This window comes from Hylobates moloch, unplaced genomic scaffold (assembly GCF_009828535.3).
Source record: "Hylobates moloch isolate HMO894 unplaced genomic scaffold, HMol_V3 SCAFFOLD_9, whole genome shotgun sequence".
In the NCBI taxonomy this organism is placed as follows: domain Eukaryota; kingdom Metazoa; phylum Chordata; class Mammalia; order Primates; family Hylobatidae; genus Hylobates; species Hylobates moloch.
This window is the reverse complement of record NW_026652284.1, coordinates 107,765,544-107,837,632: the sequence shown is the minus strand read 5'-3', so window position 1 is coordinate 107,837,632 and position 72,089 is coordinate 107,765,544. Positions and strand designations below refer to the sequence as shown.

The 72,089-nt window shown below is 40.8% G+C and overlaps 1 long non-coding RNA gene across 1 annotated transcript; it reads left to right on the top strand.

The window, feature by feature from the left end:
• The first annotated feature begins 23,778 nt into the window (after positions 1-23,778).
• Positions 23,779-67,930, top strand: LOC116812713 (uncharacterized). The gene is made up of 5 exons (XR_004370761.1): positions 23,779-24,279; positions 24,852-25,195; positions 26,117-26,219; positions 26,758-26,843; positions 67,562-67,930. It is a non-coding gene; the product is annotated as an uncharacterized LOC116812713 (long non-coding RNA).
• The last annotated feature ends 4,159 nt before the right edge of the window (positions 67,931-72,089 follow it).

Genomic DNA, 72,089 nt, shown 5'->3' with positions numbered 1-72,089 from the left:
TTTGCTTGCATTTGTTCATTTCATTGAGGGTCATGAATCTTTCCTCACCTGCGTGTTGTGGAGATAGCAGGTGACTGTGTTTGTAAAGCAGCTTCTAGCATGGGACTGTCATCTTCCATTGCCCTCTGCTATTGTGATATCCTGCACATCTTTCTCAGGAGGTGAGAATAGGAGATGATTTTGCTCCCCTGGATACATTTGGCAATGTCTGGGGACACAGTTAATTGTCACCACTATGGGGGTGCTAATGGTATCTAGTGTGCAGAATCCAGAGATCTTGCTAAACATCCTACAATGAACATATCAGTGCCCACTTCCCAACCCAAAAATAATTATCTGACTCCAAACGTCAATATTGCTGAAGATGAGAAACTCTGCTCTAAGTAGACCTATGTGAGATTTTGAAAATTCACTACCCCAGAGGTATTTATTTGCTAGTCATGAAATGTAAAATGTTTCTGAAATTGAGGGTATTTCAGGTGGCCCTGGACTCTCTGGTGTTTCACAGGCCACCCACCTCCTTGGTCATGATAGGTATTGATGGTATCTGCTGGACCCAGAAGGCATTCGAATTTGTTATTTGTTACCCCTAGTGGACTTTCACTTCCCCTAACAGACAGTAATTTACTCAAGGCAGGAACTTTTTCTTTCCAGATTAAAGTGTGTGTAATTGAATGGATAATGACCCCTTGAGAGGCAATTTCCCACCTATGTATGCCAAGATCTATGCTCAGGGTCTACTTCTTTCTCAGTGTTCTTTACTGAACTCGTCCTCCTCTGATGTCCTTTGAATTTAATGTCTGAGCAGCTCAACTGTGATCAATTATGTGCAGGAAACCGCAGAGTTACATATGCCTTATTTACGAACGTCTGCATAGAGGGATGGTGTCAAGCTCTGTTGAGGATCCTAGAGAGGGAAGCGGAGTTTTTAAGGTATCTGGGACCTTCTTTTTGCATCATAAGCCTTCACCGATCCCCTAAGGGCCCATGATGGTCTTCCCATTGTGTTCCTAGTTTTTCACCAACTGCCTGATGCTTGATGGGCCTGTGGGAAGATAACTAGAGGGACAAAAAGTTCCCTGGGTTACCTCTTTTTCTTTATGACAGAGGGAAACATCTTTTTGTATTTTCTCAACAGAAAGCATGTGGGCTTACTACTTAATATAGCCCAAATATGGAAAAATGGAAGAATTCCTGGGTCCAGGGGTAGGGGTGTGTAGGAGGAACATACAAGGTCTTCTTGATGGCTGGTCAGGGAAAAAGGTGGAACAAGTACTGGACGTTGCCTGAAATCAGAAGCTAGTGAAGGGGCGGGCGGGTTAATTAGAGGTGGGGGATTGGGAAGTTGCAGGGGAGAGCGCAGGAATGGAAAAGAGAATTGTCTTTTTAGAATCTGATTCTTGTCTGTAGTTTTTGTGTCCTCACCAATGCTTTTGGGTATGTTGTAAGGGGTGCAATAAAAAAGTTGCAGGCTGTCACTTTTTCTGTGATGCCTATCCAAATCTCCTATACTTGAAGAAATCGTATCCCATTCTGTGACTACATTGTCCTCTGTTCGTACCTGCAGGGTGACCCTCATCACTTATTTTTTTTTTTTATTGTCTCTGCTGGTTTCCCTCTTTGCACCCACATCCTCAAGGCAGGCTCCAGGTTGTATGTGATTTGTGCCTTGAGCATCTCCTGGGTTGGCTTGTGAGTGGATGTGAGTAGACAGCTGCTCATCCCTATCGCGGGTGGCCAGATCTGCATCCTCAGCTTCCTGCTCTTGACTCTTCCCTCCAATAGCTCCAACAATAGACAAATCCTATTAATTCTACTTCTGCATTGCTCTGCTAATTTATCAGCTCATCTCTACTTGCACTGCCTCTCCCCTGGCCCAGCCTCATTACGAGTCAGCTGCGGGGGAATCAATCTCCTTACAGGGTCTCCCTGCTTTTGGACTTGCTCCCTGCTGGGCCCCCTCCTGCCTATTTCCAGCGGCAGAGCTAAGAGCTTTTTTATTACACAATGCTGTCAACATGGGGAGAATATCCTCATGGTGATGCATGTGTCAGATACAGTTCAAAGTGCCCAACATACATTCACTCATTGAATAGGCATCACAATTCTAGGTACAGCTGTTTTTATTTCTCTTACATCTTCTATTTTAGAAGAGAAGCAGAGAATTTAAGAGACTTGTCTAGAATCGTGGAGTAAATGGTGAAACTAGGATTCGGAATCACTTCTTGAAGGTTTTCTTTATCCTTGATGACTTAGGGTAGACAGGTCAAGGAGGCACTGCACTTAGTAATGTACTGAAGAACAGCATTTCTGTGATTTTGGGTTCCATTTAAGCTTGAATTTGTTTTATTCATTCATTCAAGAATGCATTAAAAACATATGAATTGATATTGCCAACGTCCTAGGTAATGGGGATACAGCTTTATATTGTCAAGATCCTTAGTCTCTTATGGGCTTTGCTTTCTTATAGAGGGAAACAGACTCTAAAGAACGATGTACTTCAAAGTTAGGAATAAATATCTTAAGAAATATTTTTTAAAATTAAAATTTAAATTTATATTTTGGGTTTGGGTGTATATGTGCAAGTTTGTTATACTGGTATATTGTGTGATGCTGAGGTTTTGGGTATGATTGACCCTGTCACCCAGTTACTAAGCATAGTAACCAGTAGATAGTTTTTCAGCCCTTTCCCCCTCCGTTCTTCCTTCTTAGGAATAAATCTTAAACAGAGAATTGAACTAGATGGACCCTGGAGACTCTATTTGTGGCCAAGAGCTGAAAGCTTATCAAGAACAAACTAAAAGAAGATTGTAAATGAGAATGGGGAGCCTTTTTAAAAAAGAATTATTATACTTTAAGTTCTGGGATACATGTGCAGAGTGTGTAGGTTTGCTACATAGGTATATGTGTGACATGGTGGTTTGCTGCACCCATCAACTCGTCATCTACATTAGGTATTTCTCCTAATGCTATTCCTTCCCTAACCCCCCACCCCCCAACAGGCCCTGGTGTGTGATGTTCCCCTCCCTGTGTCCGTGTGTTCTCATTGCTCAGCTCCCACTTATGAGTAAGAACATGTGGTGTTTGATTTTCTGTTCCTGCGTTAGTTTGCTGAGAATGATGGTTTCCAGCTTCATCCATGTCCCTGCAAAGGACATGAACTCATCCTTTTTTATGGCTGCATAGTATTCCATGATGTATATGTGTCACATTTTCTTTATCCAGTCCATCATGGATGGGCACTTGGGCTGGTTCCAAGTCTTTGTTATAGTGAACAGTGCTGCAAGTTTCATACGTGTGCAAGTGTCTTTACAGTAGAATGATTTATAATCGTTTGGGTATATACCCAGTAATGGGATTGCTGGGTCAAATGGTATTTCTGGTTCTAGATCCTTGAGGAGTTGCCACACTGTCTTCCACAATGGTTGAACTAATTTACACTCAGGTGGGGAGGCTTTTTGGTGGACAGAGTTGTCAGTGCAAGGGTCCCAAGGTAGGAACAAGCTAGGTAGGTTTGCAAACAGCATGGCTGGAACATAGAAGAGGAGACAAGTAGCTCAAGGGGGTGTCAGGAAGGAAGCTCAAGTCCAACAGCCCTTTGCACGCCAATGTGGAGAGTTCTAAGTTATTTTAAGCAGAGGAGTGATGTGATGGTCTCAATTCTGTTTCTGTAAGCTCACTCTGGCTACCAGTGGAGAATGGAAGAGAGGGCCAAGGGTAGAAGCCAGCAGTGCAGGAGAGAGGTGAGGGAGACTAGGCCTTTGAACAGGAGTAGTGAGAATAGAGATAGAGAGAGGCAGAACTGTATTTTAAAGCCTTGCTGAAAAGAAGTATTGTGCTTAGAAGACTGTAGTTGTACATTAGGGCAAGGAGACAGAAAGTAAGCATCCAGAGAAATGATGCTCCTCGTTCTGTACATTGTTACTCTTGCTGGGCTCACTGAGCTCAAAGAATGGCTGTTTTCTGTTGCAAAGGTTTAGACTATAAAGTACTGGCACTAACTCATGTTAATAGACAACCAGAGACAGAGCCATAAACCAGAGCAGGCCACGTGGAGCAGGAGGGTCCAGATCTTCACTTCAAAATGAGCATCCCCTGATGGACTGATGGGGGCCTGCAACCTTCCATCACTCAGTAAAATCTCTGCAAGCCATACGAAATGCCTGGCCTGAGCATATCTGTATTCTCCACTCATCCACACTTGGCCCCATCTCTTTATCTTCTTTGGTCCCATAGGAAATGTGTTGGAGATTTCAGAAACATGCTTATTTATAAGTTGCAACAAATTTAGAAGGCTGGCTATGGAGACACAGACAAAGTGGCCGCACAAGGAGCTTCTAGGTCTGTTCATCCCTTTAGATTCCAGCTTCACTTGATGAATAACCATGGCTGTGGGTTTCTGCTGCTGTGCACCTGCAAGTCTTGTCTGTCTTGCGATATTCCTGACAATGCCATTTCTCCCAGCCTGTGTTTCTTGAATAATCTGCACTAAAGAAGCATATGGGACTTTGAGCATGTCTGCTGTGCAGCTGTAGGGTTGGGGAAGGCAAGTTCAAGTGTATAATATGGCTTTGGAATATGACTCAGGGCTAAACGTCTGCTCTAATGGTGTGCAGTGGGGTAGCTCACGGCCAAGATCCCCACACCCAAGCTGCTCAGACTCAGTGACCTCCTTATGTTAGGACTTGGGTTTTTAAGCTGGACTCTGTGAGTAATTTTATTTTTCATTTTTTCCTGATTATCCATTAACAATTGATCATTGTGGAAAATTTAAAGAATTCAGAAAAAACTGAATGGGGCAGAAAAATGATTTCCTCATTACTCTATTATCCAGAGGCAAACCACTCTGTGTTTTGTATATTTCCTTCTGGGCTTAAATTCTTTTTCTTCCCTATGCATTTCTTGCTTTTTTATGGAGCTGGGTTTATACCATATGTGCAAATTTGTATCCTACATTTTCCCACCTACCTTTTTCTCAAAATTCCTTTTGCATTGTATTAAACATTCTTGGTGATTCATTTCTTTATTCTCCAAATGTATACAAACAGTAATAACTACTTGGCATTACAGATACAGTGGTGACCAATCCAAACACCGTCCTTATTCTAAGGGAGTTTTCAGTCTGGCAACAATATGAAAATTCATTTTTATTTATTCTTTCTTTCTTGTTTTTATTTTCAATAAGTCTTTCTTTTATCAGCCATCAGAATGCCACTAAGGATGTATAAATGTGCATTGTAGGAATGTGCCTCAGTGGGTTTATGTAAACTTTTATCTTGGTGTCTTAAAGTTAAGCAGAAACCACTATGCCCTTTTTACAGATGAAGAAATGGCCACAGAAAAGGAATCAGTTTTCATGGTGAAGTATGAGTCGAAATCTTCTCATTTTGAGTCAAACTGTCATTCTTTCTTCAAATAATATTACTTGAGCAACAATCGTGTACAAAATGTTCTGCTAGAGTATATGGACCTAGCCATCAGAATTGCAAAGAACTTGGGCAACTCGTTCTTGCCAAGTGTTGGCTCATAACAATTTAAGCCTTAAGGAGCTTCCAATTTCAAAAACTTCCCCACCTGCAACATCAAAACGTTGGGGAGGAGCTCCTCAAGCTTCCTTTAATCTGGAATATCTCTGATTCATACATTCTCCAATTTTCTTCTTACCCCAACCCAGAGTATTGGCTAAGAGCCTGGACTTTGAATTTAGGCCACTTGGATTCAAACCCAGGCACCACTATTTAACTAGCCATGGGGATTTGGGCCATATCACTTTATCTCCGAGCCTGTGTCCTCACCTCTAAAATGGAGATGATAATAATACCTGTCTCCTAGGTTTGTTGTGAAAATTAGAAGCAATAAGACTTGTAAAGTGCTTAGCACACTCTCTAGCGCATGATAAGCATGCACAAACATGTAAACTCACAAGGGTGTCTGCATTATTCCACCACTGGAGAGTTTAAGAGTCTCCACTTATTGGTTGATGCCACTGAGACTTTACATACTCAAAAGAAGCTGATCCTTCTTCTTTTTAACTTTAAAAAGAAGTATGTATTCTTACTTTAATATATGAGGGAAGTGGAATACAGAGAGATGGCCTAACTGTCTCTGATAGAAACCAGACCTGTTTTAGGCATTATACCGTTTTTGAGGGGTGGAGCAGATTGAGAGTATAAACGTTTGTTTTTTCTTCCCTAATGCATGCATGTCTGGGTAATGTGGAGAACAGAAAGATCCTATGGTTTACCAGATGTTCCCACCAGAAATCCTTGGCTCCAGTGGGCTGAGGAACCAGTGCTGGAAAGGTTGCTGCAGACCAATGCCATCCCAACAAAGCCAGGTTTCAGTGACAGCAATGGACTGGTGATGTCTTGCATTGGATGGTCTGATCCTATGGTCACCCAGAGACTTCTGCAATCCACTTAGGGATATATTTTAGAAGAGTAGCTCAAGGATGTGTCAGCAAGTTAATAGCTGCTGTGATTGTGTGCTTTTACAATTATGAGGGCCATCAGGTACCATTATGGGGGAGAAAGTAAGGGTAAAATTGGCCCCTTTTCCCCATGACCAAAATTACCATCAGGAAAGAGCAGCCTGAGGGCAGTGCTATCAAGAGGGGAGAGCCCCAAGTTGTATGACTGGTGATGATGGCAGGTTGGTGATGCTTCTTACCACATTGCTATCCTAAGCAGCAAGTGGTCCCGCCTCAGATTTGCCTCTACCATCCCTGCCAGGAAACCAGATGGCGGGAAGAGCCCATGAATCACCTCCCTGGGATGAGCAGAACAGTACTTGTGTATTCTTGCCTTTGTGGTTGCTTACTCTTTCGCAGTTCCAATAAACAGGCCAGTGTCAATGGCCTGCTGGAGAATGCACTTGATTCCTCTGTGTACAGTATCAGAATATGATTTTTAGTTTTAATTGTAAGAAACACGAATAGTCCTATATTCACTCTTTTCCTCATTCCCACAGCTGTGACTGGACTTTTGGCCTCTGATGATCAACATACATCCCACCTCCACCCCACTGATGCTTTTTAACTTTAAGAAGCTCTTCATTACCACCGGAGTTTTCAGGGGGTAGAGTGGGTCCCTAGAAACTGATCGAGGGCCAATCTGCAGTGAGTTACCCAAGAGTTTAGACTTTCCCTTCGTTTAGGTCTGTTGAGTTTAATCAATATTTATTGTCTGAGCACATCCTTTGTGAACATCCCTCTGCTACAGTCAGGAAATTAGAGATGAAACACTCATGGTCTGTGCCTTAGAGGAGCTCTCCATTGAGCAGTGGAGACGGGAGAAAATGGAGAAGGAGAATGTGCTCTGCTGGACCCAGAGGAGAGACTTGGGGAGCCCTCAGCAGAGGCCCTTAACTCCTTTTTAGAAATAGAGAAAACTTCCTGGAAAAGGAGACGTTTTCATCTAATCATTCATCATGTCACATATTCATTCAATAAACATTTATTGAGCCCTTGCTATATGCCAAGCTCAGCACTACGTTCAAGGGACTCAGGAGCCAATGAGTCAGACGGTGTCCTGCCTTCTTGGAGCTTCTATATAATCTTGAGGAAATTCAGAAGGAATTCCAAGGACAAAATAAGTGATGGGATGGAGAAGAGGGAATGACATTTAGATAGAGCAACAAGGACAAAATAATAAAATGCTCTGCTTCACATGTGCAGGGAACTAGAGTGACTTTCAGTTAATACTTATGGATTGAAATACCAGTAGTCTCTGACTATAGAAAGTAGGCAAAGGCAGAACCTTCAAACCCTCTAGATGAGGTTAGAGAATTTACTGTTTTACCACAGATATCCCTGTGTTAAAATCTAGCACTTCATTAGTAGGTGGTCAATGAATTCTAGCACTCAGCACCTAGTAGATGGTCAATAAATTTTTGTTGAAACATTAAGTAAATTAATGTTGGGCCAAACTGAACCCTGGTCTTTGGATACGTGATACTTGTTTCAATTCCCATAGAGAGAAAAGGAAAAAAAATATTTAATCATTAATGAATTTCAGAGATGAACACTGAATTAGAGCTGATCTTAGCCATGGCTGACACCCTCTATTTACATCTTAAGTGCTAAATGCCAGCATAGATTTGCAAATTCTGTGTTGATTTTCATGGCTGATGCAATCGAATGGGGCCGTGAGTAATTTTCAGTTCAGCTGTCCAGCATTTATTTAGTGGTTTAAGAAGAATTTATTGACCACACACTAGGTGCTAAGTACTGTTCTGAGATTTCCCCTAGTCCAGACTATTCAGAAAATGGGGAAAAACCCTGTGCATTGATATCATTCATTCATTTATTTAGCCAATATTTTCAGATCCCAGCTGTGACAGATGCTGTAGTAGATGCTGGGATATGGAGATTAATAAGGTGAGGTCCTGACCCTTGAGGTGCCATCTCTTTGGGAAGCTTCTCTGGACCTCTTATTCTTCCCAACAGAGAAAACCCCAACATCTCTGTGCTTCATGTCTGTAATGAATCTCTCTTGTTCTGTGTCCATCCCTGAACTCTGGGCTGCTCCAGTGCAGATACTCCATGTTGTTCAACTTTGATTCTTCTGTGGTTTGGTAAAGACTCTGCAACAGGAAACTGAATTCAACTGAGAACTCACAACCTGCTGGGGAAACAGACATGGGATGCAACAATGCATCAGCATCTTTCAGAGTCTGTGGACAGGGCATTGTGGGGTTAAGAGCTTGAATAACTGGGATTACTTGGGCAATGAGTGTTGCAAAAACATCACAGAAGAGACAGCATTTGAGCTGGGCCTCAGAGATGATAAGGATTTTGCTAGGAAGAAAAGAATCCTGTGAAATGGAAGGAAGTTTTTGAAGGAGCACTGGTGTACTTATTGTACTCCTGCAGGGTTCACTCCGTCTGTTATCCTATAGGTCTAGGGTATGTGCTCACACTCCAGGATTGTGCTGGAAGTGGCTGACCTGATGTTGAGATTGTTTCTTACTCTTCATTATTTCTGACTGCCCATTTTACAGGTGGGAACCCTGGTTCCCAGAGTGGGAAATACATAGTTGAAGCAGAGGTGGCTGCAAATTCTTGATTTCTATGCTCCTGCCTTTAAACCTAGCTGCTTCTTATTCCCTGTGTTCTCTTGCCAGTTGTAGTCTTGGAGTTTCCTGCAGGCTTGGAGAGGATTTCCTTTTGGATGGTGTTCAGATGGAGCAGACATGTTACTTCCTTATCTGCTGCTGTTGTTGAAGAGTGGCCAGCTGCATCTTTGGGTTTCCAAGATACAGCTGAACAGCCAGAGAAGACCTACTCTCCTCTAATAATAAAGATTGTTCTCTTTTTCAGATTTATCTTAATATGGGACAATCCTAGACTGAGTGAGACCACAGCTTTAGTATATGGTCAAAGAGACTGGGAATGAGGAGGTTAAGGATGGCTGTAACTGAAGGAATTGTGTCCTCTAGCCAGTTGTTTATTAGGGTCATGGTTGTCCTCTTCCCAAAGCCATACCTTATATCCCATACACAGCCACACACACACAAAAATACTGCATCAGGATTTGGTCCAGGGTTGATCTTGGAAAGTGAATTAATATGCAAATAAAAATGCAAATTGAATTAGGTAAACAGATATGAAAATGAGACAGTAAGAAATAATTTAGCCTCCTTTCCCTTTATTGTATCACACACACTACACACTAGTATGAGCAAAGTTCTTGGAGTCTTATTAAACTCCAAACAAGAATCTTATTTTCAAATCATTTTTATATAGTCACTGCCCAGTCTTCCCCGCTAGGGGCAGGGCAGTGAGGGAAAGCCCTCACTCACTGAGCACTTACTATTTGCCAGGCCTTGTGGTAGGCAACTTGACAATTGTTATCCAGTTCAACACTCACCACAGCACTGTAAGGAGTGTGCTATTGATATCTGTTTTACAGATGAGGAAACAAAAGCTCAGAGAAGTTAATGGCCATGCCCAAGCTCACTCAGTCTTGAAAGGGCAGAGCTGGAATTTGTATGTGACTTGATTTAAGGCTAAATTGATACAAAAAAAAAATCCATTTCTCTTTCTAGTTTTAATTCTGCTTTCACGACGTGAGGATTCGTCTTCTCTCCCTCACTCAAAACTCTTAAGTCTACTGTTGATAGCTTTAGTGGCTTTAACTATTATTGTTCACATCCAGTGGGGAAGATAAATTTGCCCATGGAAGATGACGAGAACTTGTGTTTCGCCGAAGTTCTCACAAATGTCTCACTGACACTGGTTGGTTCATGTGCTCATTGGCTAAAGCTCATGTTTGAGAATGAGGATGGGGACAAGATGACGTTCACACTTGGAAATCAGGATCTCATCAAGAGAAATAGAAGAATTCCTACTGTGCAGGCAACCACAGATGTGTGCAATACGGTGTCCAGAAGATACTAGTTGTGAAAGTAAATTTTGGGAAATAAACCAAAAAAATTAGAGGCTAACAGAGCCATTAAGCTTGTACAGTGACACCATATAAATCCTCAATAACATAATTAACCTGATGTAAATAGATTAAGCCCCACTTTGCTAAGATATTGGGTTTCTTAGGTTACCAAATGTTTTCTAAACACTTTGAGTCTCACGGTATTACTTTGATGTAGGTTTTATTATTTTCATTTCATATGATAAGGAAAAAAAACACTTCAAGATGTAAAGTCAAGAAACAGTGTGGTAGGAACTTGAATTGAGGACTTTATATGCGTTTTTTTAGTGGTCTTTTCACTATCACGCTCCCAGTGTGAATACTAGAACCATTTTCCAATCAATGCAGAACCATTACAACTGGCAGGTAGATTAAAAAATAAGCTGGTGTGAAGCAGTTTACACCGTCCACCCACAATTCCTGAGAACGTCAGGGCATTCGGGGAGTCAGCGTTACGTGACACAGTTCTGGATTCAGAATGCCCTGGGTCCTGGCTCCAACACACATTGGCTGTGTGACTTGGGCAAGTTATTGGATCACTCAGAACTGAGTTTCCTCACCTCATAAAGTGGAAATAGCCCTACCTCATCTATATTTCAAAATGAATAAGTAGACCATTGTAAATAAAGAGCTCAGAACAGTGCCTGGCATATTGTAGACATTCAGAGAAATACAGACATTTGGGATGGATGACTGTCTCAGTTTGCTTGGGACTGAGGAAGTTCCTGGCATGAGGAACTTTCCGTGTTCAAAAAGGGAAGGCCTCAGATAAATTAGAGCTAGTGTTCACTTTGGGTGACATCAATAATTGTAATTCTGAGAATGAGATGGCTCCGAAAAAGGAATACTCTTATGCTTTGGTTGAATTATTTAGTTTAAACTAAGATATGATAAGTCCAAACACACTAAGATTTCCCATCTAAATGTTAGCTGCTGTACTACTGGGCAGAATGGCTGTCCTCACAATTGAGTGTGACACATTAGATAAACATAGCCCTGCTGGAGGAGAGTCAATAACTGGAAGGTCATGTGCAGAGGTGAAGGGGCTCTGAACTGGGAGCTGGGACTCTAGATGGTCACCAGGCTGCTGCTCTGGGTAAGTCCTGCACCTCTGTTTCCATTTTGGGAAAAGGGGCAGCCTAGATAACAAAAAACAACATGCACTCCTCTAGTTATTTACAGTTCACAGGTGCCTTTTCTTGCCACTATCTCATGTGACCCTCACTACAATGCAGTGAAGATGATGTCACCCTCAGTATTTGCTGCCCCCAATTTACAGAAGTGGAAAATGAGGCTCAAATGAGACAGAGCATCTTTCTCAAGGCCTCACAGCCAGGAGGTGCCCCCAACAGAACTCAAGCCTAATTCTAGAGCACTTCTCTTTTTCATGTCACCTCTCTGCCTAGCTGAACACAGAGGTCCCTTCCTCTTTCATGATCTCATGACACCGAAACTCAAAATTGTGTTCTTTTAGTCTAAGGGGTAAAAGTCAAAGCCTTGAGCTAAAGTTCCTTTGGCTAAACATCTTTTTGGAGCATTATTCGTCATCTCTCTGACCTTTGCAGGCACAGGAGAAAATGGGCAAGGGTTTCTTTCTCCATTAGAAGAAAAGAACTTCTATGACCTCTGTGGAATAAGAAAACATGATGGTTTCATGGGCAGTGATTGCTCTGAGCAGAAGTTAGCAGAATAGAAACAGATCATCTAAGTGCAGCCCATGACTTGGGAAAATTTTTAATTTAGCAGAAACCTAATTACTCATTTATATGTGGTACACTTTCTCTCTTTTCTCCAGAACATGTGTGCGTGCACACACACATAAAGCTAATTATGATCCAAAGATTCCTCTGGAAAGGGTAGTTAATTGGTTCTAAGAATACCTCCATCAACAAAAACAGTGACACACTTGTCCCGGGTTCTGAGGAATCAGCAGGAAGCCTTGCCTATGAATTCTCAGTTGCAAAGTAAACCTTTATTTCAGTACAACATGTTTTATGGTGCCATAAAAGAGGAGGAAAGTCAATAGTTCTATCTAATACCAACGGAACCAAGAAAATACTTTACTGATTCTCTACTGTTTAAAGGGCAAAAGAATATGAATAGTTACCCTTAACAAAGTATTTGAAAATCTTAGAGATTTGACTTCAGCTTTTGCTCAAGCAATTGAGGCTGCCATATTGAGGTAGATAATGCATGATTACTTCCCCCATGAATGGATAAAACCTAGGAACCAAGACAAAATTTCTTTGCTAGAGAATTTGGAGGTGGCTTGAATCTCTAATTGTATTCAACTATCAAACTATTGAGACTCATTAATTGAACAAATATTTGTTTGTGCAGGGCTGTATTCTGGGGCCTAATGGTTTGGTCTGCAAAGGGAAAGGACACCAGGGTTAGAGAGGAATTTCCGTTAATGAGACTCCAAGCTCGACCCGTGAGAATTGCCTGGCTACATCTTTAATACATACATTTCTTACTCTTGCCACTATCATAGCCCCAACTCAAGATCATTGCTTCCTGAGGCAGCTTCCTGTCTTCAGATCTGCCTTTCATTCTCCCTAAGCATTCAGAGAGACTGTTCCAAAATGAGCATATAGTCTTGACCCTCCTTCTGGCTTGAATCCTTTCCTGATTCCTTATTGTCCTTAGAATAATACACAAGCTTCTCTGCAGCCTGAGCAACATGGTCCCCTGCTTACCCTCCCTGCCTGATATCTTCCCTCCCACCCTCACCTCCCTCTGCACTTGATCTCCTTCTTGATCTCCCTTTCGTTTTGGAAACATATTCTCCCCTCTCTTGCTTCCAGGTCTTTGCATGTGCTTCTTCTAAGGAAATGTTCCACTGTTGCCAGTGCAGGTTATGCATGTATGAACTTGAAGTGGCCAAACAGAAAGATTTGGTGATTGCAACCATGAACTTGTGATGAGGAACAGGGCAAGTGACACTCTTTGCTTGTCAAATGACTTTAAGCCAATCTTCTCCCCCTTCTTCTTCTATGGTATTTATTGGTTCATATAACTATGGAGGCAGCTAAAGTCGTGCACAGAATAGCTCAAGACCTTCACTAGAGGGACTGTATCATTTTTGGCTTTTGAAGGTGAAAGGAAAATCCATTAATGATCCTCTCAGGACAATAGGTGTAAACTGAGATAATCCAAGGCTGCTCCCACAGGGTGGCAACAATCTCCCCCAGCCACTCGTTGATTACTGTGGCTGGAGTGAGAGGTGCTCTGATTGGCCAGGCCTGAGCCCCATGTCCACCCCTGGAATCACCCCACCTGAATGCCAAAAACTGTGAGTTGGGGCGGGGTGGTTCCTCAAACTGGAAATTAGGTGCTTGTGTCCCATTTGAAGGAAGGGTTGCTGGGTGGTCAACACAATAAAAGTGTACATCCCTTTAGTAGCTGTAGTTTTGGATTGGCAGTGAGGAACAGAAACGGCATAATAACTTTACAGAAGAAAGAGTACATTTTGATGACTTCTGTAAGATGGGAGATTATTTTGTTCCAGATTAAGTGCTTTACGGTTACATCAAAAAGCCAGCAACTGTTAACTATAAAGCAAACCCGATGGGGGGTATATGAGAACTCTGTACTGTTGTTGAGATTTTTCTGCAAATATGAAGCTGTTTTAAAATAAGAAAAGTTTACTTACAAAAAGACTAGCTACCAATGTAACACATATCTTATTATAGACAATAAATACTTTCAATTCAAAGTCGTATCACACAGCTTTCAGGTAAACAAAATAAAATTCTATATTTTTCAGGGGAGAGAGAGAAAGAGAGTGACTGCATCTTTGATGGTGACAATAAGCATATAGCAAACATTTTTGCAGAGGGTAGTGGAAATGGAAAGAACTTTAAAAATTCAATTCAGTTTACCTTGGTTTAAGAAATGCTCTCTTCTTTTTCTGAATGTCTGTGTTTGTCGGAAAAGGAAAAGTAGGGACCCAGGAATTATTCTGTATTTTGGTTTTATTTGTACATACATTTGTTTGTCTCAGCTGTACTGTATCTTGTAGTTATACCACTTAATTATTATACAAACTGATGAAATATGAGTGCAAAAGGAGAGTCGATGAAGTATAAGATAAATGCTCCACACAGGCTTGATAAAGACAACTTACTAACAAAATTAATGTTGAATTAGGTGTGAGGAAGACGACTGTAAAAGTTCGAGGAAAACGTCATAGGAATCTACTGGGGTCTTAGTCAGATTTCGTCCCAAGTGTTTTAAGTTATCATTCTCCTCCAGTGAAAAACCAGGAGTTATGGCTTACACAAGAAACATGATTTGAACATCAATGACCAAACTCATCATCAAAGAGAAGGTCTGAGCCTTAAAATAAAAGATTTGTGATGACATAAACATTTACATATTTTTCAACTGGATAGATGTTAACCCATTTCGACAAATTTTTCAATTAAACAACCAACTTTGAATCCATTCATATTGAATAGAAGGGCTTTATTCTATTGATGAATTGTAATAAATAAGAAAAATCTAGTTGTTGACTTTTTTCTAGCTTGCAAAAGCTGTTCTACATGTGATGCGTTTTTCCTGAACACCATTAACCTAAGAACCAGAGTTATTTCTGATAGTACAAAGCAGAGCTTTGGGGAGATGCACAGTTTTGGTTTGGAGGCAATAAATTTCCACAGTTGTTTATCCTTCCTCTAGCCTTATTACTGGAGAGTGCGTTATTCTTGCCAAATGAGTCAATTGAAATGAGAAAAATAAATTATTTGAGCTCATTTATATGTCATAGAGGTACGTAACTTCACAAAAATCCCACAGCGTTTATATTTTTAGAAACTTCCTGCCATAGATTTGGTTCTAGATTTGAGCCTTTGTGTCCAAAATTTGTGGATTATTTACACTGCAGATCACTCATTATGGATTCCTCTTAGGCCATTCCCTTGCCCTTATGACTAATAATTGTGCTGACTCTCTTACCACCTCTTTCTTACTATCAATGAGAGGTCCTTAGATAATGGATAATTCTTTGAAGATAGGCCTGAATTTGCTACTGTTTAAATAGCAGCCCCATAATAACATTGTTTCCTGTGTGTATAGTACTTGTTTGGTTTACAAGTGTTTTTACATGCATTTTCTCATTTGAGCAACATAATAAACCTCTTTACATCCTTGTTATAATTGAGAAATCTGAAATTCAAATACTGCAAGTAATTCATTTGATATTCCTTAATTAGTAATTGGTAGACCTGGTATTCAGATTAGGAACTTCTGAATTCAAAGCCAAAGCTCTTTTCTGAAACACCAACACAAACATAAAGTAGATCAGGTTTATTTGTTCCTTTTGGTTTACTCATGTCACAAAAATCTTTTGTTACCTTCTGTGAATGCATTTAACAAAGAGTTTATAGAGCATTAATTATACGCTAGACAATTGGTTAAAATAGATGTACATTGTTATAAAGCAGAAGCCTTATTCTGGGGATGTTTGGGGACGGAGATTGGACCACAAACAACACCCACACGCTGAAGTTCATACTTGAAATTCCCTATGCTTGGTTTTCACATGCATCGCATGTAGCATGCAAAACTCAGGGAAACACAAATATTCATTTTAGCACACTGCCATTGGTTAACTGCACAGTTATCAGTAAGCAATATGATGGTGTGAATATGTGCTCTTAATAATTGCCACCATTTCCCATGGAGTGAGCATGTGTTTATTTACTACACTATTACTGAGAAGAAAAGTGTGTGACTTTCTGGTAACTATGTAATTAACTTGTACCTCACAATGTTATTGTAGCTTAAACTGCATCTGCTGACTTCTAAAGAGCTGCTAGGAACAATGCAGACCATGCTTTGTGGTTCTGTCCAAGAGAATGCGTATGTGTTGAGCATATTTGTAGTTGATTATTTTTGAGCCAACTCTTGGTGTCAATTTCAATTTATTGTGGGCTTGTGCCAGAGAATACGTGCTTCAGCAGAAAATATCCCTACTTATTTCTTGCACTTTTTTCTACTGACTATATTACTCTCCTCATTCAAATATCTGCTAGATTTGTTCAACAAAGCAACCCCAATGCCTGTCCTTTATATACTTCATAAACTGTGAAGTTTATGATGTAGTTTTATGAATGCGCAGCATAGCCATACTGAAATGGATCTCTTTGCAGGTCTCATTTTTAAGAGCTTTACTTGTCTGAGTGACTGAATACTTTTTGTTAATCTAATTTATATGTTTAATGTAATCTCGCTATCATATAGAACACTGTGAAATAGAAGAGAATTGCTTTATCCCTCTCTCTGCTTCACTAACTCAGTGCATATTAACATCTGGCATATTTTCTTTCAGTCTTTTTTCTTGCATATCTGTGATTTGAAAAATACATGCATAGTAGTAACCACAGTTTGCAGATTTTTTTTTTTTTTTTTTTTAACTGTGTCTCTGTCACCCAGGCTAGAGTGCAGTGGCATTATCTTGGCTCACTGCAAACTCCACCTCCCAAGTTCAAGCAATTCTCATCTCTCAGCCTCCTGAGTAGCTGGGATTACAGACATGCACCACCATGCCCAGCTAATTATTTGTATTTTTAGTAGAGATGTGGTTTTGCATGTAGTATGCAGAACATTTTATATCATGTTTCTTCCCTTAATATTATGACTTTATTTTTCTGTGCTCCAACATAGTCTTATAAACATCTTTTGAAATGAAATGGATGGATATTTTTTCCCATTCTTTTGGATAAGTAAAGCTAAAACCTTTGGATATTATGTATAATATAAGCACGAGAAGACATTGAAAGGTGGAGAAAAGAAGGCAACTTGTTGGAAGCCTCAGGACTCAAGAGTATGACATGGCAGTGGGATTCCTGCATTTTCTTTTGGTCTCATCTATCCCAGGACTGGTCTCTCGAGGAACTGGCAACATGGAAGTGTCAATGAATGCAAATGAAAAGAGTCCCAAGACAAGATTGCTCACTCCAGCCAGACGACCAGGAAAGGGCAGCCTAGAAAAAAAAAAAAAAAAAAAAAAACTTTTAGACATCAACTACCAAACAGTAGTTCTACAGTTTTACTATTGTAAAAACAGTAGCCCATTCCACCTTATCAGCCAGGGCTGTGCAGGAAGCTTTGACTTTCACCCTCACCAAGATGTAAGAAGGTGCCCAACCCCCTTGACTGGGTGGCATCAGAAAAGGTAAAGTAGGAACTTGAGAATTTCATCCTCGATGGTCAGCAGGGAGTCCATCTCCCCCACACCCCTCACCTCCCTACCACCATCCACCCCATTACCAGCCAGAGTGGTACTAGCAGAGGCCTGGCAGGGGCCTGAATTCCCACTCCCACCCAGCTGTCATGAGGAATCCTCCCCCTTTCTGAGTCTCAGCAGAGACTGAGTGGAGTATCTGGACATCCACCTTCACCTTATAGTGTCAATGTAGTGTCACTCTTTCCCCTCTGGCTTGATATCAGAGGAAGCCCTCTAAAACAGAGAATTTAAAGAAAATCTAGAGTTTCATAATCCAAATGTCCAGGATTCCATTAAAAAAACACTTATTATACAAGAAACCAGGAAATTTTGAAAAAGAAAATATAATCAAAGAACACCAATACCTTGATGACAGAGATTGTAGAATTGTCTGGCAACGATTTTAAAGCAGCCATTACAAAAATGCTTCAGTGAGAAATTATGAACATGTTTGGAAAAAAAGAGAAAAAAGTAGAAAGTATTGGCAAAGAAGATATAAAGAAGAACTCAGTAAAAATTTTAGAGCTGAAAAATACAATAAACTGAAATAAACAACTCATTAGATGGTCTCAATAACAAAATGGAAGGACACGGTAAAAAATATCAGCGAAGCAAAAGATAAAATAATGGACAGTTTTTGAATCTGAATAACAGAAAAAAATACAGAAGAGAATTGAACAGAGCCTCAGAGACCTTTAGGACTAATACAAAAGACTGAATATTAATATTGTTGAGGTCCCAGAAGAAGAGAAAGAAGTCATATCTGAAATGTCTTTAAATAAATGATTGCTGCATTTCTTAAATTTGACAACACACATAAACCTACAGATTCAAGATACTGTAAACCTCAAACATGATAAACCCGAGAAATCTCAAATACGATAAGCCCAAAGAAATCCAAAGTACAATAGTACAAGATATAACAGCCAAGACACACCATAGCAAAACATTTAAAAACTAAAGACAAAAATTCTAGAAATCAGTGAATTAGAAACAACATTTTATTTATAGAGAAAAAACTGTACAAATGACAACACACTTCTCATCAGAAACCATGGTGGCCAAAAGAAAATGGCATATTTTTTAAGTGCTGAAAGACAAGAACTACGTCTTTCCAAAATTAGTCTATATCCAGAGAAAATATCCTTCTAGGATGAAGGTGTAATAAAGATATTCTCTGATGAAGTAAAACTAAGAGAATATGTTGCTAGCAAGGGAGGTTCTCAGAAAGAATTCCTCTAAAGAGAAAGTAAATGACAAAAGAAGAAGTCTTGGGTCATCAGGAAGGAAGGAAGAACAATAGAAAGAGTAAAAATACCAGCAAATACTGTAGACTTTCTTCTCTTGAGATTTCTAGATCATATTTGATGATTGAAGAAAAAAATATAACACTGTCTAATGGGGTTAAAAAAGTATATCAAAGCAGGAAATGTCTAAAACGATTACATTATTGTTGGAAGAAAGCAAAAGGAAATAAGCATGGTGGTGTGTAACTGTAAAGGAGTAGCATAATAATCTTTGTGGGAGGTAATACTTCTGTATCTTGCAGAAGCACTTACAGAAATCTACACAAGTGATAAAATGACATAGAAGTACACATGCACACACGTGCAAACTTGTGCATGCACCTGCCTGTCCCCCTCGCCACACACTGTACCTCTGTCAATTCCTGATTTTGATATTGTATGATAGTTATATAAGGTGGAACCATAGAAGGAACCTTGGTGAAAGGTATACAAGACCTCTCAGTACTATCTTTCAAATCTATAATTTAGATAATTAATAATTATGCACTGACAATCAATAATTATATCAAAATAAAATGAATCGTTAATGGATAAACAAATTTTGTTGCATTCATACGGTAGACTATTACCCAATAACAACATGGATAAATCTCATATGCATCATGTTAAGTGAAAAAAAGCATACACAAAAGTTTGTGTACTGTATGATTTCATTTATATAATGACCTAGAAAATGCAAAACCATAGGGAAATAACTATACTAGCAGATTCCCTGGGGCAGGAAGTGAGTATTGACTATTTGAAGGAAATTTTGAGATGATGCAAGTTTTATATATCTTTTCTTAAATTAAAAAATAATTTAGAGATAAAGCTCATGATGTTGTCCAGGCTGAAGTGCAGTGGCTATTCACAGGCATGATTACAGTGCACTGCAGTCTGGAACTCCCGGGCTCACGTGCTCCTCCTACCTCACTCTTCCCAGTAGCTGGGAGTCCAGGCAAGTGTTACATATCTTGTTGACAATGGTTACATGACCATATACATTTTTAAAAATTGACATTTTTAGAATATATGAAACTCTATGTAAATTATATCTCTACACACCACGTTTAATAAAAACGAAAAGAAAGCATCATGAAATCCTAAACTATACCCACAATAATTAGACATGTAGTTTTTTATTTTTTTACCATAAAACATTATGTGGTCATAAACACCTATGAGCAAAATAACATTGTTTCCCCAGGATCTTTGTATTACTTCTGTAGACTGCACTCCCAGAAGTTGTATTACAGAGGTGGATGGAGAAGAGTAAAGGAATAAATTTTAGGCACATTTTAACAGGAATATTTGCATATGCAAGTATGCAAAATTACTTTCCAGAAGTATTTATATTTTTAGCCAGTTTATAATGCCACTGAAGTTTTGAAAGTACTTCTTTCCCCCACACCCTTGTGGGCAATAGAATTTTGATTGCTACTGTCAGTTGGTTCCACTTGGCTCAGATAACTCTTCCTGATAATTGAATGGTTTGCCTTTATTTGAGACCTTGTAATTATGGTATATAGGATTAGCAGAGCAGAACTGAACCCACACTATTTACAGTTTACTAAACATCCCCTTGAACATTCACACACACGTATGACAAACTACAAACACTCTTCATTGATAACTATAGTGTCATTCTGGTAATTATCATTAATTTTATTTACCAGAATATTGGTGATGTCTGCAGACAGGAGAATTAGTGAGGTATCTTATTTCAGTTCTGGGGTGAGTCCCCTTCTTTTAATCTTTATTCTTTGTCCTCTGCCTGTCTGTTATTTTCACATTGTCTCCTTGTCCCATTCAATTGTGTCTATCATTCCATTTTACATTTAAATGATCTCTTGATTTTGCTTTGGGTTAATTCTCACTCTGTCATAAATGTGACTTGATCTGTCACAAACTGCCCAAAATACACATTTTAGGATCTTGCGTCTTCATCTACTATTTTTCTATATTTGCAATGATGCCTTTTTCTATTTTCTGTTATTGGATACCTGTGACACTTTACTCCAAGGAGATGTAGCTTTCTCTAATATTTTTATTGCAAAATGTGCCTACTGTAGTAGATGCATTTTGAGGTGCTTTGTCTTTGGTCTGCAATGATGGGCTGTGTTTTATAGTTGCTCCTGGCTTTACTCAAATATTAATAATTCTGGGGTAAGCATCTCCCTAAAAGAATTTTCCCCTACTCAGGAGAATCCTTCTGCTTCCTTTTTGCTTCCTCCCTTGCCCTAATACATGAACATGTTTTCACTTGCTTTACCTCATTTAACTTTCAGATTACTCTCAGAAGGAGATTCAAATACTTCCATTTTGCATGTGAGACCGCCAGATGGGAAAGGGTCCACAGAGAAACTCCAACCAGTCTGCATACTGGGAGGAGTGCACACTGGGGTGGAGCCACAGAAGTTCTCACCATTTGCAGTGGGGAAGAGCCTGGCCCTTCCTATTCCTGGGTGGTAGCTGGGATTCAATTGTGAGGCAGGAAGCACATACTAGGAAGACTCTGGCTCTGCTGAGTCCCTGTTCTGCCCCCATTTTTCCTTTTGCTCAATAAATCCCATTATTCTCACCCTTCAAATTGTCTGTGAGCCTAATCTTTCATGGCCTTGTGACAGGGAGCTTGTCTTTAGCTGAACTAAGGAAGAGTCCCACACCACACACACACAATATGATGACAAAGCCCTCCCCACCAGCACTACTACTACTGCCAAGAGCTGTCCTCTAAACAGTGTGACCCAGCTTTGTGGAGAGTTGGCCAGGTTGGCGTCACCTGAGCTCAGGGACAATCTCCTCTGCTCTGGTCTTGCCTCATTCCCATGCTGGATTTGAGCCCAGGTCTCTTGAGTTTCCTTCTTTCTTTCTTTCCTTCCTTCCTTCCTTCCTTCCTTCCTTCCTTCCTTCGTTCCTTCCTTCCTTCCTCTAATGTCTATTGAGCACATATTAAATGCCAGCTTCCTTCTAGGATGTGGAGTTTTTCAACGAAAAAAAAAAGTGGATTCCTGCTTTTGTGATATTTGTATTCTAGTGAGTGGACACAGACAGACTACAAAGCATAAAAGTTATAAAGTGGTGAGGGGTGGTTGCTATAGACAAAAAAGTATAAGGGAGTGTAGGGGCTATCAGCAGTTCTGGGGGATGATGGGATTGCAATTTTAAATGCAGAGGTTAAGATAGACCTCATTGAAAAGGTGACATTAGAGCAAAGGCTTGATGTCTATGTGAAGAGCATTCTGGACACATGGAGCAGCTGGTGCAACGGACTGAAGGTGGAGCATGGGTTGATTGTGGCTTAGCGATGAGGGGCAGCGCAGGCAGAGGTGCAAAGAGGCATCGGGGGGCCTTGTCATGAGAGGCTCTGCAGGTCATGGGTGGACTTAGATCTGGTGCTGTCCCTCTATGTTGTGGTCAGCAAGATGATTTCACCAGCAGCTTATTCAATATGCTTTCTAAGAAAATCATCATTTAACCAGTAAGTGTGGATTCTTCTGGCCAAATCCTAGTGTGCAAATATGCTGGAAACATTCAATCTCGTTTCCAGCAAGGCTTGGGATAATTTAGAAACTGTTCAATCAACTCAGTAAATATGAATTAAACATTTACAGTTGTATTAAATATTCGAAAGATACGAACCAAAACAGTCTATCAAGTAATTGTACATATTTGTGCATTTACAAAATGCATATTCATGAGAGCTATGTAAATATATATTTAGTCATTTCCTCTTTCATGTGAAGTGCTATGGCTGAACTACAGATGGTAACTTTCTTGCATCTGATTATGAAAATGGCACAGTAAAGCATTCTGACATTGTCCTTAGAAAAAGATCATTGGCCATTATCATGAGTTCAGTGTTCTTGGAACTGGGGAGAAGAAAGTTCTAGAACATGTCTGTTTTTGTGGCAGGCATCTAGGGAGGAAAGTCAGTTATTTCTAAGATACGTGGCTCTCATACTTTTTCCACCAAGAGTCACAAAAGGGAGGACATGCTAAAGTCCTGTGGGCTCTGTATTCCAGCCACAGTGCCACCCTTTCTTTCTCCATCAGGAAAGCATATTGGGAGGGTAGGGAGTGAGAATAATGACATTTTGGGTTAATATTTAATTCATTCTAATTTATTCGAAAACGTGTCTAACTTCGCATGATATCTATTAATACTAACATGACTGGCAACCCCTCACAACTGCCTCTGACAACTCTTGTGGGTCCTTCTGCCACATCTAAGGACTCTCCAGATAAGGAGATGGTGAGAGAACACACATTCTAATTTTGTCTTTGTGTGAAGGTCTTATGTGAAAATCTTTCTGGGAATTAGAGTTTTCTAAAGGGATCTCTATTTCCTAAGGTCCTGATACTCTTACTAGCATTTGCCAGTTAATTCTGTGAGACCCAAATGTGTGCAGAGCCTGGCCAATTTATCTCAGACTAGGTCTCTTCCTTAACCCTCCACTATTCCCCAAATATTTACACAGGTGGACTGGGTAGTTAGACTGATATTTGTGTCAGCCTTGAAAACTCAGGATGACTCTCGAAGCTGACTGCACATGAAGTATCGTTGCTTGGATCTCCTCTTTTGGAGACTAAGGGAGCTTGACTGTGTGCAAGTTAGCAATAAGGACTGACTACTGGATTAGGTGGACCACGTGGATATCAGCTCGTGGTGGCCTTTTGGGATCTTCTGATCTCACTCAGAGTAAAAGCCTAAGTCCTCACTATGACCTAGAAAGCCCTCTGTGATCTGTGCCCCCAGATCTATGACTTCACCTCTAACTAGTCCCCCTCACTTGCTTAACCTCCTTCCTCAATGGCCTCTCCGCTGGCTCCTTGAACCACCCCAGGCCCTTTGCACCTGCTATTCCCTCTCCTCAGCATGCTCTGCCCCAGACAATTGCAGTGCTAACTTCTTACTTCCTTCAGGTTTCACTCAGAAATGACTTTCTCAGTGGGGTCTCCCATGACCATTCTATTTAAGATTTCAACTACTTTGCCAGCATTTCACTTCCCCTCCCTTGATCTTTTCTTCCAAGAACTCACTGCCCTCTCGCATACTGTATCTTTTACTTATTTATCTTGTTCAGTTTCTGCCTGCCTCACCACAGTGTACATTTCACAAGGGCAGGGATTTTGTCTGTTTTGTTGACTGCTGTAGCCCTGGCATCTTGAGCAGTGCCAGCACCTGGTAGCATTAAATAAATATTTACTGAATGAATGAGTGGCTTCATGCTTAAAAGCAAGAAGAGAGACCTTCATAGAGAAGCAGGAAAATGAAATGTTGCACAAATAAAGGGCCATGTAATGAGAGAGAGAGAGAGAGCAAGAGAAAGAGGTGAGATGCTGACAGATTTTCCAAAAACATTCCAGTTCCCACTTCCCATCTTTCATGAACCAGGATTTTTACTTCCTATCCATGGGCTATCCCTAAAAATTCCATTTTCTTAAGCCACTGTAATTGGGCTTGTCTTTATCGCTCCCAAAAATCTCTAAGCAAAAAAAAAAAAAAAAAAAAAAAAAAAGAATCAGACTAGAAGATGCTAATTGTTTTCTCAATACCCAGTGTGTCTTTGGAGAATGGGGTTCTCATGTAGCCAACAGTTTTGTGGGTTCTCTTCCGTGTTTCCTTTCTTGAATAACTAGGTCACAGACAGTTGGTGTTTCCCATGTGGCAAAGGGAGCACACACAGAAATCCCCACCTCCTCTCTCTTTGCTTTTCAAGCCCTGCTGAATGCCTCCTAATGATTTCATCTGCTCAGAGGTCTGCTGGCTTTTCCACTCTCGTAGAAGCTGGTGGCGCCGGGGGCTGATGCATGCTCTGACTACTGACTTGAAACATGCTTTGATGAATTAGTGCAACTCGGCCAGCCATTTACTTTAAATTTTACCCTTGATTCTTCCTCTAGCAAACAATTAAGGAGCAGCAGTGGCTTCCTGCAGGGGAGACCAATGCCTTCTGTCCTCTGTGGAAACAGCTTGGCATTCTTCCAATTGATGAATGGCATGGACCAGGAGCACCAGTTATCTTCAGCTTCTAAGCATCCGAATAAATAAACATACAAGTGCATAACATAAAACAAATTCAAATTACAAATGAGAAAACCAATCTAGGTTACCGGCAAGTCCTATGACTTGATGTGGAGGCCTGGAAGTGCATCCTTGAACATTGCAATGCAGTGAGCCAAGGAAAGATGAGAGGCCACATGAATAACTGGGCCAGTGACAAGACACATGTCCTCCTCCTTGTGGGGTGAGTAGCCCAGTCCAACCCCAAAAGCTCCTGAGTAAGAGGAAAATGTCTGTTTAACAGTATTAAGGGACAATTTATTATGTGTATCCTTCCAGGGAAGCACAATGTCAGTAAAGGCCCATTGCATTTGCATTATTTCCAGACAACAGCAGCAGCAGAAAGGGACACTGATTTATTTCAGAGCGAGCACAGGTGAATTTAATGTCTGTTGGGACTGAGCCAGGGAGAATTTAACCCGTTCTGAGTCTTTCTAATGCTTTAGGGGGAACCATAGGTTTTTGGAATGGTTCTATTGGCTTCTTTGGTCAAATTCAGTGTCCCCAAGCCTGTGCTTCTCAATCACTTGGTAATAAAAGCTCTTACAGGGTAGAGGGGAGAGAAAAAAATATGTTTAAAAACAGAAAATCTGGTCTTATGCCCTGGCCACGTTAATTTCTTTCTGTGTGACCTGGGCAAATAATTTAATCTTTTTACGACTCAGTTATCTCTTTTGAAAAATGGGTGTAATAATGCTCCCTGCAGGATTTTAATGAAAATCAACTAAGCAAATGTATTAATGAGTGACTTATATAATGAATTGTATAAATGACATTGTTTTGGTGTGATATCAATTTGGGATTCCTGGGACACAAACAGAAGTTTAGGTATTATCTTCAGGTATGGTGTCTTGGCTAGCTTAGCTAGCAGAGAGCTTTTTTACCAGAAGAATCATTCAGTGGGAGGTAAAACAGTTACTCTTTGAATTCTGGAATTAGAGTTACGAAATTCAAAAGGTCATGGTAGAAAGTGTCTTGGAGACATCTCTTCCAAGCTTCTGTTTTGGCAGATGGAAAAACTGAGGCTTAGGGAAGCAAAGTAGACTGTAAACATCTTGGAGGATGAGGTCAATCTTAATTATCTTTGGTTGTTGTTTCTTATCAGTATACATCAGAATACCCTGCATCCAGAGAATGCTCAAAAAGTGTTGGTGGAAGTGACAGAATTCCATCACCATTAAACACAACTAGTGTTGCGGTTGACAATGGTAGGTTGGAGTATTTTCTCTTCTGATCCAGATTAGATCAGAATTTGATATTGTTTTAATATTAAACCTTGAAAGGAATGCGTTTACTGGTCAACTGAGGCGTCTTGAAAAGGGACATGACCTCTATAAAGCCAGAAACATCCTGGTAAATCCTCTAGTTTCAACTTCTGACAGAAACTCCTTGAAGTCTTAAAGAACAGTTCCTTTTATTAAACCTTCATACAATTTTAACTTACACAGTAGCACACAGTTACAAAATGTTACCCAATACATTACCTTATTTAATTCTCCTAATGATCTGGTGAAGTAGGCATTATTATTTGCATTTCTCAGAGTAAGAAATTGAGGCTCTGAGAGTCTGAGTGATGACCCAAGGATGTATAGGCACTGTCAGGACTGGAACTTGAACCCAGAACTCTTGATTTAAGTGTATTTCATTAACACTACCTTGTAAAGTACCAAGTAGAATAGATATCCCTTGAGCCTGTTTCTTCCTTCCTCCTTTTTCTCTCCCCTTCTTTCCCTTATTCCTCTCAAGGCACTGAAGCAGGTGAAAAATCAATACAGCAGCTTCTGTCTTTAAAGAGTTTGCAGCCTCCTGAAGAGGGTTTACAGGTAAAAAAGGTAATTCTAAATGCAGAGGATCTTTATTACACACTAACCCTGATTGAACACAGCCCAAAAGGGTTAACTGACCTGCCTGGAAGATGGGAAAGAGAGATAAAACACAGTCCAAGATACAGCTGGTGCTGGAAAAAGAAATCGCTGAAATCCCAAAACACCCCTTTCAAAATATCTAGGCTTTCAAAGCCATGTCTTTCCTTCTCCCCTCTCTTAGATGTGATGAATGAGAGATGTGTGTGTGTGACACATCCAACTGGAATCTGCAAATCGCTGATCCTTTAAAACCTATTTTTGTAAATACCAATAAAACAAGTCTTGACGCTTGTTCCTGAGTTCAGGGAATTCATTCGACCTGGAGCCCTGGAGGAGGAAAACTATTCCCTAGGAATTTTTGCCCTTTCAGGTATCTCACCTGAAACTGAAACTCGTCTCTCACTCTTCCCTTTTTCTGCCTTTCTTTGATTCAGAGCCTGTAATCCCTTCTGGTTTTCCTCCTTTGTCTGCCTACACTTTGTCTAAGCAACAGAATAGTTTAGTTTGCCAAATGAATAATACCACAAAGTGTTGAAGTCTGGAAATAATGCCTCATGGGCACTCCATAACTATTTGTTTAATGAATAAATGAATCGGTGAATAAATGAATGAATAATGGCCAAGTTCAAATACTGGCTCTATCATTTACCAGTTGCCCAACTCTAAGACAGATATTTAACCTGTTTGTGCCTCAATTTCTTATCCGTCCATATTGTGTATAGGAGATTATAAAAATGAATATACAAGCACACCTTGAGATATTGTGGGTTTGGTTACAGACCACTGCAACAAAGCAAATATTGCCATAAAGCAAGTCACGTGAAGTTTTTGGTTTTCCAGTGCATATAAAAGTTATGTTTACACGCTGTAGTGTACTGTGTGTGAAATAGCATTATGTCTAAAGCATGTACACATCTTATTTTTTTAACTTTTTGAGACTGAGTCTCAGTCTGTCACCCAGGCTGGAGTGCAGTGATGTGATCTCGGCTCACTGCAACCTCCACCTTCCAGGTTCAAGTGATTCTCCTCCCTCGGCCTCCAAAGTAGCTGAGATTACAGAGGTGCATGCCATCACACTCAGCTAATTTTTAAAAACTTTTTTTTTTTTTTTTTTTTAGTAGAGGTGGGGTCTCACCATTTTGGTCAGGCTGGTCTCAAACTCCTAAACTCAAGTGATCCTCCTGTCTCGGCCTCCCAAAGTGCTGGGATTACAGGTATGAGCCACCATGCCCATTCTTAAATGTACACATCTTAATTAAAAAAATATTTTATTGCTGGCTGGGAGCGGTGGCTCATCCCTGTAATCCCAGCATTTTGGAAGGCTGAGGCAGGAGGATCACCGGAAGTCAGGAGTTCTAGCCTGGCCAATATGGTGAAACGTTGTCTCTACTAAAAATACAAAAATTAGCCAGGTGTGGTGGTGGGCGCCTGTAGTTCCAGCTATTTGGGAGGCTGAGGCAGGAGAATCACTTGAACACAGGAAGCAGAGGTTGCAGTGAGCCGAGATCATGCCACTGCACTCCAGCTTGGGCAACAGAGTGAGACTCCATCTCACACACACACAAAAAAAACCTTTATTGCTAAATAATAAACTTGGGCCTTCAGCAAATCATAATCTTTTTTGCTGATGGAGGGTCTTGTCTCAATGTTGATTGCTGCTGACTGATCAGGGTGGTGGTTGCTGAAGGTTGGATAGCTATGACAATTTCCTAAAATAAGACAAGAATGAAATTTAGTGCATTGATTGACTCTTCTTTTTACAAAAGATTTCTCTGTAGCTTGCAATGCTGTTTAACAGCACTTTACCCATGGTATTACAGATCTTTCATAATTGGAGTCAATCTTCTCAAGCCCTACTGCTGCTTTATCAACTAAGTTGATTGTAGTGAATCTTTTGTTGTCATTTCAACAATGCTCACAACATCTTCACTGGGAATGGATCCCATCTCAAGAAACTATTTTTTTTTTTTTGCTCATAAGAAGCAACTTCTCATCCACTCAAGTTTTATCATGAGGTTGTAACAATTCTGTCACATCTTCAGGCTCCACTTCTAATTCTGATTATCTTGCTGTTTCTACCACATCCACAGTTCTTGCCTCCACTAAAGCTTTCAAAGTCATCAATGAGGGTTAGAATCCACTTCTTTTAAACTCCTATTAATGTTGATATTTTGACTTCTTCCCATGAATCACAAATAGTCTTAATGACCTCTAAAGTGCTGAATTCTTTCCAGAAAGTTTTCAATTTAATTTGCTCAGATTCATCAGAGGACTCACTATCTATGGCAACTGTAGCCTTATAACATGTATTTCTTAAGTTATGAGGTTTGAAAGTCAAATTATTTCTCAATCCATGGGCTATGGAAGGAATGCTGTGTTCACAGGCATAAAATAACATTAATCTCCTTGTACATCTTCATCAAAACTCTTGGATAACTAAAAGCATTATCAAAACTCTTGGGTAGCTATATTATTGATAGGAACCTTTGATTTTCAGCAGCAGGTCTGAAGCATGGGCTTAAAATATTCAGCAAACCATTCTGTAATCAGATGTGCTGTCATCTAGGCTTTGTTGTTCTATTTACGGAACACATACAGAGTAGATTTAGCATGATTCTAAAGGGCCCTAAGATTTTTAGAATGGTAAATGAGCATTGACTTTAACCTAAAGTCTCCATCTGCATTGGCCCCTAGCAAGAGAGTTACCCTGTCTTGTGAAGCTTTAAAGCCAGGCATTGACTTCTCCTCCGTAGCTACAAAAGTCCTAGATGGCATCTTCTTACAAGATAAGGCTCTTTGGTCTAAAGTGAAATTCTGTTGCTTAGTGTAGCTACTTTTATCAATTATCTTAACTAGATCTTCTGGATAACTTATCTTAACTAGATCTTCTGGTTAACTTACTGCAGCCTCTCCATCAGCACTTGCTACTTCACCTTTCACTTTTATGTTATGGTGATGGCTTCTTTCCTTAAACTTCATGAACCAGCCTCTGCTAGCTTCAAACTCATTTTCTGCAGCTTCCTCATCTTTCTCAAACTTCACAGAATGGAAGAGAGTTAGGGGCTTGCTCTGAATTAGGCTTTCACTTAAGGGAATGTTGTGGCTAGTTTGATCTTCTATCCAGACTACTAAAACTTTATCCATATCACAAAAAGATTGTTTTGCTTCTTATCATTCATATGTTCACGGGAATAGCACTTTTAGTTTCCTTTAAGAACTTTGCCTTTGCATTCACAACTTGGCTGTTTGGCACAAAAGGCTGAGCTTTGGACATGCCATACTCACTAAGCTTAATAATTTCTGGTTTTTTTTTTTTTTTTTTTTTTTTTAGACAGAGCCTTGCTCTGTCACACAGGCTGGAGTGCAGTGGTGTGATCTCGGCTCACTGAATCATTTCTAGTTTTTTATTTACAATGAAAGATGTGTGACCCTTCCTTTTACTTGAATACTTAGAGTTCATTGTAAGATTATTAATTCACCTAATTTCAATATTTTTTTCTGACTCAAGGAATAGAAAGCCAGAGGAGAGGGGGAGAGATGGGGGACATGGCTGGTTGGAGTGGAACAGTAAGAACACACACATTTACCAGTTTACTGTCTGATATGGGTGCAGTGTGTGGCACCCCAAAACAATTACAATAGTAATATCAAAGATCACTGACCACAGATCACCATAACAGATAGAATAATAACAATAAACTTGAACTTACCAAAGAATTAACAAAATGTGACACAGCGAAATTAAATAAGCCCACACTGTTGGAAAATTGGCACTGATAGATTTCCTAGATGCAGTGTTGCCACAAATCTTCAGTTTGTAAAAAAAATGCAATATCTCTGCAAAGCATAGTAAAGAGAAGTACAATAAAAAGAGATATGTCTGAATTTATGTAATACATAAAGCACCTGAGATTCATTCTGGTACTGAAAAATGATTGTTTTTATTATTATTGTCAAAGAGACATGTGTGTGTCTTGGGAGCCACAGGAGGAATGTTCTTGAAGGCTGGGGATACTTGGGAGAATGGTCTTTTGTTAGCTATGAGGAGTTTAGGATTTAATTACTCATAGGAAAGGATGCAGGAGAGGGCATTTCAGGCAGTAATACTAGGGTAAAGGAGCAAGGTCTGGAATTTTCTGAAGGTAAGAGAGATAGAATGAAAAGCGAGGAGTCAGAAAATACTGTAGAAAGAGGTGAGGAGATGTGGGGAATGTGGATGGTCAAATGGGTTCGTAAAACTAAATTGTTGATTATGTATTGCATGGCTATTACATGCTGCTGATACAAAATGTGACACAAACTATGTGCCCAAGAAGGGAGCCTGAGATTCCACATCGTAATAGTGATAAGAGTTACAGCAGAGGGATATTTCACATGCTGTTAGCCCAGAGGAAGGAGTATGTCATTCACTTAGGCTTCCAGAGGCCTCACAGTGAAGGCCTGCACTCTCCAAGGATTCATTCATTCTCTTTCACTCTCTTGCTAACTAGCTTATTCACTCATTTAACATACATTCTTGAGCACTTGTTTATTTGCTAGGTGTTGATCTGGATGCTAGGGACAAGGCAGATGCAATCATTGAGCATACGGTCAGCAGGAGATCGCTCAGTGTTGATAGAGAGAAATCCTGTCCCAGGCAGAGAGAATGACATGACAGAAAACTAAACCAAACCAAACCCAACCATGGAGCACTTAGAAGCAAGCATGGGCTTTCCACAGTAGCTCAAGGGGAAAGGCATGGATGGTACGTGGTCCAAGAGTCAATTGGAGGTTGATGCCGTCATCATGTGCCAGACATGGGAAGGGGATGGAAGATACCAAACAGGAGAGGAGTATGGCCAGATTTATAGTTCAGTATGAGACCACTGGTGGCAGGTGGAGTGGAGTGGTCTGAGTGAGCCCTCAGAGAAATACCGCAGGAGAGACCAAGGAGCTCCCCAGGGAGGCAAAGGGATAGTTGGAGCTAGATAGTGAGATGAAAAGATGTTTCTTGAGGCAGAGTTCTCCCCACAGTGAGTCAGGGGTCAAGGAGAAAGCACCAGCTACTTGTTGGAGGGTGGGGAGGGGCAATGAGACCCTAAGTGCAGGAAAAGGGGGCCTGAGGGTGAGGAGGAGGTAAATGTTTCCTTCACAATGGCAGGGACCATAATTGTGGAGGAAAGACAGATGATCCATTTCTGCCAGGTGCCATCCCTAGCAATTCTCCTCTGCAAGGACTCACCCTAGCCCTCTGGGAATAAGGAGTGGGTTTATTGGCATCAGTTCCATGCTTTTGTAATGGGAAAACTATGATATCTGAGGATGAGTCAATCGGTCCAATCAGGACTGGGTGAAAACAACTTTGATGGAGAAGGCTGGGAAAAAAAACCATCAAATCCCTAAGAATTCCATGTGTCAAAACAAAACCAACACATCTTGATTCATTGCAGTTCTTGTGAAGTCTCTCCTATCCAGCTAATGACTTCCCATGCGAGGGGAAGCAGCACGAGGAAAAGTCAGCACAACAAACTTTGCAAAGTCTCTGCTCTTACTTAAATTTCTTTTCCTCCCAGATTTTCCCATACCCCCTTCTGAAGAACACAGGCAGAAATCTCCACCCCCTCCAGCATTTTTTTTTTCTTTTCTTTTTTTTATTATTGTACTTTAAGTTTTGGGGTACATGTGTACAATGTGCAGGTTTGTTACATATGTATCCACGTGCCATGTTGGTGTGCTGCACCCATTAACTCGTCATTTAGCATTAGGTGTATCTCCTAATGCTGTCCCTCCCCCCTCCCCCCACCCCACAACAGTCCCCAGAGTGTGATGTTCCCCTTCCTGTGTCCATGTGTTCTCATTGTTCAATTCCCACCTATGAGTGAGAACATGCGGCGTTTGGTTTTTTGTCCTTGTGATAGTTTACTGAGAATGATGATTTCCAGTTTCATCCACGTCCCTACAAAGGACATGAACTCATCATTTTTTATGGCTGCATAGCATCCCATGGTGTATATGTGCCACATTTTCTTAATCCAGTCTATCGTTGTTGGACATTTGAGTTGGTTCCAAGTCTTTGCTATTGTGAATAGTGCCGGAATGAACATACGTGTGCATGTGTCTTTATAGCAGCATGATTTATAGTCCTTTGGGTGTGGACTGGCTGGGTCCATACCCAATAAGTAATGGGATGGCTGGGTCAAATGGTATTTCTAGTTCTAGGTCCCTGAGAATCACCACACTGACTTCCACAATGGTTGAACTAGTTTACAGTCCCATCAACTGTGTAAAAATGTTCCTGTTTCTCCATATCCTCTCCAGCACCTGTTGTTTCCTGACTTTTTAATGATGGCCATTCTAACTGGTGTGAGATGGTACCTCATTGTGGTTTTGATTTGCATTTACTTGATGGCCAGTGATGATGAGCATTTTTGCATGTGTTTTTTGGCTGTATAAATGTCTTCTTTTGAGAAGTGTCTGTTCATGTCCTTCACCCACTTTTTGATGGGGTTGTTTGCTTTTTTCTTGTAAATTTGTTTGGTTCTTTGTAGATTCTGGATATTAGCCCTTTGTCAGATGAGTAGGTCGCAAAAATTTTCTCCCATTTTGTAGGTTGCCTGTTCACTCTGATGGTAGTTTCTTTTGCTGTGCAGAAACTCTTTAGTTTAATTAGATCCCATTTGTCAATTTTGGCTTTTGTTGCCATTGCTTTTGGTGTTTTAGACATGAAGTCCTTGCCCATGCCTATGTCCTGAATGGTAATGCCTAGGTTTTCTTCTAGGGTTTTTATGGTTTTAGGTCTAACAGTTTCAGCTTTCTACACATGGCTAGCCAGTTTTCCCAGCACCATTTATTAAATAGGGAATCCTTACCCCATTGCTTGTTTTTGTCAGGTTTGTCAAAGATCAGATAGTTGTAGATATGTGTCGTTATTTCTGAGGGCTCTGTTCTGTTCCATGGATCTATATCTCTGTTTTGGTACCAGTACCATGCTGTTTTGGTTACTGTAGCCTTGGAGTATAGTTTGAAGTCAGGTAGCATGATGCCTCCAGCTTTGTTCTTTTGGCTTAGGATTGACTTGGTGATGTGAGCTCTTTTTTGGTTCCATATGAACTTTAAAGTAGTTTTTTCCAATTCTGTGAAGAAAGTCATTGGTAGCTTGATGGGGATGGCGTTGAATCTATAAATTACCTTGGGCAGTATGGCCATTTTCACGATATTGATTCTTCCAACCCATGAGCAGGGAATGTTCTTCCATTTGTTTGTATCCTCTTTTATTTCATTGAGCAGTGGTTTGTAGTTCTCCTTGAAGAGGTCCTTCATGTCCCTTGTAAGTTGGATTCCTAGGTATTTTATTCTCTTTGAAGCAATTGTGAATGGTAGTTCATTCATGATTTGGCTCTCTGTCTGTTATTGGTGTATAAGAATGCTTGTGATTTTTGTACATTGATTTTGTATCCTGAGACTTTGCTGAAGTTGCTTATCAGCTTAAGGAGATTTTGAGCCGAGACGATGGGGTTTTCTAGATATACAATCATGTCATCTGCAAACAGGGACAATTTGAGTTCCTCTTTCCCTAAATGAATACCCTTTATTTCCTTCTGCTGCCTAATTGCCCTGACCAGAACTTCCAACACTATGTTGAATAGGAGTGGTGAGAGAGGGCATCCCTGTCTTGTGCCAGTTTTCAAAGGGAATGCTTCCAGTTTTTGCCCATTCAGTATGGTATTGGCTGTGGGTTTGTCATAGATAGCTCTTATTATTTTGAGATAGGTCCCATCAGTACCTAATTTATTGAGAGTTTTTAGCATGAAGGGTTGCTGAATTTTGTCAAAGGCCTTTTCTGCATCTATTGAGATAATCATGTGGTTTTTGTCTTTGGTTCTCTTTATATGCTAGATTACATTTATTGATTTGCATATGTTGAACCAGACTTGCATCCTAGGGATGAAGCCCCCTCGATCATAGTGTATAAGCTTTTTGATGTGCTGCTGGATTCGGTTTGCCAGTATTTTATTGAGGATTTTTGCATCAATGTTCATCAAGGATATTGGTCTGAAATTCTCTTTTTTGGTTGTGTCTCTGCCTGGCTTTGGTATCAGGATGATGCTGGCCTCATAAAATGAGTTGGGGAGGATTCCCTCTTTTTCTATTGATTGGAATAGTTTCAGAAGGAATGGTACCAGTTCCTCCTTGTTCCTCTGGTAGAATTCTGCTGTGAATCCATCAGGTCCTGGACTCTTTTTGGTTGGTAAGCTATTGATTATTGCCACAATTTCAAAGCCTGTTATTGGTCTATTCAGAGATTCAACTTCTTCCTTGTTTAGTCTTGGGAGGGTGTATTTGTTGAGGAATTTATCCATTTCTTCTAGATTTTCTAGTTTATTTGTGTAGAAATGTTTGTAGTATTCTCTGATGGTAGTTTGTATTTCTGTGGGATCAGTGGTGATATCCCCTTTATCATTTTTTATTGCATCTATTTGATTCTTCTCTCTTTTCTTCTTTATTAGTCTTGCTAGTGGTCTATCAATTTTGTTGATCTTTTCAGAAAACCAGCTCCTGGATTCATTAATTTTTTGAACGGTTTTTTGTGTCTCTATTTCCTTCAGTTCTGTTCTGATTTTAGTTATTTCTTGCCTTCTGCTAGCTTTTGAATGTGTTTGCTCTTGCTTTTCTAGTTCTTTTAATTGTGATGTTAGGGTGTCAATTTTGGGTCTTTCCTGCTTTCTCTTGTGGGCATTTAGTGCTATAAATTTCCCTCTACACACTGCTTTGAATGTGTCCCAGAGATTCTGGTATGTTGTGTCTTTGTTCTCGTTGGTTTCAAAGAACATCTTTATTTCTGCCTTCATTTCGTTATGTACCCAGTAGTCATTCAGGAGCAAGTTGTTCAGTTTCCATGTAGTTGAGCAGTTTTGAGTGAGTTTCTTAATCCTGAGTTCTAGTTTGATTGCACTGTGGTCTGAGAGACAGTTTGTTATAATTTCTGTTCTTTTACATTTGCTGAGGAGAGCTTTACTTCCAACTATGTGGTCAGTTTTGGAATAGGTGTGGTGTAGTGCTGAAAAAAATGTATATTCTGTTGATTTGGGGTGGAGAGTTCTGTAGATGTCTATTAGGTCCACTTTGTGCAGAGCTGAGTTCAATTCCTGGGTATCCTTGTTAACTTTCTGTCTCGCTGATCTGTCTAATGTTGACAGTGGGGTGTTAAAATCTCTCATTATTATTGTGTGGGAGTCTAAGTCTCTTTGTAGGTCACTCAGGACTTGCTTTATGAATCTGGGTGCTCCTGTATTGGGTGCATATACATTTAGGATAGTTAGCTCTTCTTCTTGAATTGATCCCTTTACCATTATGTAATGGCCTTCTTTGTCTCCTTTGATCTTTGTTGGTTTAAAGTCTGTTTTATCAGAGACTAGGATTGCAACCCCTGCCTTTCTTTGTTTTCCATTTGCTTGGTAGATCTTCCTCCATCCTTTTATTTTGAGACTATGTGTGTCTCTGCACGTGAGATGGGTTTCCTGAATACAGCACACTGATGGGTCTTGACTCTTTATCCAATTTGCCAGTCTGTGTCTTTTTATTGGAGCATTTTGTCCATTTACATTTAAAGTCAATACGGTTATGTGTGAATTTGATCCTGTCATTATGATGTTAGCTGGTTATTTTGCTCGTTAGTTGATGCAGTTTCTTCCTAGCCTGTATGGTCTTTACAATTTGGCATGATTTTGCAGTGGCTGGTACTGGTTTTTCCTTTCCATGTTTAGTGCTTCCTTCAGGAGCTCTTTTAGGGCAGGCCTGGTGGTGACGAAATCACTCAGCATTTGCTTGTCTGTAAAGTATTTTATTTCTCCTTCACTTATGAAGCTTAGTTTGGTTGGATATGAAATTCTGGGTTGAAAATTCTTTTCTTTAAGAATGTTGAATATCGGCCCCACTGTCTTCTGGCTTGTAGAGTTTCTGCCGAGAGATCCGCTATTAGTCTGATGGGCTTCCCTTTGTAGGTAACCTGACCTTTCTGTCTGGCTGCTCTTAACATTTTTTCCTTCATTTCAACTTTGGTGAATCTGACAATTATGTGTCTTGGAGTTGCTCTTCTCGAGGAGTATCTTTGTGGCGTTCTCTGTATTTCCTGAATCTGAATGTTGGCCTGCCTTGCTAGATTGGGGAAGTTCTCCTGGATAATATCTTGCAGAGTGTTTTCCAACTTGGTTCCATTCTCCCTGTCACTTTCAGGTACACCAATCCGATGTAGATTTGGTCTTTTCACATAGTCCCATATTTCTTGGAGGCTTTGTTCGTTTCTTTTTATTCTTTTTTCTCTAGACGTCCCTTCTCGCTTCATTTCATTCATTTCATCTTCCATCGCTGATACCCTTTCTTCCAGTTGATCGCATCGGCTCCTGAGGCTTCTGCATTCTTCATGTAGTTCTCGAGCCTTGGCTTTCAGCTCCATCAGCTCCTTTAAGCACTTCTCTGTATTGGTTATTCTAGTTATACATTCGTCTAATTCTTTTTCAAAGTTTTTAACTTCTTTGCCTTTGGCTTGAATTTCCTCCTGTAGCTCGGAGTAGTTTGATCGTCTGAAGCCTTCTTCTCTCAACTCGTCAAAGTCATTCTCCATCCAGCTTTGTTCCGTTGCTGGTGAGGAACTGCGTTCCATTGGAGCAGGAGAGGTGCTCTGCTTTTTAGACTTTCCAGTTTTTCTGCTCTGTTTTTTCCCCATCCTTGTGGTTTTATCTACTTTTGGTCTTTGATGATGGTGATGTACAGATGGGTTTTTGGTGTGGATGTCCTTTCTGTTTGTTAGTTTTCCTTCTAACAGACAGGACCCTCAGCTACAGGTCTGTTGGAGTTTGCTAGAGGTCCACTCCAGATGCTGTTTGCCTGGGTGTCAGCACCGGTGGCTGCAGAACAGCAGATTTTCGTGAACCGCGAATGCTGCTGCCTGATCGTTCCTCTGGAAGTTTTGTCTCAGAGGAGTAGCCGGCCGTGTGAGGTGTCAGTCTGCCCCTACTGGGGGGTGCCTCCCAGTTGGGCTGCTCGGGGGTCAGGGACCCACTTGAGGAGGCAGTCTGCCTGTTCTCAGATCTCCACCTGCATGCTGGGAGAACCACTACTCTCTTCAAAGCCATCAGACAGGGGCATTTAAGTCTGCAGAGGTTCCTGCTGTCTTTTTGTTTGTCTGTGCCCTGCCCCCAGAGGTGGAGCCTACAGAGGCAGGCAGGCCTCTTTGAGCTGTGGTGGGCTCCACCCAGTTTGAGCTTCCTGGCTGCTTTGTTTACCTAATCAAGCCTGGGCAATGGCAGGAGCCCCTTCTCCAGCCTCGCTGCCACCTTGCAGCTTAATCTCAGACTGCTGTGCTAGCAATCAGTGAGATTCTGTGGGCGTAGGACCCTCTGAGCCAGATGTGGGATATAATCTCCTGGTGTGCCATTTTTTAAGCCCGTCAGAAAAGCGCAGTATTAGGGTGGGAGTGACCCGATTTTCCAGGTGCCGTCTGTCACCCCTTTCTTTGACTAGGAAAGGGAACTCCCTGACCCCTTGCGCTTCCTGAGTGAGGCAATGCCTCGCCCTGCTTTGGCTTGCGCACGGTGCGCTGCACCCACTGTCCTGCGTCCACTGTCTGGCACTCCCTACTGAAATGAACCCGGTACCTCAGATGGAAATGCAGAAATCACCTGTCTTCTGCGTCGCTCTTGCTGGGAGTTGTAGACTGGAGCTGTTCCTATTTGGCCATCTTGGCTCCACCCCTCACATTTTTTTTTTCTATCAAGGGGTTCCTGTTGCTTTTTTTCCATAGCACCTTTTACATACCTCCCCAATGGCACTTCCTCAGTTGAAGTCCCATCTCATCATCATCATCATTATTATTTTTACATAGAGACAAAACTGTTCATTTCCCTTTAGTTGTCCCATCATCTAGTATAGTGTCTGGCATGCAACTCAACAAATGAATGTTTGCTGAACAACTAAATTGTCAGTGGCAGGTAATATGTGTTCTAGAATCTTGTAATACCTGACTTTGCAAAGGAGACTCATGGAGACCAGAAGAAAAGAGAGTTTTAAGCATAGGCACTCATGTGCACTCCTCATATCACTGCTCACTCTGCGTGCTTAAAAATAATTTGTTTTAGATGAAGCTGCATGTGGTCTCTTGTGGTGGCTCATAAATTCCAGTTGGCAAAAACAGCTGGGCTAGTTGCCTGAGAACCTCTAGAGAGTGTGATTCAGTAGTTTCAGGGTGGGCCCCTGGAATGAAGAAAAAAATATATATATATGCCTTTCTCTTTTCTCTTTCCTTCTCTGTCTCTTTCTCCATCCATCCATCTATCTATCTATCCAAAGGTTTAGGCAACACTGTTAAGAGGGAAAAGTAGTAGAACTGGAATTTGGAGACTTGGCTTAGTAACTTATTTTTTTAAGCTTCAGAGAACCCATCTTGAAAATGGTAACACTTATTTAACTCCCAGGGCTAATCAGGACATATGATTAAATAAGATTTATAAACACGAGAGACACACACACAGTGGATTCTCAGTAAATGTTAGTTTAATCTGAATATACTGACAATAGAAAGTGCAGTAAGACTGAGGTTTCTGGGCTAGTTCATAACTAGGAGGGAAAAATAAAGGATTTGGATGTAGATAGAACGTAATGATTCATTTTTTTTTTTTTTTGAGATGGAGTCTTGCTCTGTTGCCCAGACTGGAGTGCAGTGGCATGATCTCGGCTCACTGCAAGCTCCACTTCCCAGGTTCATGCCATTCTCCGGCCTCAGCCTCCCTAGTAGCTGGGACTACGGGCACCTGCCACCACACCCGGCTAATTTTCTATATTTTTAGTAGAGACGGGGTTTCACCGTGTTAGCCAGGATTTTCTTGATCTCCTGACCTCGTGATCCACCCACCTCGGCCTCCCAAAGTGCTGGGATTATAGGCATGAGCCACCGCGCCCGGCCAATGATTCATTTTTAAATTTGTCAGGTTGCAGCAGCGTAGAAAGAGTCACTGCCAGGAGGTCCATGTCCCAAAGGCGTGAGGAAATCCTTTGGCAATTGTCAGTCCAACCCAGAAGGTAATAGAATTAACTTCCAGAGAAGTCATGAGCAGACACATTCATAGATCACCGTGTGAGAAACTTTCTTTGCTTGGGGAATGAGAGGGTGACCACTCCTGTAAATGCTGCCAAAGGGTACATCCAAGGTGGGGGTGGGGTAGGAGGCTGGAGGCCCAACTGGACTGGCTTGATGAGAGAGTTAATTAGACTCCTGGGTCCAGAAAGCAGCCCTACCCTGTTTGTGCCCCCCACGTGGAGCTGCAAGGCTGGGTGTGATCATCATGTGCTTTATAAAGAACACATATTTTGTAAGATTAAGACAAAACTGATGTGACTCTATCAGCCAAAAACATTTATTGTGTGCTTTTAATGTGTAAATATGAAAAGAACCTGGAGCTTATTAATCTGGTTTGGGTGTCCTCTCTTGGCCCCTCTAGCTATTTTGGCCATAGCTCTAACTTCATTGAACAGAAATAATTTGAGATTTTCTTCTCCGTTATCCCAGTTTTTGGTTTTGGTTGGTTTTGTTTTGTTTTGTTTTGTTTCTGCCTAGCACTGAACACTGTGCATAATAGCACATAGTAGACACTAACGATATTGAATCAAAGTGGTGTCAACAGAATTGGACTGTGCCTGTTGGCCAGCACTTTTAAATCAGGCTTGTGCATCCTGTTGGTATAGCTCTAGTTTGTTAGGAGTTCGTTTATGCTCCAGAGTCAACGTGAACGGTACCCTGAAGTCTCAACTGTTTTGGAAAGGTTGGTAAAGAAAAAAAAGGCAAACAATTTAACTTGATTATTAGGAAATATATAGTAATGTTAAAATGAACCTCCATATATTATAGAGTAGGATGTTAAATTTGCATGAGTTTTAAGATAAAGCACACAAAGTCAAAGTCCTCCCTTTTCTCCTGTGCCTGCCCCGAATGTTTGGGTATGCAGCATTCCTTGGAATACATTGACAATCATGCATAGTGAGCTACACGAAGGCAAGAACTGTGTTTTTGTTCCCTGTTGAATCTCTAGCATGAAGAGCACAGTGCCTGGCACATAGAAAGTACTCAACAAGAGAGTGGGTTCTGGATTATTCTCTATATGCTCCATATGCTCCTCTTCTCTGTTCAAATAGAGTGTTGACACCTGGAGGGCATGTCCGAGTTATCTTCGGATCTCTGATGCCTGGTGCATAATAAGTTCTTGCTACATCTTCATCTTGTGCTTCACTGTATGCTTATTGGGCCTAGCATAGTCTTCTGCAAATACCAGGCACTTTCTGCAGTTTTATCAATGATGCTGGCTTTGATGTTATGAATATCTGTGGTCAAATCTTTTCTCTGCTATTTAGCCTTTGAGTACCTTCTTACTGAAACTTTCTTAGCCTCAGTCTCCCTGTCTGTGGGTAAAAGTGAAGATAACAATTTATACTTCACAGGATGGATACCAAGGACCCGTGATATCTTTAATATGAGACATTTGACACAACACATCTTCAACAAATGCCAGTCGTCTTTTCCCCTTTGTTTCAGTCTCATTTCTAGACCATTACTTCTATGGCTTAGGATAAGATTTGAAAGGGCTAAGTTTTGATTCTAGTTCTCAGCTTTAACCCTGGTTCTGCAGAATAAGGTTGTTGATTTTTCCGATTCTGAGCAAATCTCTTACTGCGTTTGAGGCTTAATGTTTCTATCAGCAAAATGGGTACAATACTTGCAACTACTCTCTACTGGTGATCTGGGAAGAAGAATGAGATAATGTCTGGAAGGAGCCTTGAGCTTCAGAGATGAAAGGTGCTGTATGAATTCAAAGACCAGAAGGTCTCTGCTATTATTCTTCAATGGTTTGTTTGATTCTTTTAGAACAGGAGGCTCTTTGACCGACAAAGTCATCAGCTCTGTCTCCTTCCTAAAAACCCTTTGAAATCATTTGTAAACACCTCTGAGTGGTAATGATTTGCTTTTGCCACTCCCGCCCCTCCTCTGCCTCATTTGTTTGCTCTGAGGTTAAAGGTAATTGCTTTTGGGGTGGGAGGAAAAGTGAAACAATCCCAGGGATAATTGCCCCAAGGTCAGCAAATCTGTGTTCAAGTCCTTACTCAGACTCTCACTAACATTGGGAAAATCACTGACCCTCTCTGGGTCTGAGCTGGAAGCATCAAGATTGGACCAAATAATCTCCAAGCTTCTCCAACCAGCCTTGAGAATGTGGACCAGATGCCTGACAGAAGAGCATATTGCGTGTCAAAGTAGAACTAAAAATGGCGGCTGAGCACAATCCGAGGAAAGAATCTCTTCACTGAAGAGGAGGGTGTTGGTGAGCATGGGTTGAATGGAGATGGAAAATACCATGAGCAATCAGATTAAGCAGGGCCCTGAAATTCAGGCAGAGCAGTTGAGTCTTGGTGCCACGTATCAACTTTCCTTCTACTGGGAGACAATATGGGGCATAGAAAAGAGCCGTATTGTGATTTTGGAGCCGTGCAAACCTGGATGACTTTAAAAACCTTTAAATCCTTGCTTTATCACGAATTAGTTATACCTTTGGACACATTATTTCACCGTCAGAATCTTACTTTTCTCTACAATGGTGATAAAAATACTCACCTTTTGGGATTGTTACGAGGGTTAATGATGTGGCACATATAAGTAGAGTAGATCTTTATTATTCATGGATTCTATATTTGTGAACTCACCTACTTGTTAAAACATACTTAAATCCCCAAATCAAAACTCATGGTGCTTTTACAGTGATTCTTGGACATGCTTAGAGTGGGTGGCAAAACATCTAAGTCAGCTGACACACATGATCCTAGCTGAGGGTAAACAAGGTGAGCCTCTGCTATCTCATTTCAGCTCTCACATTGTAACAAGTGTCCCTTTCAATCTACTCAGCACCACATTTTTCCCATTTTTATGCTATTTGATGAAGTGTTTTTTTGTTTGTTTGTTTTGTTTTGTTTTGTTTTTCTTGAGATGGAGACTCACTCTGTTGCCCAGGCTGAAGTACAGTGCTGCAATCTTGTCTCACTGCAACCTCTGCCTCCTAGATTCAAATGATTCTTCTGCCTCAGTCTCCCAAGTAGCTTGAACTACAGGTGTGCACCACCACTCCTGGCTAATTTTTGTTGGTGGTGATTTTTCTGTTTAAAACAGCCCCATTTCAGCATAGTGCTGAAGTGCTGTGTAGTGTTCTTAAGTGCAAGAAGACTGTGAAATGTCTTATGGAAAAGATACACATGTTAGATAAGCCTCATTTAGGCATGAGCTATAATGCTGCTGGCCATGAGTTTAATTTTAATGAATCAACAAAATATATTGAATAAGGTGTCTTTACATGGAAACACACATAAAGCAAGATTATGTATCGCTTGGATGATGAAAATGTTTTGACCAGAGCTCACGGGAACCTAACCTATTTTACCTAGGAACGTTAGTTCAGTGTTCACTAATTCAGTATCCATGGAAACTTCATAAAACATAACTACTGTGAACAGTGAGAATTGACTGTATCTGAAATATTATTTATAAGTCAGCCTTTGATAGGTTATGCTGCAGTAACAAACATCTTCCAAATTACAGTGTCTTACAATCTAAAAGGTTTATCCTTTATTCATTTTATATGTCCACTGTGTATGTCAACTCTAGATCAGCTCTGGTTTTGCCTCAGGTGCCTTCTCAATACCAGGTCAAAGGTGAAAGATCAACCTCTATCTCGCACATACCAATTTAACACCAAAGGAAAAAAAAAAGCAGGAGATAAATCAGTACCAGGCAATTGTTTCATGACTTCTGTTCAGACATGCACACATCATATGCCCACTCACATTCTATTGGCCAAAGCAAGGCATGTGATCAATTCATTGTGAAGAAGAACAGATATACCCCCCTCACGGAGGCACTGTAAGCACATGCCAGTGGGTGGGGATGGATAATCCTCTTATAGATATGAAAGAAGGGGAGAGTAAATACTTGGAAAAATACAAATGCAACTTAACACAGTTACCTTTTCTTGGCACTCTTAACTTCTTAGTGTTGGCTTATGATTAGTCAAAGGACATGATGAGCAGTTGTCTAAAGAAAGAACATGTGGCCAATTTCTCTGAGAGAAGATGTCTTTATATACTGAGTGACAGTTACCATTAGATAGAGCTTGTCTGTATTTACCTGTACATGTTTCTTTGAGTGTGTATTTAAGGAATATATAAAGTTTAGTAAAAAAAAAAAGTATCAGACAAACTTTCAATAAATGACTTGAAAGGAACCTTTAAGACTAGACTTTTGGCCCAATACCATTGTCTTATAAATAAGGAACTTAGTGCCTAGGAAAGTGAAGTGAATATATATAAAATATATGTTTACTTGATTACCTGTTTCATGTCAGGGTCAGAACAAGAAACTGTGTCTCATTTGACAAGCCCTTACTAATCCTCGACTATTTTCCAAGCATTGCAGTTGCTGCTAGGATGATAGGGGGATGGTGAATGTCTAGATCCTTTTACTGAAAGTGTGGTGCTATCATTCATTTATATAGTGGATCGGGAAGGTGGTTTTTAGGATGGAGTTAGAGTGAAGTAGAGATGAATCATGATAGGGCAAAAAGACAAATTGGCTTTGATTCTAGACAGACTCTACTAAGATATTGCTGTGAGACCTTGGACAAATCATGCATACTCCTAGAGCCCCAGTTTCCTCATCTCTAGATATTATCTACCTTAAATAATTGCTATGGAGATTCAAAGTAATGTAAGAAAAGTATCTGGCACATATGAAGCATGAGGTAAGTGGTCGTTGTTACTTTGAATAAGATAGTGATTTTAGACCTTATTGCTTGGGCAATGGGATTCTTACTGTGACACTAACTCTGTACAGACCCATAACTTTTGGGAATTTTCCTAGTTCTGCATGGATAATGTGAAGAATTCTGCACTCAGAATTCTCTCTCCCAGCAAAAGATGAACTGGTGAGCAGAAAAGGCTAACAGGTCAGTCTTCTCCCACAGTGGCAAATACAAGATGAAGGTGGTGCATCTTCCATGGACCGTCTCTCCATTCCCATGGTAGAGCATGTCCTCGCAAGCTGGCATCATAGTCCACTTAAACCAACCTTCAAGCTGGCTCAAGGGCAGTCTGACTTTAAAATCTTTATGGAGGTTTTGTTTTCATGCGCTTCCTTTCAATCTTTTTCTCTCCCTTTTAATTTGATATGAAAGGAGCACAGGTGGCTTATGATTCCTATTTCCTGTGCTTGCAAAATAGAGACATACGCACATAGGTTGTATTTACAGCTGGGGAAAAACTGGCTGGATGAAGGCATTGGCTATTTGATAAGACAGAGGACAAGGTTTCTTCTTTTGCTGTTGTTGAAGACATTATTTTTGAAATACCTTTTCATGCAGTACACACTAAGGTGTTTTACTATGTTAGTAGCCAAGGTGGTTTTTACCCCAAAATAAGATGATTAGTGTAACCCAGTGAGTGAGTTCTAGGTGAATTGTGAGTCCATCCTTCTTAGATTTCCTATCGACTGTAAACAGTTTTTTTTGCTTGTTATTATGAGACAATGCAAACAGAACCCATTAAGTGGGTTTAGGGGAAAAAAGAGTTTTTTGAAGAATATTAGTGCTTCAGGTCTCCAGGATGGCTGGAGAGTCACATTGGGAGGCTCTATGGAGAAGGATCACATCCATACAATACAATGGGAATGCACCAGTACAGACTCCATCGATGCTCTTGAGGACAGAGACCACAGCTCACATTCTGGGCTCAGGATGTCAGAAATCCCACTTCCGGCCATCACTGCCATCTCTAGCCAAAAAATAGTTTGTACCCAGCATTGGCTCTCTCATCTTGCTCACTTCTCAGTGATACTCTCACTCATTGTGGTTGGTGTGGCTGAGGTGGAGCATTACAAAGGAGAATGGGAAAGTGAGTTTCTTGTTTCTACCTTGCGGATGTGAAAGGTTTCTTAGATGAAGGAAGGGTGTTTAAAAAGTTCTGAGCAGTGGGAAAACTCCCAATGTCTACAATAGCTCTTTAATGCTGGATATTATTATATTAAAGGAAATCAGGGAAAGTATAACTGCTGCTTGGCTCTGGCTATTGGATATTGACTGTAGACCAGGGCATCTCAACCTCAGCACTTAGGTAATCTGGGACCAGTTAATTCTTTGTTGTGAGGAGCTGTCCTGTGCATTGTAGAATGGTTGGCAGCATTCCCCACTGGTGCCATTAGCACAACCCCCTTCTTGTGATACCAAGAGTGTCTCCGAACATTGACAAATGTCTTCTAGAGAGAAGGCAACATGGCCCCTGGTTGAGAACAACTACTGTCAACCATAACACATTTGATGCACTGTCTATATATGAGGGGCATGTGAGTGTGCTGCATTGTGCAAAAAGTATTTTTGGTAAATTTGATCAAATCAGATATTGAAGGGCATTAGAGAATAGGACTGGGGGAGGAGAAGGATTTCTCATTAGTTCTCCACTTGGATGTAAACCTCCCAAGTATAGGGATTTATCTGTTTTGTTCACAGCTCAGTTCCCAGTGCCTAGTGCATAACAAGGCTCCATGAATATTTGTTGAATGTATGAACAAATTAAAGAAACCCAAGATTATTTTTATGACTGTCTTAATTCAGATATTTGGTCTTATTATTATACTAGAATTTCAGGTCTATAAGCGTAGCTACCCTACCCCTAAGTTATGTACTGGCCCGAGGTGGCCGCAGTCAGATGTAAGAAGCCCAAATGTCAAAACATCCTGGATATTATACACTCGTTACTCACAAGTTGCTTAATGATAGGTAAACCCTCACTCTGTTTCCACACAAAACACTCATGGTGTCCATCCTGATGCATCCCTTAGCTGAATTTGGACAACCTTGGTTAAGCAGGCTATTTGGCATTCATAGTAGAGTCAAGATTCTCAAGCTGCCTTTCATTGTTCATGTGCAAGCTGAACTGAAATTTTCTGGGGATTTTTGGGGTCTCTTTTACTTGTTGATCAAATATCTATTGAGCCAAATACTGAGAATTCAGTCATGAGCAAGACGGACCAAGTTCCTATCTTCATGGAGCCTATATTCAAATAGTAGATGGCAATGATACTCAAGTAACTGCATAAATAGCATCAGTTTCTGAAAACTATATAAAAGAACACTAGGATCAGTTGACAGAGAATGGGAATGATGATGAGGGGGCACTGAGGGAGGAAGACTGGCTACAGAAGTCCCAAGGGCAGTGACTGCAAGGATGCAGCTGTCAACCTTTGCCTCTGTTTTCTTCCCTGAATGCTGGAGAGTAGGATGAAGTGTGTGTGTGTGTGTGTGTGTGTGTGTGTGTGTGTTTGTATAGGAGAAGGAGGAGGAGGAGGGTAGATCAGTACCAACTGACAGGTTTCTGTGGTGCATCAGAGGGGACATGTCTGGGGAGGCACACATCTTTCTCCCGAAAGCCTTCATGAATCTCCCACAGTTCATATCATTTTGAGTTGTGGCACTTAATATTTTTGAGTTCCAGATCTCTCAGACAATCTGAAGTAAGTTACAGAAACCCTCCCCAGAAAAATGCATCTTAAATATAAAATTTTAGTACAATTTCAGGGTGACTATAATCTTGCTGAAGCCTTTCTACTCTGTAGAAAGTAAGTAATAAAGCTTTCTTTGTTCTACCACTAAGAAATTCTAGGGCAATACCAGTAATACTAGACATTTATTAAGGGTTTATGTCTCAGCTACTTAAAGTGCTAACTACTTGACATCTATTGTCCCAGTCAAATCCTACAATGACTCCATGAGGTACATGTCATCACCAACCCCACTGTATGGAAAAGGAAACTGAGGCACAGAGTGAGTGACAAATTTCCCCCCAAACACAGAAATTTGTCTGTCTGATTTATCTCTCTCACTAGGTGGCTTGATAATCTACTAGAGAATATTTTGGCTGAAGGTTTAGTTCACCTAAAGACTTGGATAGCTCTTAATGCACTATTTTGGGATATTTTGATGGTAAATCTTCAGGATGAAGGTAGCGTCTTCTACCACTGTATTTGCCTCAGCACCTATCCTAGCTACTGATAGACCCTGAGAGCCCACAGCGTTTGTGTTACTAATTGGCAGACCATGCCTGCATACAATGCTGCTTGTGTTACCCCAAACCAACTGTACAGTGGAAGGGATGATGATGATGATGCCTTCCTGCTTGATAACTGATAATTTTATCGCCGTGGGTTGCAGATTGTGCTTGCAACTGCATGTAATGAGAGGGAATATTTATAGCAATTAAGATACACTAGATAAGGGAGCAGCAAACTTCTTTTGTAAAGAAACGGGTTGTACATATTTTAGGTTTGGATGGCCAAGAGGAAACATTGAAAATTTTATTGTATAACTACAGACATTCTTTAACTTGTGATGGGGGCTATGTCTTGATAAATTAATTTGAAGTTCAAAATATCATTTTAAGTCAAAAATACACTGAATACACCTAACCTATTGAACATCACAGCTTAGCCTAGCCTACCTTAAGAACACTCAGAATACTTCTATTAGCTCATAGCTAGGGAAAATCATTTAACATAAAGCCTATTTTATAATAAACTTTGAATATCTCAATTTGTTCAATGCTGTACTGAAAGTGAAAAACAGAATAGTTGTATGAGTACTTGAAGTACTGTTTCTACTAAATACATATCACTTTTATACCATTGTAAAGTCAAAGAATTGTAAGTCAAACCATTGTGAGTCAGGGACTGTATTAAATATATATTTATTTAAAAAAGTAAAAACATCAGTGTAGTGTGGGAAAAGAGAAAAAAAGGTAGAAATTATTTTTAACTCAAGTCATACAATATACAATGTATGTATGTATACACGATGATACACAAGTCAGTGCATAAATAGGATCGGGTTCTGAGAGCTATAAAAACAGAACACTAGGATCAGTAACAGAGAAAGGGAGTGATGATGAGGCGACCTTGAGGAGGAGAAGGCTGGCTACAGAAGTCCTCTCTGTACAATATCTGATGGGCTGTGTTTGGCTCACCAGCCGCACTTTCTTGACTTCTGCTCTGAGCTTAAATCCAGACTTGACATTGGCCTGATGAATAATCTTGGTCAGGTTATTCAGCCTCTCTGTGCCTCAATTTCCTCATGCACAAAATGAAGATCGTCATGGCGCCTACTTTGTAGGGTAAAAAATTTAGACATATTTCTGGCACTTCATAAAGATTATATCAGATTTGCTTATTATAATTTCTTGATTGTTTGATAAAAGGTACATCCCAAGACACATGAGTGCTCTGGAATGCTTACTTGTATGTGGAGTTTAAGAACTAATGTAATATGACACTGGATGACTTTTTAAGAAATGCCTCTAAATTCAGACAGGAATACACCAACACATACATTTATCTATGCACAAAAGGAAAAATAAATTCAGGAGTAAGTGAGGAACTTGGCAGGAAAATTATTTTATGATAAAATAATCTCTCCAATCAGTTTCCCTCCCTGACTCCTTCCCTGCCCCCAACTCCTTCCATCCCCACCCAGCCCCCCTTGCTTTGAGAACTTTGGGGCAGGGCAGAAGAGATGTGGTGGTGGGCGGGAGCTATAAGTGGGAATGGCAGTAAGGATAAAGCTAATTGGGCACCTCTTACTTCTCAGAGTTCCACTGAGTGCTTAAATGTATATTATATAATCCCATTTCTCAATTATTGTGCATAGCACCCAGGTGATATGGACTTAATTAAATCCATGTTACAGATGGAGAAGCGGAGACACAAAAACAATTAATAACTTGACTAAAGTCACATAGCCAGTAAGTGGCAAAACCGAGATTCAAATCTAGGCTTGTCTAACTTCAAAGAACGCAAGTCCATGCTTTTTCCAGACCATACTGCTCCTCCCCTGGCAGCATCTGCAGGAGTATATTCAGGGCAGGCACTCATCTCTGGGTGCACTTAAATTACTGGCTCTCTGTAGATACATCATTCACATCAAATTCTGTGTACAGATCTTTTGATTACTTATGAAACAGACGTCATAACTATTTCTATTGCAAGTTGCTGTTTTATTGATGCAATTATTATTATTATTATTATTATTTTGAGACTGAGTCTTGCTCTGCTGCCCAGGCTAGAGTGCAGTGGCATGATCTCAGCTCACTGCAACCTCTGCCTCCCAGGTTCAAGCGATTCTCCCACCTCAGCCTCCCAAGTAGCTGGGATTACAGGCACCCACCACCGCACCTGGCTAACTTTTGTGTTTTTAGTAGAGACAAGGTTTCACCATCTTGGCCAGGCTGGTCTCAAACTCCTCACCTTGTGATCCACCTGCCTCAGCCTCCCAAAGTGCTGGGATTACAGGCGTGAGCCACCGCTTCCAGCCTGATGCAATTTTTTTTAATGCCTTCTACAAAACTACTTAGGTCAAACTGCTCTCCTGTGAACAAGTCTGAGGCCATGGTGGGAGGGGTTCCATGGCTGTTCCTTTCCCATCCCCACCCCATATACTCAGAGAGCCCTTTCTCTGTTCTTTCTTTTTCTGATTCGCTATCAAACATTCTTCCAGCAGCAATCGAAGGGACAGACAATAGTATGTTTATTGGAACATTTTTCTGAATAATATATATTATATATGCATTTTCTGGGCTATATAAGTCATGCACTTTCTTATATAAGAAAGCTTGGGAAAAATTGCAAAAAATATAAAGAACAAAATATGAATTAATTCTAGTTCCACTATAGAGAAATAACCACTGCTGGATTTTTTCATGACAAGCTTTTTTTATGACCTTAATGTCTTACTTTATGCTCTTAACATAATCTAGGACTTCATGTGTTCATGGATACTCAAAGAATCACTACTCAATTAGCCATAGATAATATTAGGAAAAATACAGGCTCTACCTCTAGTCTTCAAATAATGTTAAGTGGAATGTAATTCATAAACCATGGTAAAACTTCGTAAACCTTTGTTTCTATTACTCTCCTATCTTTCCACACCCAAAATCTACATAATAGCTTCTGGATTCTCCAACCTATCCCAAATTATCCTCACCTCTTTGTAAGTCTCCCATAACCCTTTCTTACCCTATTTTAAGCTTCTTTTAAATATAGTAAGGAAGAGTTTCTCTGGCCTTCTTTTTTTCCTCAAATTTTATTTTAGATTCAGGAGGTACATGTGAAGGTTTGTAACCTGGGTATATTGCATGATGCTGAGGTTTGGAGTGCGGCTAATTCCACCATCCAGGTACTGAGCATAGTACTCAATAGTTTTTCAACTCTTTCCCCTCTCTCTCCCTCCATCCCCCATCTAGTAGTCCCCAGCTTCTAATGCTGCCATCTTTATGTCCGTGAGTATCTGGCCTCCTTTTAAATTTGCTGCTTCTTTGCTCATTATCTAGAATTTCCATAATAGAGGAGAATCTGAAACCATACCCAACAAGAAAGAATTTTATCTAAAGTTTTACTACCTTTGCATTCCAGTCTTTCGCTACCCATTCTCCTAATCTTGTCTCATGAAATCATGGCTGCTGAGAATGAGATTTCCTTTGGAGGACAATGCAAAGGAAGGGAGGACAGAAGCTACAAAGAAGGGAGAAAGGAAAAGAGAGCAACTGAAGACAAAAATTACTTTAGAAAGTGTAAGGACATACAAACAGGGCTCGGGTTATATGTTTCACTTTGAATGAATCTCATTTACCGAGGTATCAGGAGCATTTTACTAAGTCTTTGAGAACATGAGTTTTATTGGTGATGTCGTATTCTGTTGTGGAAATACACTGTAATGTACTTTCACAATCCTCTTTTATTGGACATTTAGATCTAAATGAATTTTGTGCTAACATGAATATTATATGATGAATATCTTTGACTATATTTTGTGTGTTGTGTTATAGGCATGTATCTTGAAAATGGCAGAGGGAAGATTTTGCTTTGTTACCCATTTCGATAGTCCTTGCCTTTTGCCAGACATGTTATTGATGTTTTGGTATTGAACTGACATATGTCTTCATTTATTTGTTTTTATTTATTTTTATTTTTTTGAATTTTTAAACTGTTTACTTGAACTATAGCAAATACACAGAAAAGTGAACAAATCTTAAGTGAACAAGTCACTAAATTATGACAAACTGACCACAACCCAGGTCAAAGAAATAGAACATTGCTAGCACTCTGGGAGCCCCTAATTCACTCATATCACCCCATATCCAGCCCCTCCCCTCTCCTCAAAGGTAACCAAGTTTGCTTGTCTTATTTTTTTTTGGATTCCATATAAATCAAATCATACCTTAGGCATTTTCAAGTGTCTAGTTTCTTTTGTTCTACATTATGTCTTTGAGATTCATCTATATTGTTATATATAGTAGTAGTTTGTTTTCATTATTATGTAGCATTCCACTGTACAAATATACCAAAATTTGTTTATCCATCTACTATTGTTGAACTAGAACTATTGTTGTTACTGGATTGGGGCTACTGTAACTAATACCGCTATAAACTTTTTTGTACATGTCTTTTGGTCCACATGTGCACACATTTCTGAGGATATATACCTAGAACTGCTGGGTCATAGTATTATATTAAATTTCAGTAGATAATACCAAATAGTTTTCTAAAATACTTGTACCAGTTTACACTTTGACCAGAAGTATGACAGTTTTCATTGTTCCACATTCTGGCCCATACTTAGAATTTCTAATCTTTCACATCTAAGTCAATTTTTGGAGTGTGTAATAGTGTTTTTATTTTTCATCCCATGATTACTAATGAAATTAGCAATGAAACACCTTTTCAAATATTAGTTGGACATTTGGATGAATGTTCTCATTTATGGGTCGCATTTAAGAATAAAGCAAACACAAAATCCTTGGGTATTTTTCTGTGGAGGGGCCCTTAAAAATGGGATGATCTTTTATTCCCTATTCTCTGTGACAATATGGGGATATAATTCACTCTATTCCTTCAAGCTATGGACAAAATGGCAGTAGAAGGGAAGAAAGCAGGTACTTGCAAAAGATACATAACAAATTTTCACCACTTGGCAATCCACACTGAGCCTAGAACTTTCTCCTTAATTTGTAAAACCACATGAATTTTAGGAGAGACTACTCTATTTTTGAGTCATTGGTACTTAACAGATAAAGATATGGTGTTGTAAGAGTTCAATAAGCTTTACAATCTTTTAAATGCTCTTCACTCAGAAGGAAAGGTGTGTTGAAACTAGTTGGTGGGTTGCAGAAGAGAAGAGAAAGGTGGAGTCAGCGGAAGAGGATGTGGGTTTTTGCCACCCTGAAATTCAGCTGAGATCTGCAGAAAACTCAAGCAGGAAAATTGAAGTTAGGGGGTAATCTTTGAAAGAAACAAACAACCTGGGGTCCTTCAAAATTTAAATGTACTCAAGCAGACAAATGGGATAAATCAGGAGAGCAAATGCTGGCCCAATGTCCTAGAGCTTTAAAAAAACCATGTGGTAGAGCATCTCCATTCCTCCCCCACCCCTGACTCCTTTTCAGTCATAATTTCTTCATTTATTTATTCAACATGTAATTATTGAAGGGAGCTTTGTGCCAGGCACTATTTTAGGAGCTGGGATTCCGCTCTGAACATATCTGAGAAGGTTCCTCTTCTTGAGGAGCTTTTATTATGATAGAGAAGACAGGTAAATCAGTAAATAAATAAAATCTTTTCAGCAGTTAAAAGTGGATAAACATAATGAAACAGAGTAATAGGCTGAGTGTAGAGTTAGCTAAGGAATAAGTTCTGAGAAGGGGACATCTGGGCTGAGAGGCTGCATGATAGAGCCAACCATTGGAAGACCTGAGTAGAAATAGAATTTCTGGCTGAGAGAAAAAGAAGAGAAAATGTTCCGAGAGGGTGTTTTAGTTGTCTATTGTGTAATATGTTACTCCAAAATTGCATGGTTTAAAGCAATATTTTTTATCTCACAGTTTCTATGGGTCAGGAATCTGGGCCTGGCTTAACTGAGTCTTCTGTCTGAGGGTCTCTCACAAGCTATAATTAAAGTGTTGGCCAGGGATGTAGTCCTGTTATGGTTGGACTGGGGATAGAAGAGCTTCCAAGCTCACTCACATGATTGATGGTACAATTCAGTTTCTCCCAAGCTGTTAGACTGAGGGCTTCACTTCCCTGTTGGCTGTTGGCTGGAGGCCACTCTTAGTTCCTAGCAAGTATACCTTCTCATAGGGCAGCTCACAACATGGAAACTTGCTTCATCTGAGTGAGAAAGTGAGAAGGAGAGAGAGAGAGAGAGAAAGCCAATAAGATGGAAGTTACACTCTTTTGCAACCTAATCATGGATGTGACATCCCATCACCCTTGCCATATTCTGTTCTTTAGAGGCAAAGCACTAGGTCCAGCCTACACAAAGGATGTGAATACGGAGAGGTGGGAATCACTGTGGGTGGGGTGGCCCTCTTAGGAGCCTGAGTGCCTGGAATATCAAAGTCACAGGCAGAAGGTCAGAGAGGCTTGTAGATAAGGGGGTAGTGGTGCAAGAGCAGGTCAAAGAGAAAAATGGGGGCCAGGTCATGTAAGGCCTCATTGGCCAAGATAAGACATGATAGAAAGTTACTGGTAGGTTTTGAGAAAAAAAGTAAATACATTTGGTTCAAATTCTGAACAGATCGTTCAGACTGTCACATGCATATAGCAAGTAGGAGGGCCAGGGTAAGGAAGGGAAGAAGCCAGTTAGAGGCTGCTCTGGCTGTTCATTTCAAGATGGTGGTGGCTTGTCTTATGGTGGTGGCCATAAAAAGAGAGTGACAGTGGCCAGGCACAGTGTCTCAAGCCTGTAATCCCAGCACTTTGGGAGGCCAAGGCGGGCGGATCAGGAGGTCAGGAGATTGAAACCATCCTGGCTAATACGGCGAAACCTCATCTCTACTAAAAATACAAAAAAAGCTGGGCGTGGTGGCGGGCACCTGTAGTTCTAGCTACTCGGGAGGCCGAGGTAGGAGAATGGCGTGAACCTCGGAGGTGGAGCTTGCAGTGAGCCGAGATCGCGCCGCTCCACTCCAGCCTGGGTGATAGAGCAAGACTCCATCTCAAAAAAAAAAAAAGAAAAGAAAAAAAAAAAGAGTGACAGAGTGCGATCTATTTTGGACGAAGAGTTAGAATTTGCTGGTGGCTTAGATGAGGGTAATGAAGGAAAGTGAAATCAGTTGGTCATTATTTTGATTGTTCTTTATTGTATCTTGTGTTTATTGAAAACCTGAAACCATGTGAGAGCTAGAAGAATCCTTGGGAATTATTTAATACAGTTTCTTCACCATACTGATGGGGAAACTGCAAGCCACTTCATCTTTCTAGTCCTCAGCTTCCAGTTTTGTAATAGGAGAAGCTGGGCTAGATTTTCTGTGAGCATTAAGGAATACTCTCTGAATAAAACCAAAGCTTGAATCTGCACTGACTTCCAGTTTGTGCCTTTGTCCATTTCCTGTATTGAGAAGCTGAGAGGAAGGAAGGGTGGGTGGAGAGGGAGATCAGCCTGTGCAAAGGTGTTCAGTCCAGAGCATGTTTGATGGGTCAAAGGGGCTTTGGGTAGCCAATGAGCTTTTAAAACCACTGTGGTACCAAGATTCTGTGGTCCATTTGCTGGTGGAAAACAGCCTGACCATGTGCTTCCTCAGAGTGCTTGGATGTAGGGCAAAGGTCTGCAGAAATATTTAACCAGGTGAACAGATACATTATTAATAGTAATATCTACCTCTTATGGAACACATACTCTGTGCTGGACACTGTATAGCTGGAGAAAATATACATTCATTGTTCAGTTCTTTCTCACTCTTGCAGAGCTACTTCTTCTATACTCCCATTCTTGTGAAAAGCAGTTACTCAGACCAAGAAACTCGTAGTCCCATTCCTTCTCTCCCACTCACATAGAACTCATCAGCAAACCCTCTTGGCTGGATTTCAAAATAAAACCCAATTCCTATCATTTCTCCATCTCAGTGGCTACCATTGCAGCCCGAACCACCATCCTCTTTTCCTAGAGAACATTTAACATCTTCCTAACTGGCTCCCACACCTGATCCCTCCGGTCTAACACGACATAGCAGCTTGAGTGATCCTGGTAAAACTGAAGTCAGATCATGGCACTCCTACGTCAAAAGCCTCCAATTACTCTTAGAGAAAACAACCTAAGTCCTTGTAATGGTCCCATAAAGCATTGCATAATTAGTGCCCCATCCTCACACTATCAGTTACATCTCTGATCTTCCTCCTACTTCTTTCTCCCTCGCTCACTCCAGTGCAGCCATGTGGCCTCCTTGTTCCTGGAACACAGAGGCACCACCCTCCCAGTGTCTTGCCTCTGGGCCTCTGAACTTGCTGTTTCCTCTTGCCTAGAAAGCTCTTCTTCCAGATACCTACAAAGCTTGCTCTTTCACCGCCCACTCCTCCCTTTATTTTTTGAGACAGGATCTCACTCTGTTGCCCAAGCTGGAGTGCAGTGACACAATCTCAGCTCACTGCAGCCTTGACCTCCTGGACTCAAGTGTTCCTCCCATCCCCACCTTCTGAATAGCTGGAACTATAGGAGCCCACCACCATACCTAGCTAATTTTTTTGTATTTGTAGAGATGGGGTTTCACCGTGTTGCCCAAGCTGGCCTCCAACACCTTAGCTCAAGTGTTTGGCCTGCCTTGGCCTCTCAAAGTGCGAGGATTACAAGAGTAATCCTCCTCCACTGTGCCTGGCCCCTCACTCCTTTTTGAGGTCTTCACTGCATGTTGCTTTCTCAATTGCAGTCTTTCCTTGTCATTCTGATTTGAACTGAACTCCTCCTTCCAATACTCCCTATTCTCTTTCCCTGTTTTATATTTCTTAGTATTTATCACCTTCAAATGCAATATATTTTCTTTTCTGTCTCTCCGAAGTAGAACATAACTCCACAAAGGCTGAGGCTTTTGTTTTGTTCATTACTGTATCTCCAGAACTTAGAGCATAGTAGATGCTGAATAAATGCTTGTAGAATGAATGAAGAATCTGCCCTATGAGGCAAGTACTCTTTCCCTCTAGTTATCGCATGTGAACACTGAGATGCAGAAAAAAATTTGCATTTTGCCTGAGGTCACAAAGTTAGAGAATGGCCGAGTTAGGACTTAAACCAGAGTTTGTTAGCTCTCAGAACAGCCACCAGATTTTGTGTGTTCTTGGAGGCATAACAGAATGTATTAAGGCCATAGCAATGGCTTTAACAGAATGTGAGCCTCAATTTCTTTATTCATAAACATGGAAAGAAATATTTACCCCATGAAATTGTTGTAAGGGTCAAGTGGGACACTAAGTGTGAAAGTGCATTGTAAGATATTAAATGTTTTCCTTGCATGGAAAATGTCATTATTCCTATTGTGAATACTGTAGGACTACATGGGGACCTTGAACTTGGTATGTTCCCAATCAGAAAGCAGCACTGGGTCATAAAAGACACTAGTTGTAGAGACCTGTTGTAGAAGGGCTGGGTAGAAAAAAATAAGAAAATCTGGCTTAGACCAGTTTTGAGCTTGCTGACCCAAGTTGATCAAATTGGGGCCACACGACTGTAAAGCCCACTTAGGATCGCGTCAAGGAGGTCTGCAGCAGGTCTTTTTCTCTGTCATTACAATTTACACTGTCCTGTCTGTGGGCACATTCAGAAGTAATTTCATGTTTCTCAGCTTTCACTGGGAACCTCAAGCATGTGAAGGAGCAGGCAAGCTGGCGACTCATGGCAATCTTCTTTACATCCATGTCGCCATTCTTAGGGCCCAGCCTGAAAGTCTAGGGTGGTATCATTTCTCACATCTGAGTGAGTTTTCTCATTTGCAATCATTTCCCAGACAAATCTTTCTGGGAGTACGCTTTTTTATTTTTTCTGGAATATAAGCCCATACTGGAATAGACCACTTCCCCCTTAGAGAATCTTTGAAATTTTGAATCTTCCGTAATTCTCTACTAACCTGTAAGCCAGAAAATACCCCGATACAAACTGCATAAACAAAGGATTTTTAAAAGCCTAAATAAAATGCAATACAAGGCAAGAATTTGCAGCAATAATAGAATCTCTGGTTAATTTTCGCGTATAAGGCAGAGTTGCTTCTCCTGAAAATAGAAATATTTTCCTGAACACCAGTAGATATGAAAAACTCTTGGTAATGACTGAAGCAGAAAGCCAGTAATGGGATTTGAGTAACTGGCATTCAGTCTTGCTCCTGGGAATGAGGGCATCGTTATGGAGCAGGCTGCCCCAGGCCCCTGCCTGATTGCTCCTTCAGATGCACAAGTCCCCACTGCAGGCCAAGGACACACTTGAGATCCCCGCCTAGTGCACCTCAAGACAGGACAGGCAGAAACAGACTGGAGAGAGAAATCCACTCCACAGCCCAAAGCACCAGATTATGCTCAGATTAAATGAGAAAGGAACAGACGGCGGGCTCCTGACTCCACCCTGCTAGGGAGCATCTTTCCAGGCATTTCAGAAATGCTAATGGGATGGGGATCAGGAAGTGCAGGAGGTAGAAGATGCTTCTCTTAGCCTAGGAGTCACCTGTGGGTTTACATGCCAAGATTTTTTCATTTTGCCATTTTCTACAGCCTCACACCGAAGTATTTATTGTGGCACTGAATTTTTAACTTGGCCTTACAAATAGGTTTCTTCCCTCCCTCCCTTTCTTCCTTCCCCCTCTCCCTTCCCCTTTTTCCTGCTTCTCCTTCTTCTCCTCTTCCTCCCCTTTCTTTCCCCCCACTCCTCATCTCTTTCTTTCTCCCTTCTCTTATTATATTTTTATTCTTCAAAACATAGGCTATAATTATATTAAATTGGAAGGGGCACCAGAGATTATCTTGTGCAACATCTCACTTTGCACAAGAAGAAACAGATCCAGAGAGGAGAAGTGACTTGCATCTCCTAAATTTTGTCTGATTCTTAATTGGACAGTGGGCTCAGCTAGGAGAAAATTTTATTCCAGTGGAAAACCCTAGGGAACCCCAGAAGCTGAGTACAAGTTATTCCCTAGAAAGAACCAACAGGATATTAGTTGTTAAGGCACAGAGGGTATCTGAGAATGGGTGGGGGCATGTAAAGACAAGATCTGATCCGGCAGAGCTGGAATAAATCAAGGAGTGAGACCGAGGGCAAAAGAAAAAGGACTCTTAAGAAGTTCCCGGTCTCAAATCTGATAACACTCTGTTGTCTCACCTGCCACCACTCTGGACCTTGTCACCATTGCTTTTTTCTGGACCACTGCAGTTACCTGCCTGCTTACTCTCTATTCCCACACTCTATTGTTCTTTACTGTAGCCATTTATTTATATAGTGTACTATTTCTGTCTGTCTCCGCTATTAGAATGTGAGCTTCGTATGACAGAAACTTTGTCTTTTTCACTGACAGAACCCCAGTGCCTCATCACATGCTTGATACAGTTTAGAAACTCAGTAACATTTGTTAAGGAGATGAATGAATTTGATGAATTCCCCTGGTTTAAAGGCCTGGGATCAGGAAGCACATCTCGAGGAGGAGGCTTCAGTATTAGCCTGTTCTCATGCTGCTAATATGGACAAAGCCGAGACTGGGTAATTTATAAAAAGAAAAAGAGGTTTAATGGACTCACAGTTCCACATGGGAGCTGGGGAGGCATCACAGTCATGGTGGAAGGTGAAAGGCATGTCTTACATGGCAGCAGGCAGGGGAGAATAAGAGCCAAGTGAAAGAGGGAACTCCTTATAAAAATAGCAGATCTCATGAGACTTATTCATTACCATGAAAACAGTATAGGGGAAACTGACCTCAAGATTCAATTATCTCCTACTGGGTCCCTCCCACAACATGTGGGAATTATGAGAACTACAATTCAAGATGAGAGTTGGGTGGGGACACAGCCAAACCATACTGGCTTCTAAGCATGCCGAAGCCACATAGCACACCCTGGCAGTTGCAATGGCCTTAACTGCAGCTCTGCGTTGTCTTCCAGCTCCTCCTCTCTCACCCACAAGTGTGTAGGTGGCAGACTAAGAGGAGTAAGCCAGATAATTAGGGAAATAGGACATTTGAGCTAGAAAGTCAAGGCAGCTTTGGGAGGCCGCGGTGGGCGGATCACGAGGTCAGGAGATCAAGACCGTCCTGGCCATCATGGTGAAACTCTGTCCTTACTAAAAATACAAAAATGAGCTGGGAGTGGTGGTGTGTGCCTGTAGTCCCAGCTACTCAGGAGGCTGAGGCAGGAGAATTGCTTAAACCAGGGAATAGGGGAGTTGGAAGTTGCAGTGAGCCAAGATCACGCCACTGCACTCCAGCCTGGTGACAGAGCGAGACTCCGTCTCAAGGAAAAAAAAAAAAAGAAAGAAAAGAAAAAGAAAGTCAAGGCAGCAGAGGGGTAAGAAGCCAGTGAGCCTGACACTGATGGTCACAGATGTCACAAGGCTGGGCAAATTTCTAGTCATCCGAGGGCAGTGACTGAGACTCCCATAGCAAATTGAGAAGTGGATCAAGGTTAACAATCAGAAATAGTAACAATAACTAATAATGATAACAAACATTTTTATATTGTCTTACGTTCTTAAAAGCTACAAAGCCTTTCAACATCTGGTACACATTTGGGCCACAGATTACCTCATCCAATTCAAAAGTCACCATGGCAATGCTTCTGCTCAGTGCTTGGACACAGGAATGGGCCTTGCCTTTTAAAACCTCAACCAAACGTGGGAGATACACACGGTAAAAGATCATTATTCTACGAGAGGCAATCACAATTTTAGAGGAATGCTCAGTTGCTATAGGATCACAGAAAAGATCAGCCTAACCAACTCTGGAGGAAAGAAAGGATCTGGAGCTGGTTTCTGGAGGAGGCAACAAATGAAATGAAGGAAAAGAAGCTTGTAGGGCTGCAAGGACCAATATGGTAACCACTGGTCTGTGTGGCTGTTTAAACTGAAAGGAATTAGTATTAACAAAATTTAAAAGTCCATTTCTCAGTCACATTAGCCACATTTCAAATGTTCAATAGCCACATGCAGATAGTGGCTACTGTATTGAACAGCACAGATATAGAACAGCTGCATCAATGCAGAAAGTTCTATGGGGCAGTGTAGCTGTAGAACTTGGCTTTTCTAAGGTCATTGTCCAGTTAGGAACCTCTTTTGTACAAGTAACAATATTTTAGCTCAAACTGGATTAAATATTAATCTGAATTTATTGGTGCATGTAACAGAATAGTCCAGAGGTAGTGGGTCCTTTAGATGAGAGTTGGTGAAGAATCTGGTTTCCCTTTATGATTCTCTCACCTTTTCCCTTCTATATATGATTGCTTTCATTTCCATTCTGGCTTTTCTCATGGTAATAAATGGTTGCAGCAGTTCCAGACTTTCTATTTGTATTCCACACCCTCCAAAGGAAAGAGGAATCATTTTCTCTCTCCGTGAATCAAAGTCATGAGCTTCACCCTGCCCCACATGTATATCCTGGAGCTAACCACTGTGGCCAGGGACATACAACCTATTTACTGGATTAGGACTGAGTTAAGTGCTCAATCACTGGGATCAGGGATACAAAATTATACTGATTTGCTTAATCCAGTTGAGACAGGGCCTGGTCCCAGGGCTGAGAGGGCAGTGCAAACCTCAAGCCTCTGGCTGAAACTCAGTGGGTAGGTGTTGGCAGATGCAGCAGATGCTGCAGTAGCAACCACTAGGTCCACTAGTCACTAAGCAAATTGAGTCTTGGCTGGTCCACATCTTTTTGGGCCTCAGTTTCCCATAAGCCATGTAAAGAGGCTAGGTTAGCTTTGGCTTTTGTTGATGGCTTGATGTGAGTTTTCTTAGCAGGGTCGCTACTAGAGTGAGGCAAGTGAGTCTCCCAGGGTGCAAGGTTTAAAGCAGCACTCACATTCACATTCTCCAAGTGCAGGGTCGGCACCTGAAATGAAGAGCCTCCTTACCTTTTGTACCCTGCGCACATTTGCCTTGCCCTAGTTCCTGCCCCGCTTCTCAGGAAATCAATTTGTCAGCAAAGGTAGCTTGGACCCTTCTCTTTGAATTCAAAGAAGAGTTTCCTCTTATCTGAAAGAGCAGTGGTTTCCAGGTTTAAAAATGCACACAGCTTGTTACTAGGCACTGCTATTTGCACCAAGCCAATCCATCTCCCCAATGGTTGTTCTGATGAGTTGGATGATATTACAACACAATAGGAAAACATATTACCCATTACAAATGGCATTGCATTATAAACTATAAATAATTGATAGGCAATGGTATAGAATAATAACTTTCCCTCAGAGCTATTTATCTGAGGCCTTAACAATTTCGCTTGGTTGAGTCATAGACTAACCCCAGAATAGCAGGTGTAATGATACCACTGTAACAGAGCAGACCTGGAAAAGGGCTTTGGGGATGCAGGGGCTGAGTGGGAGGGGGAAGCTGATTAGGGCTACCAGTTTTAGCAAATGAAAATACAGGACACACGAATATTGCATGGAGCATACTCACACTAGAAAATTATTCGATGTTTATCTGAAGTTCAAGTTGGACTGTGTGTTCTATACTTCACGTAACAATCCTCATATATTAGCTTCCTATGGCTTCCATAACCAATTATCGCACACTTGGTGGCTGAAAACAACCCAAATTTATTATCATTAAAGTCCTGGAGGTCTGAAGCTGGAAATCAGCTTCACTGGGCTAAGATCAAGGTGTTCACAGGACTGCACTCCTTATGAGACTCTGGGAGAGAATCCATTTTGCTTCTCCAGCTTCTACAGGCCATCTGCATTCCTTGGCTTCTTGCCCATACCCCTACAAATTCTGCTTCCATCCTCACTTCTCCTCTGACTCTGACTCTCCTGCCTCCCTCTTATAGGGGCCCTTGTGATTCCATACGGCCCTCCTGATTCATCCAGGAAAATCTCCCCAGCTCAGGGCACTTAATTCAATCACATCTGCAAAGTCACTTTCATGGTGTAAGGTAATAGCCACAGGTTACAGGGGTTAAGATGTGGACATCTTTGGGGGAGCCATTATTCTACCTATCATACCCAGCCTAGGAAGAAATGCCTTGCCCTATGATGTGGCCTCCGAATACATCCTCCACAAACAGCACTGGATGGCACCTGTGCTGTTGCTCCGCCCCTGAACATTTCTTAAAATAGTTAGTGTTTGATAATCTGCACTCCTGTCTGAAGTGTGATAGTGTGATAGTTTAGTTTCTGGAGCTAGGATCAATCTGGATTGGAATTCTGACCCTTCCTCTTCCTCCCTGTGAAAACCTGGTAAATTGCCTCCTTTGTTTCTTTGTATGTGGGGTAGGAATAACAATACTATCTCCTTTCCCTGAATTATTGTGAGGTTGAGAGGTATTTAGTGAAAGCGTGTAGCAGGCACTGTGCAAACACACAGGGGCCAGGATGCCAATGGTGCCAGTTCATGGGAGGCTGAGGCTGGTCATAAGCATGGTTTGGTTAGACCCTTTCTTTATGGAAAAAAAGGCAAAGGTACAAAGTTATGGAGATGGCAGATTGCTCTCAAGGTGCCCACCTGATGATTCATGCTAGGAATTTATGCAACTTTCTGTAACCCAGAGCAGGATATCTCAACCTCTGCACTATGGACATTTAGGGCTGGATAATTCTTTGTTGTGGGAACAGCTTTTCTTTTCAGACTCTATGTCTTCTCTCTGGCTCTGATATCCCCAGTGTGATAGGTCAATAATCGCAATGTCATCCCTTTGTCTCCAAATGCCCCTGAAAGTGGCCATTTTGCTGTCAGTCGTTTACATCTTAGTGTAAATGAAGAGTCTGAGACTAGGATTTGATAGAATAGAAGAGAGCAAGGAGAGGTTTTGTAGGTAAAGATTAGGGAAGCAGCAACGTCACATCCCATCTTTACAATTTTCCTAACTTCTGACCCTGTTTTTGCACTTGTTCATAGAAAACTGTGCTGTTCAATTTTCAAATTATAGAGATTTATGAACGCTCTAGACCCAATGGAAGGATTTCTTTGAATCAAGAGGTAGAATTACAAGTCTCCATTTTCCCTTTTATAAGCATTTATTTCACCTCTAATGAATTCACCATCAGCTTGCCCAGGTACTGATCCCTTTTGAAGGGCAGCATTGGGCCATCTTGGAGGTGGTCATGAAGCTCTCAGGCAGGGTGGACCTGGAACTCCCACTGGAATGGTGGTTGGGAGAAATGAGTATTGTTTTTTGTTCTCCATTAACCAGATGTGTGGCCTTGGGCAAGTCTCTTTCCTATCTTGGGCCTCCTTTCCCACATCTCTACAGTGAAGGAGCTCAGTTAGATTGTGTCTGATGTCCGCTGTAGGCCTCAAGTCATGAATCTGGAACTCATCCGTGATGGTGTTGAGGTTCCATTCTGCATTGGAAATAAAATAGCTCTTAAAGGCTGGGTGTGGTGGCTCATGCCTGTGATTCCAGCACTTTGGGAGGCTGAGGCAGGTGGATCACGAGACCAGGAGTTCGAGACCAGCCTGGCCAACATGACAAAACCTCATATCTTCTAAAAATACAAAAATTAGCTGGGCATGGTGGTGCATGCTTGTAATCACAGCTATTAGGGAGGATGAGACAGGAGAATCACCTGAACCCAGGAGGCAGAGGTTGCAGTGAGGCGAGATCGCCACGGCACTCCAGCCTGGGTGACAGAGTGTGACTCTGTCTCTAAATAAATAAATAAGAAAAAGACCACAGTAAAATAGTTCTTAAGTTCTTCTCAACAGTATGGGAGAGTTAGAGACAACTGCTGTTGGCTAAAGTGAGAATCAGTATTTCCCTTTCCTCTATGGGAAAACCTCACAGATTCAACCCGTTATCAGCCATTCACGATATATGACAATTACATAGCCTGGAAAGCTGAACGGTGACTTCCTAATTGTTTCAGGTAAGACAATGATCATGACACAGTAAACTTCTCTTTTCCCTCATTTGGCTTTTACTTTACGTTCAATAATGCAGATGATGTGCAAACTCTAAGATAGGTATATCTTTCCTAAGGTACCCCTTATCTAGCAGGAAGAGAGTAAAACCCACCAAGACAGTAAAATCTAGCAGCAAGTATGTGTGTGTTTGTGTGTGTGTGTAACACTAATGAGCATTAAGTAAGAAGTTTTAGCACAGTGACTTGATAGAAGTGGTTAGAGAATGAATTCAGCAGATAGTTATAGTTACATATGTGGACATATAGATACCTATATCTTGTCAGATTTCATAGACTCTGCTGGAGAAGAATTCCCCCATATCTGATTTAGATGATACTTAAATGAGACTCTAGATTTATAAGTTAAAATCGATGCTAGATGAATTAAGATTTTTGGAATTATTGGGATAGAATGAATACATTTCGTTGTGTGCTTCAAATGCAGTGGTGGGACAGGCATAGGATACATATTCCCATTCCAAAAGGGAAAAAAAAGGAAAGAAGAAAGGAGTAGTAGGTCCCACTCCCATTCAAAACCCAACAAGGCAAATAACACTCAAATCTGGAGGACTGAAAATAATTTTATATGACTCCATTCCTGACTTCTTGACACACTGGGATATGGGTTGGTCCCCGCAAGACTCTGGGCAGCCTCATCCCTGTGGCTTTGCTAGGCGCAGCTTATGCTGCAGCTTCCACAGGTTGGAGTCACATACCTGTTATTCTTGCAGGCTGGCATTGCATGCTGGTGGCTCTACAGGCTGGGGGTCTCAGAAGTGGCCCTGCCCCCGTGGCTCCACTAAGCATTGCCCTAGTAGGGGCTATCTGTGGTTGCCCTGCCACTATGACAGTTCTCTGCCTAGGCCCCAAGGCTCTTGTAAGCATCCTTTTAAGTCGAGGAGGAGGTAGCCATGCCTGCTTAGCTCATGCACTCTGAGCATTTGCTCAGTTGGCACCACATGGATGCTGCCATAGTTTACCTCATGCTCTCTGGACTAGCGGTTTGAACCACTCCTGGGTGCACTTGAGGAGCTACAGCTGGGACAGACAAAGAGTGTTGGGACAGAATGAGTGGAGCAGAAGCCTGAGGCAGTCCTGGGTGGTGAAGCCTCAAGGTATCACCTATGGAATTGTTCTGCCTTCAGGGCCCTGGCACTCTGGGCCTGTGATGAGAGTGGCAGCTTCCAAGATCTTTGAAATGACTTCGGTGTCATTCTTCCATTGTCTTGATGGAATAGCATCTGGCTTCTTTCTAGGTATACTAATTTATTTGTCAAATAGTCACTTGACCACACCCTTAGGATTATTCTGTCCAAAACAGTATCTTTCCATTCTTTACAAGAAAATGGCTGGGCTGAGAATTGTCCAACTCTTTTAAGTTCTGCTTCCCTTTTGATTATAAGATCTGTCTTTAAGTTGTTTCTCCCTTCTCATTTTTTCCTATAAACAGTCATGCAGCACTCTCAACACTTTGTTTACAGATTTCTTCTGCCAAATATCCTAGTATATCACTTATAACTTCTGCCTTTCACAAAACATTAGAACATGGGCACCATTTGCCAAGTTCTTTGCCAACTTATAACAAGGATGACGTTTCCTCCAGTTTCCAATGCCTTGTTCTTCATTTCCACCTAAGACCTCATCAAGATGGCCTCCACTGTCTGTATCTCTATGAACATTCTGTTTACAACCACTTAGTCTCTAGGAGAATTTAGGTTCTTTCTGCAGCTGTTTTCATTTGAGCCCTCGCCAGAATTACTTTAATACTCTGTTCACAAAAATACAGGCTATTTCTTTAGTCTGATTCTCCAAACTCTTCCAGTCTCTACACATTACCCAATTTCAAGCCACTTCCACATTTTTCAGGTATTTGTTATAGGAATACCCCACTTCTTGGTACCAATTTCTGTCTTAGTTATCTGTGCTGCTATAATAAAATATCAGAGACTGGATAATTTATAAACAGTACACATTTATTGTCCACAGTTATATGGTCTGGGAAGTCCAAGATTAGAGCATCAGTATATTCTGTGTATTCTGTGTCTGGTGAAAGCTACTCTCTCCTTCTAAGACAGAGCTTTCTTACTGTGCCCTCACTGCAGTGGAAGGGGACAAAAAAGGATGAACTCTGTGTATTCACATAAGAGAAGAGGTAGGACAGAAGCGCCTAGCTAGTTCCCTCTGGTCTTTTTATAAGGTTGCTAATCTCATCTGTGAGGGCAGAGTCCTCATGGCCTAATCACACTCAAAAGGCCTCACATTTTACTAGTGTTATGTAAGTTTCAAAATGAATTTTGGAGGGGCACATACATTAAACCATAGCACTTTGTATCAGGCACTACATTGTATACTAAAGATAAGATTGTGTATGAAGCTTAGACTCTTCTCTCAAGGAGCTCATAACCAATCATGGGCTATAAATAAATTAGTTAACAATCTTAATATCATGATAAGCATTATATTGAGGAAGATTTGGAAACTATTTGGAACTTTTTGGCATCTTATGAAGCTCTTGTGAGGTAACCATGAAGCAGAGAGCTGAAGGATGATTAGAGTTAGGTAAATGGTAAATGGGTAGATGAGGTAAAAATCAGTTAGTCTAGGTTATGCTATGCTGTGTAACAAACAGCTCTCAGAACTTGAGATCATAATAAGATTTATTTCTTCCTTATTCCATGTCTATTATGGGCAATTTGGGAGAGTGTTACTTTATGTTTCTTCACTCCAGGACCCAGGCTGATAGGGCCGCTACCATTTAGAAAGTGACAAGAGGAAGAGAGAATGAAACAAAAGTAAGCCCTGGCTCTCAGCTTCTACCTGAAGAGACAAACATTGCTTTCACTTACATTTCACTGGCCAAATCAAGCCCATGGCAACAATTGAGTTCAAAAGCATAAGGAGGTATCTGGAAGGAAGAGAATCAGAAAATTTCTGATGAGCCTCACTGACTACCTTCAGGGCAAAAATGAATAGAGGCACTCCAGATCAGAGATCTCCATTGGAAACTCCTTGAGAACCAGAAGGGTATACTGTATTTTTGTAATTGTGAGGAGCACAGAAAGACTGAAGCCCAAATAAACTTCCTTTATTCAATATTAATTAACATACTTGTTAATTATTAATAAATTTAACTTAATGGTCAGACACGGTGGCTCATGCCTGTAATCCCAGCACTTTGGGAGGCCAAGGCAGGCGGAGAGACCATCCTGGCTAACACAGTGAAACCCCGTCTCTACTAAAAATACAAAAAATTAGCCAGGCGTGGTGGCAGGTGCCTGTAGTCCCAGCTACTGGGGAGGCTGAGGCAGGAGAATGGCTTGAACTAGGGAGGCGGAGCTTGCAGAGAGCCGAGATTGAGCCACTGCACTCCATAATGGGTGACAGAGCAAGACTCCATCTCAAAAAAAAAAATAAATAAATAAAATAAAATAAATAAATTTAACTTAATTATTCTGAGCATTCAGTTATACAGTCTGTCATCTCCGTCTCACCAATACCTAGCACTATGCTTGCCAAATAATTGTTGCAACCAAATTACTGAAACTAAACCATGGTTGATGACATCTGAGCCCCCAAACTGAGGTCTTGCCTTATTATGGTGAGGCCAAAATTTTCACACAGGCCTTTTTTTCCATCCCAATGCTTACCCAAGTCAGGGAAAAAGGCATTTACTTTCTTGGCCAGTCAGGGTGGTGGAACATTATTATTTATTTAAAACCCATTACCTACAAACCTTTTGCATGGAACCAATTAAGAAATCTTTTAAAGAAAAAGATAATATTATACTTGGTGTAACACAGTTTTTGAGGGCCTTTTTAATGTGTTAGAAAGCCCCATAGGTCTTGACAATTTTTTTCATGTCTCCCTTTTAAAAGCAAGGCTGCTGCCAGGGAATTTGGACTCTGGTGGTAAGTGCTGGTTGTGGTTTTCCTCAGAATAAAATTATGGGCATGTTGAAGGTGGGGTGAGGCAGAGAGTGGAAACTCGCAGGGAATGTGGGCTCTTATGTTGGTTAAGGTGTCAAATTTTACATGTCTGGGTTTTGTTTCCACCAGGCTCCACTCTCTGAAATCACCATTCTGTTATATATGCTTACTGGAAGGGCTGGCTCTGTTTCAAAGAAATCTCTCTGAAATGGGGACATCAGAATGTAAAAGTCGATGAGATAGTGCAAGGGCCAGTTTTAGATGGAGGCAGCAAAGGTGCTATAATTTGAAAGGGCAGTATGAAAAACAACCTTTCCTGAGATTCAACAGCCTGGAGTTAGAGCCCCAGAAAACAGTGGTGAGCATTTGGTTGACCACTGTATCATGTTGGGATTTCTCTAGCCTTTGCTTTCTCAGTAGCAGGCTGGATTCTATAACCTTTCAGGCTGTAAACTGTCTTTTGCATATATTAGAGTTAAGATGATTAGAGTTAGGTAAATGGTAAATGGGTAGATGAGGTAAAAATCAGTTAGTCTAGGTTATGCTATGCTGTGTAACAAACAGCTCTCAGAACTTGAGATCATAATAAGATTTATTTCTTCCTTATTCCATGTCTGTTATGGGCAATTTGGGAGAGTGTTACTTTATGTTTCTTCTGCAGCATATAATCTGTCCTGAGTCTAGGATCCCTCTCCTGGATATATTAGTGTCACCATTCTTACACTGGAGATTCATTCCTGTGGATTATGCTCTCGATTTTTGTTGTATTTTTGGAGACGGAGTCTCGCTGTTGTCGCCCAGGGTGGAGTGCAATGGCATGATCTCAGCTCACTGCAACCTCCGCCTCCCAGGTTCCAGCAATTCTGGCTCAGCCTCCCGAGTAGCTGAGATGATAGGTGCCTGCCACCTTGCCTGGCTAATTTGTGTATTTTTAGTTCTTGCTTTTAGAGAGAGCAGAATGTATTTCTAGCCTTTCCACAGCAGAGCTCCATGAAAAGATGTTTAAGCTCTGACTGGAGGGGAATAGAGAGTGTGGTCAAGCACATGTGCACACACAGCCTGTGACTGGCCAACTGCTCCTTGGGTTTCCAGAATTTTTAAAACATCTCCCAAAATGCAGGTGTCATCCCATTCCTCCCTGTCTTTCTAGTTCTTTTAAGCATATTTTCTATCATGAACAGGACTCTGTACCAAAGGCAGGAGATACAATGCAACTCGTTCCCACCTATTCAGAAGCCTACAGCCAGAAGAAGAGATGAGAATGTGCAATGACTAGCACAACATAGTGATATCGTGATAGCATTTTTCAGTTCTGCATTATACTATGAAATATTGTATAAAACTATGCAATAGTACTATTATTTGAGTTCTGCAACTACTATGCAATATTGCATAGTGTTTTTAAGTTCTGGAGCCTGCCTGTGTTTAGAATCCAGCTCTCCCGTTTGTTAGCTGTCAGACCTGGGGCAAGATACTATGACTTATTTTTGTCATCTGTAAAATGAGGAAACTAATATTACCTGACTCAGAGGCATTGGGGGTAAATTTTATATATATGTATATATATAGCCTGACACAGGGCCCTTAATAAATACTAGTATACCCTCAATAAAAAAACAGTGTGCCTTCAATAAATATTAGTTAACATTTATTTTTAATTTCAACTTTTATTTTAGATACAGGGGATACATGTGCAGATTTGTTACATGGGAATGTTGCATGATGCTGGGGTTTGGGGTATAGATTCCATCACCCAGGTAGTGAGTGTGGTACCCAATAGGTAGTTTTTCAACCCATGCTCCCTCCTTCACTACCCCTGCTAGTGTCTATACTATCTATTATTCCCATATTTATGTCTATGTGTGCTCAATGTTTACCTCCCACTTATAAGTAAGAACATGTGGTATTTGGTTTTCTGTTCCTACATTAATTTTCTTAGGTTTATGGCCTCCAGCTGCATCCGTGTTGCTGCAAAGGGCATGATTTCATTCTTTTTTATGACAACATAATATTCCATTGTGTGTGTATGTACCACATTTTCTTCATCCACTCTACTATTGATGGCCACCTGGGTGGATTCCTCGTCTTTGCTATTGTGAGTAGCACAGGGATAAACATAAAAGTGCATGTGTCTTTTTGGTAGAATAATTTATTTTTCTTTGGGTGTATATGCAGTAATGCAATTGCTGGATCAAATGGCAGCTCTGTTTCAAGTTCTTTGGGAAATCTCCAGACTGCCTTTCATAGTGGCTGGACTAATTTACATTCCCACCAAAAGTGTATAAGCATTCACTTTTCTCCACAGCCTCACCAGCACCTGTTATTTTTTGACTTTTTAATAATAGCCATTCTGCCTGGTGAGAGACGGTATTTTATTGTGGTTTTGATTTGCATTTCTTCAATTAATGATGTTGAGAATTTCTTTCATGTTTGTTGGCTGCTTGTACGTCTTCTTTTGAGAACTGTCTGTTCATGTCCTTTGCCTATGTTTTAATGGGGTTGTTTTTTGCTTGTTGATCTGTTTAAGTTTCCTATAGATTCTGGATATTAGTCTTTTGTTGGATGCATAGTTTCTGAATATCTTCTCCTACCCTGTAGGTTGTGTATTTACTCTATTAATAATTTCTTTTGCTGTGCATAAACTCTTTAGTTTAATTAGGTCCCACTTGTCTATTTTTGTTTTTGTTGCAATTGATTTTGGGACTTAGTCAAAAATTCTTTGCCAAGGCTGATGTCAAGAAGAGTATTTCCCAAGTTGTCTTCTAGAATTTCTGTAGTTTGAGGTCTTACATTTAAATCTTTGATCCATTTTGTATATGGTAAAAGGTGGGGTTCCAGCTTCAATCTTCTGCATATGGCTAGCTAGTTATCCCAGCACCATTTATTAAATAGTGAGTCCTTCTGAATTGCTTGTTTTTGTCAGCTTTGTCAAAGATAAGATAGTTGTAGGTATGCAGCCTTACTTCTGGGCTCTCTGTTCTGTTCCATTGGTCTATGTGTCCATTTTTGTACCAGTAGCATGCTGTTTGGGTTACCATAACCCTGTAGTATAGTTTAAATGTTGGGTAATGTGGTGCCTCTGGCTTTGTTCTTTTTGCTTAGGATTGCCTTGGCTAGGGTCTTTTTTGGTTTCATATAGAAACCAGATTTTAGAATAGCTTCTTCTAGCTCTGTGAAGAATGATGTTGGTAGTTTGATGGGAATAGCACTGAATCTGTAAATTGCTTTGGGCAGTATGGCCATTTTTACAATATTGATTCTTCCAATTCATGATCATGGAATGGTTTTCCATTTATTTGTGTCATCTCTGATTTTCTTAAGCAGCATTTT